Source organism: Mercenaria mercenaria, chromosome 13 (genome assembly GCF_021730395.1).
Source record: "Mercenaria mercenaria strain notata chromosome 13, MADL_Memer_1, whole genome shotgun sequence".
Classification (NCBI taxonomy): domain Eukaryota; kingdom Metazoa; phylum Mollusca; class Bivalvia; order Venerida; family Veneridae; genus Mercenaria; species Mercenaria mercenaria.
The window spans coordinates 29,098,951-29,171,039 of NC_069373.1; the positions used below are offsets into that span (position 1 = coordinate 29,098,951).

Consider the following 72,089-nt stretch of genomic DNA (forward strand, 5'->3'; position numbering starts at 1 on the left):
AAACACGAAAACACGACACATTTTACGCGAAAACTCAACGTTTAGAGGGCGCCGACACGACAAATTTATCTGTCGAGTTTTCATGTTGGCGGGTATAAATATGCCGTGTTGGCGCCCTTTATTTGTCGTGTTTTCGTGTTTTCGCCCCGCCGTCACGAAAACACGACAAATACATTACTTCTCGAATTTTCGTGTTTTCGCCCCGCTGACACGAAAACACGACAAATTAGGTATTTGTCGAGTTTTCGTGTTATTGTGTTTTCGCCCCGCCGACACGACAACACGAAAACACGAAAACATGACAAATTTTTTTCAGACATCTCTTATAAAACGTGGAGTTATTCTAAAACCAGTGGCAAATTGTTTTAGAAGCATTTTTCTTTCTGTTCGAACGGACCGTCAATTCAGAATTTATTTATATTGACTAAAGCTGCATTAGGAGATCTGAGATTATAAAACAATACAATAATATGTCAGATGTCAGTTATCGGTTTAAGAATACAAAGTGTACGTATTCCAGAAATATTTCATTGGGGTGCGGTGAGCGGCAACAGTTAAAGAATAAAGGTGGTATGGGCGATCCGAGTTGGGTTAGGTACGAAAGTGGATAACCTCTCATGTTAGGTAGGTCGGGTTTGAAATATATGAATAAAATGGTGGCTCCTGCTGCATCTTTTGAGTCCAAATTTTGAGGTACGGGGATTAACCCTCTCCTGACAGCGGAATCACAGGGTCTCTCCCTTGTCATTTTTGAAATATAGGTACGAAATGGTGGTCCCTGCTGCATTTTTGTCCTAAATTTGAGGTACGTGAGGGGGTCATGCCCTCCTGTTTAGAGGGTCAGATGGTATTCCCACGGACATTTTTGAAATATAGGAATGCAATGGTGGCCTCTGGTGCATTTCTGAGTCTAAATTATGAGAAAATATTTTTTCGATATTCGACCTTTGTCTTTCGATATCTTTTTATGTAACAAATGGTATTCGGTCGAAACATACATAGAACATAAGTCAACTTTTATTCTTAAACTTATATTCTCTAGCATGCAGTTATGTTGTGTTCAGTTCAGTAATTGTTGTGCGCATGTCTAACGGAAGATGCCAAAGCGAAAACACGAAAACTCGACAAATAAGATATTTGTCGTGTTTTCGAGTTTTCGTGTTTTCATGCCAGCGGGGCGAAAACAGGAAAACTCGACAAATAATGTATTTGTTGTGTTTTTGTGTTGCCGGGGCGAAAACACGACAACACGAACACACGAAAACTCGACAAATACCTAATTCGGCGGGGCGAAAACACAAAAACACGACATCACAACAACAAAAAAGGCGCCAATACGACATATTCAGACCCGCCAACACGAAAACTCGACAAATTATAAGATTCTTTCACTGGTTGTAGGTGCAGATGGGAATTTCCGGTCTCAAGGGTAACTGTTTAGGCGGTTACGAGGCTCCAGCCGAGTTACCGCCTAAACAGTTACCCGAGAGCCGGATATTTCCAGTCTGCACCTATAACCAGTGACAGAATCTTTTTCTTGCATACCGATATAAAAAAATAATAATAAAAATAAAATCAATCGAACGGCTTTCTTTTTAGAACTATTTCTTATTGCAGCGTATTTCAACAAAGCGCGGGGAAGCAACGTCCGTAAACAGGAAAGACGTCATGACGTTTCAAAGACAAATAACACTGTTTAGTTCCAGTTTTGTTTTATCAATTGCAGCGTAACGTTATGAATTTTTGATAAAATAACGTGTTTTGAATCGAGAAATATACTATCAGGAACAAAGAGGAACTGTCAAGGTATTGGATTTTTATTCCGTTTTTTGAAATAAAATATAAATAACTACATAAATCTTTTACATATATGTTGTTCGTGATACGTCATTTAAAGCACGAGAGTCATCTTACACCCCGGGGTGTAAGATGGATTTTTCCAGCACCGGTAAAAATACCGGAAATCTCCGTCTGGTATGCAAGAAAAATATGTCGTGTTTTCGTGTAAAATTTGTCGTGTTTTCGTGTTGTCGTGTTTTCGCCCCGCCAACACGACAACACGAAATGGCAGAAATCAGCCACCATACTATAGTACAAATCGCTTTCATAGCGAGAGGTATTTTCTATACTTGCAGTTTATTTCCATGAATTCCATGATCAATTTATTACTTGATATTTTAGCGTTATAACTATAATTACTATAAACTGTGCCATACTTCCTGAAACTGGAAACCATTACTTTAAGTGCGGGTAATTTCGTAAGTTACATTTATTGAACTTATTATACTACTTCTTTTCAGACATATAATCGTAGCATTGTAATTGCAAGCTTGTTTGAAATTTCGTGACTAATCGAGATTCAGACTCCTGAAGCAGTTTATGCCTAAAATGTACATTGTATATGCTCTTCGTGGTTCGCTCACTTATAGTACAGTAATAAATTGTATTAATTCTGCCTTTCAAAAGTAATTTTATGCTGTATTGATACATCATCCTGTGATAAATATGATATTTGGTTAGCCTTTTTTTATCGCGTGTTTCATCCACGTGAGTTTCGTTGTTTAACAAGTATAGTCTCGTAAGACGTGAAGACTGCAACGTCGACAGATATTGAGAACAATAAGTTTTTCTGTGCATGTGTAAAATGAGCTCCGTAAGTTACAATTTTCCGTTACAGGTTTCGATTATTAAAATTTATATTCAAGTCTACATCTATACTGGAAAAAACAGCTATCCCGCCTTTAGTTCTTTTGTCAGTAATTTAAAAATTACGGAATGTACAATTTTGAAATTTAGTCTACGCTTAGAACAATAATTGAGCCGTGCCATGACAAAACCAACATAGTGGGTATGCGACCAGCATGGATCCAGACCAGCCTGCGCATCCGCGCAGTCTGGTCAGGCTCCATGCTGTTCGCTTTTAAAGCCTATTGGAATTGGAGAAACTATTAGCGAACAGCATGGATCCTGACCAGACTGCGCGGATGCGCAGGCTGGTCTGGATCCATGCTGGTCGCATACCCACTATGTTGGTTTTCCCATGGCACGGCTCATATGTTGTTGATAAGTTTTCACAATGTCAACAAAATCAAGACTTTAGTTATGCTATCATATAAATTCACTCATTTTACGACTTCAGCCCATTTTGAAAGTCACAAAAGTACACTAAACATCTAGAATTTAGAAACTATAAGGGAAGAAGTGACAAGAAAAACAGAATAATGGCGTTGTGATGCCCTAACCTAAAAGAGAATTTAAAATATGTATGTGAAATTTAAACTTTTCTTGTTCTTATTTCTATAAATTGTATATATTAGTTTTCTAAAAATGCGTCTTTCAGGTGTATTTTTTTGTGTTATTTTAAAAACGGGCTTTGGTATTAAAATGAATAAAATTACATTTTTGCGTAATTTGATACTTTTGAAATTTTAATTTTGATATCAACAGATCGACCTAATTGCCCCCTTAATATGAGAAATATACTTTCAGTAATTTTTAAGCTATTTAAAAATAGCTCTTTGGTTCAGTTCACATCGATACGGAACTGTCAATGACTGACCATTACGTTTGGCGCGAACGTGGCTTAAATGTGAAAAGGAAATATAGAAGATTGATATATATAATACTGATTGGCTTGACTACTTTTCGTCCCTCGGGCTAGACAAATCCGGCTACCGTGACGGTCCCCGAGAATTCACCCAACTGACAAAGATCTTTCCGTCTTAGGAACCTGTACTCGCAGTCAAAGTCTTCCTCATTAGAAGGTCATGGTTGACAGCCCCTGCCCGAAGGATATATCAGATCAGGGGCCTTAGCAATGGCTGCTGGTAAGCAGTTCCAAACTCTGATGGTGTGTAGAAAAAAGTTATACCTGAAGATGTCTGTAAGGTTTATTGTGATTCCCCCTGGTTTGCACCAGTGAAGGTGTAGGATACGTACTGGCCCTGGATGTCGACATAGTCATTTTGTATTTCTTTTCAGATATTTATCACGGACGAACATGAGGACAGAATAGAAAAGCTGGAAATTGCTATGGAGGCGGCCGATGAAATACTGGTAGAGAAGTTAAATGAATTTGAGAGTAGAATTTCGGATTTGGAGAATAAACACGACACTGATATGAAACAGTTAAAGAATGAATTTGCGGAACTTTGCACAGGTGACGTTAGTCGAGATGCAGAATTTCGAAAACAAATGGAAGAGATGTCCTGTTCTTTGAAGAGCTTCCAGTCAGAGAGATTCACAGCAAGTCCTCTCCACACTAGTATCCCGATTGGTGGATATGGAGGAGCAAGATTTCGCCTGAATCATGTGACCGCATTGAGGGAGTACCGAAATCATTATTCTCACGTCCATTTACCATGTCACATATACTAGGTGACGTAGAGCCGGAATTAAGAGAAACGATAAGGCCACATGTACCTTCACGCACAGACGTAAAAGAGAAATTATCAGCAGTACAGCTTGGATTCTGCAGTTCATCACCCTGAAACTGCCAGAAAAAGTACGGCGGTAGCTCTGAGAGAAGCTGGCATAAATGCAAAGATCTGGGCTCAAAGTCGTTAACCAGAAATAGTTAGTGATTTCGAAATATACTTAATTGATAAGATTAAGCAATATTTAAAGAAGCAGAATAAATAAAAATCTTTGCGACTTGGTCTGAAGAAAAAAGGTTGATGATGCCTAAGTTCTTGTTTAGTCCAGTATATGACATGCTACTTTAAGTTTGATAGTAAGGAATTCTATGCTTTCTGACTGTTCATTTTAGTATCCTTATTTATAGATTAATCTTATAGACACAGACAGTGTATGCTGTTATTTGTTTCATATTATTGAAGAAATGACAGTTATACGATAACACATTAAGGTATAGTGTGTTCTATGGATATTTTTTAATAGATTATACCCATGAAGTTTGAAAAGAAAAGTAGATGACGCCTTATATTTTTGCATGGAAAGTTCCGGAGTTATATGACATGATGTTTCCAACTATATAACATTGAAGAAGTGGCATATTAAGTTAAACTAATCTAACAGAGACAGAAGTCTATGTTTTTATTTGTTTCATATTATTAAAAAAAAGGAGACTTTTATAGGATAACACATGAAAATATAGCGTGTTATATGGATATTTTGGTATGCTTATTTTGTAATTATTGAAATAGAAACTGACAGTTTATTTCCGTAATTTTGTGTTTCATAAGAGTGAAGAAATAATAGCTATATGTGAACATAATGTCCATGTTCTGTCCCTGTCTCTTCGCAGGCCCCAATCTGCCCCCGTGCAAATGCTAGTGTATCCCTGTTCCGTGTCTTTCCCTTTCCTGTACCGCCTTCGTGGTCGAGTGGTAAGAGTCGCTGACTTGAAATCACTGTAAACTCTCATTGATTGAGGGCCATGGGTTCGAGCCCCGCTTCCGACCATGTCTGTTAATGTGAGAAAGTTGGCAGTTTCTTACCGAGGATGGGAGTCTAGTACTGGTTCTTTACAGGTTCGATGGTTAGGTAAACTGCCAGCTTGTACAACACCTTGTACAGCATGATCAGCTGCTGATTTGTTCTCCGGGACTCGGGTGTCTCCAACCCGAGCTGGACAATCATGTCAGTGACACTGCTAGTGTTCCTGTAGCTACTGGTAGCATACCTGGCTGCACGACGCTGTACCATCTGAAACTGAAACTGAATCTGATTAATTTGATTAAACGCCTATTTCTATACAATGACATATTTAATGGCGTTGTACATAATAATAATAATAATAATAATAATAATAATAATAATAATAATTAATAATAATAATAATGATAATACCTTATTAAAACAAACAGTCATGACCGCATCATTCCCCCCTGGGGCCATTTTACCCCTATTGCCGAATACCAGCGCCTCAAGCCTTACATGGTACGACCTGCATATAGAGGTTCAAACCCCCTGGTTAATGGTGCCATCACTTATAATTAAAAACAAATACTACACACTACCCTACCCATAGAGCCTGTACCAGCAAGTACATTTAATTTAACAAACCTTGAAAATATAAGACTTACAAAAATTAAAAAACCATCACCTGCTGTTATCGTATATAAAAGATAAAAGGTAAGGGTAGATTTCCCGGAAGCAAAAAGCACCCCAAACACAGCCAGAGCCATGCATCGCAAAGTAGGCCTACAACAAAAAGAAGCTGTAACGGAAAAGTGTTGTAGACGGGTTGCTTCAAACATCCAACAGCAAGTACATTATAAATATATGCAAAGTACAGAAACATTGGAGTAGGTGGTAAGGGGTAGATAAAAGGATCAGTTGGGGGAAGGTTGAGCAAGGATGAACAATTATCAATTTTTTTTAAAAACAATGCCATGAAGTCTCTGAAATACAATGTCTTAAGATTTTTTTTAATGTATCAAGTGATTTACTTTTGCGTTGTTCTAACGGCAGTTCATTCCATAGTTTTGGACCAATAGTACAGAAACTTCTATCATTAAATGTTTTGCACTTGCCATATGGAACAACATAACGACATTCAGAATTTTCTGACGTCCACAAACCTTGTCTACTAGGAACATACTCTAAGCAATTCTGGTAAATACATAGGTCATTAGGTGCTCTGCCAATGTGACAGCTATACATGAAAGAAAGTATTTTAAACTCAATCCTTGCTTTCACCGGCAACTAATGTAAGTCATACAATGCTTGTTTGGAACTGTTAAATTTCCTCCTGTTAAGGACAAGTTTTGCGCACATGTTTTGAATACGTTGCATCTTATGCACCTCACCGTTAGCTACACCATACAGTTTGACATTGCAGTAATCCATATGTGAAATAACTAGAGACAAAACTAAAATTTCAGTGGCTGCTTTTGTTAAATATTTCCGGATGTTCTTAATTCATAGGTATTTCAACATGGATGTACGACATCTGCGATTTACATGGCATTTAAAGTTCAAGGTTTCGTCAAGAAATACACCAAGATACCCAATTGTACGTCTACGTTTGATATCATCACCAGCAATGTTAATCGAATTTGTAAAATATTTGTTCAACTAAGGTCTGCTACCAAACATAATAAATACAGTTTTTGAAGTGTTCATTTTCAGTTTGTTTCTATTCATCCAGTCATTGATTATAACTGCGCACCGTTCGAGGGCTCCGATCGCTTGTGATTCTTCGGAAACAGATGTGGACGAAAGCTTTTATTTGCTAAATGATCATCAGCAAAACCATAGACTGGTATGGATTTGGAAATGGCATCAAAAAGAATTCCAGCATAGGTAAGCACTTTAGTCAAATGCAATAAGGGCCGTGACTTCCTGTTTCTATTTACCACTAAGAAGATCATTAACCAACCGAAGCAGCGCAGGTTCACAGGAATGATATAACCTATATGCAGACTGGTTCTTATGCAAAAGACTGTTTTGATTTACATGTTTGTTTAATCTGTAAAGAACAGCTTTCTCAATAAGTTTTGACAGAAATGATAAATTACTCACAGGACGATAGTTGGAAAGATCTAGTTCAAGACCTGAATTATTAGACTCTCCTTGAGGCAGTGGGTTTTCAGATTTGGTACCAGCTAGTTCAGATACTAAATATCCATCTCTACCTTCTTGATGAAGTAAGTCCACAGTTGTGTCGTGGAGTAAGTATTAAGTATGTCCACAGTTGAGTCATGGTGTAAGTATGAAGTACGTCTACATTTGTGTCGTGGAGTATGAAGTACATTCACAGTTGAATCTTGGAGTAAGTAAACAGTTCTTCCACAGTTGTATTGTTGTGCAAGTATGAAAAGTATGTCTAAAGTTATATTGTTCTGTGGAATAAGTATGAAGTATGTAACTATACAATTGTATTGTGGAGTAAGTATGAAATTTGTTTACAAGTTGTATCGTGGAATTTTTCATACTCGCAGAAATTTGCAAGTGCAAAAACATTTAAATTCTAACCCTGACATGCACATAATATATAGTAAGCTGCGGCGGTATTACTGTATTTAGATTTTTGGTGGCATTCGTTTCGTGTTGAAATTCGTCAAAGAGGAACAGTTTTGCAGATGACCACATCATGGACATAATTCATTATTCATCAATGCCATGATTGAACAGCGCTTCTAGTTACCATTACTCAGTATACAGAAATCTGATCAAGAAACTCCTAAGTCTGAAAAATTTCAGTTGAAAAATCTATATAAGAAAAGTCAACTTTGATCTTCTAATTTTAAGATAGTGAAGTATTTTGTGATGTTGATTGTTCTGTTCTAGATAAATTAATTTTCAACATTTAGAAAATAATTTTTGTTTCTGACATAGTGTTATGTGTTTAACCTCTTCAAATATTATATATAAAGCCTCTTATAATTATAATTTTTTGGAATCATTGTTTAAGAGATTTAAGACACATTGTTTATAGTGTTTGTTTTAATATATTTTCTTGGCAGGATACAACAATATGATGATATCTACAGTGTCTGATGTATTACAACTGTAAAAGCACATATTTTCATTGTGTCAGAATTTAGCAAAATTGAAACATTGAGTAGGTTTGCGAGGTTTTGTATTCGCGAGATTGTAAAAATATTTAACAAGATTTAGCTTACCAAAAGGTTCCTTCTAGCGCATATAAAATATTCTTTTTAAGGGATATTGTTTTAGCATAATGTTACAAATGTTTAATAATGCAATGAGAAAAATATGTGCTGTCATTTTTGGTGCAAACGTATTTAAGAACTAATCTAAGTATTAACAGTTTCATCATAACCCAAAATTGTTTTTTTAATATAAGCAAGTGCAGTACATATTCTGCTATTTGGAAGCATTTGTCTTGCAGTCTGTGTTTCACTTTCGGATATTTCCATCACGCGACTACACCAGCGAGTACCTGCACACTTAACACAAAGAAATTTAATACATGCATTTACGATTCGAAAAACAAACCAGGAAGAGTAAAAAAAAGTACGCAAAAGAAAGCACTTGCAAATCTGAAACGGAAGCTAAAATAAATCACGTGGCCAGGGACAATTTCATTACGTAAATTGTTTTTAGATGATGCATATTCATTTCATTAATCTCGATTCTTTACTATAATTTATTCAATTGAGGAGTTACATTATTTAAACTTTATTATTGTGTCTCGTTGTTCTGTTGTTTTAGTAGTTGTATTGCACTATAAAGACTGAAAGAAAGACTGATTATGCGTAAACACATATTGGACTAGAGGCTATTTGTAATGAATATGCAGGAGTCCAAGATGGCGGCGCCCTACGGGAAATCGGATTCCTTTGATGATACCCTTGTATCCATTACATGCTCAGTCAAGTGTGACATGTTCACCATAAATGTTCCTTCCCTTGAGAAGGAACAATAAGACGTTGTCCGTAAAACTTACACATCGTAAAGCGTTACCTTATCATAGACATGTAATGATATGAGTACCAATCGGTTGCTTTTAATTGTATGGATAGTTTTAACACCTCTAATTATCTTTACGGGTAAAACACAATATAGGGAACAGTAGTGTTGCACTTGGAGGTGAAAAAATAAGTTCTTAATTTTGGCAAAAAATAAGTATTTTTCTACATAGTAGAGTGCTTGAAGTATAAGCAACTTAAGTGGTTTGCTGGTACTTGCATCGGAAATGTAATTTTTAAAGGCTGATAAAATGCATGATTTTGCCGGTTACGGACACTACAAGTGGTATATTTTGTAAAATAAAGCTTCAAATTTATGATAAACTTGAACTGTCATTTTTCACGTCTTAACTGGTTACCAGTTTCAAGTAGAGTTAATCAAATAACTCTCTGTCATGTTTATAAAATCAATTCTAATTTTGCTCCTTCATATTTAAGAGAACACTTTACCCCTATCAATACTGTTCATGATTATCCCACAAGATTCAGAGCAAAGGCAAATGTCTCCCTTGATGGTACAGGTTTTTCAATGTCAGATAGTAAGAGATATGCTCTCCCAGTGGTCAAAGGTTTTGGTAAAAACATTTGCTTATAATGGTTGTTGTTTATGGAACTGTCTGCCACAAAATGTTAGGGATGCCACCACCATGTATTCATTTAAATGTAAGGTTAAGGAACATTTCTTAAGCTTAATATGACTTTTAGTTAGATTGCATTATAGATAGATTTTTGCATTGTGTTTTTTACTAGTCAATCATTTTTTATACTAATCAATCACTTTTAAGCATAGGATTTTTATACAAACTTATCTTAAGGCATTTGCTGTGATTACTTTTTTTACTGTGTTAAATTATTCTTCCTATGTCATACAATACTATATCTTAAGGACCACAATGGAAATAAGAGTTTATTTTAACTCTTTTTTGTGTTATCCTTAACATATAATGTTGATTGACATGGCTATATTAATTCATACATGTTTGTTTATTGTTTGATTGTATGTTTTAATTATAAGTCGCCATGTAAATTGTACATTTTATGTTGAAATAAATCTATCTGATCTATCTATCTAAATCTAACTATTTTTACTATTTTGTAGGACAAACACATGGAAATACATAATGCAAGGCAAAAATAGGACTGGGAAAGGTATAGATACTGAAAAAAGAAACATATTGTTGGATATTTCTTTGTTGCTAAAAAACATGTATATTTCAAATCATCTGACATCTTCAATTTCAGTGTTAATGATGAAAACTTAATGAAAAATCAACACAAATTCTGTCTTTGTTGAAACAAAATGACTTAGATAAAAGGGAAAGTGATTAATTTTCAAAAAAATCCTAACTATTGATAGATACCAGTAATTGGTTACGGACACTACAAAAAAGCCTCAAGAATGGTTTTGCATTAGATTATGTTAAAAACATTAAACTCACTCATGAATTATTTGGTATAATGTTAAAATGATATCTGAATGGAAAGTGTATTTAAATTTGATATTCTTCAAACAAAAATATACAACTTGCCAAATTAAAACCTATGAAAAAGAAAACAGAACAACAAAATCTGAAAACTTCCTGTTTTCATGAAATCTTGTAACTTAATAAGCAATATTAAGTTCTCTAAGTGATACATTATTATCAATACTTTGTATTCATATCACACAACTAACACTTACACTTTTTTACTCAAGAATGTCACTAACCAGAAAAAAGAAATTAAGTTCATGGTTATGGACACTACACTATGAATTATCTAACGAAAGTACACATATCTATAATCTTTTGTAACTTTTTTTTTCAAATTTTCAGATGTATTGGTGTTGAAAATGTAGCCCTATTATCAGTCATAGCAGTTTCATCTACAAATGCAACAACATTGTCTCTTATCTCCTATGACAGATCCTGTTTGTGCAGACACATAAATTTCTTTCCACTTTTTTTCCTTCATCATGTGATTTTGATATTAGTTCTGCTTTCTTAACTAATCTAGTTTTGAGTTACTCTTCTCTACTTCTTGTCGCTGTCTCATTCTACAATCCTTCTTTCTTTCTCTCTCATTTTTCTTTTAATTTTCACATTGGCCTGGATTGAGCTTCTGCCTTTCTTGCCATTTAATCTCTTTTAACCTATTCAGCATTTTTGTGCCTTTTAAGTTTCAGCACTGCAGCTGCCTCATCAGATCAAAACTCTATATCTGAATCAAAGATGCACAATTAAATTGCAGTATAAAACTAGATATTATAACCATACGACACAGATGCGCACACATATTGTGCCATTCTCTATAAAGCAAAAATGATCATAACTGCCGTCAGTAAAAATATACTCAGAGAAGATTCCTTCCCCTATGGTCATCTGCACATAAAGCTTGTTCATCTGTTAAAGTTTGGAGCAAATCAGGCCAAACATTTGGGAATCGTTGGACACACAGGATTTTCCCCTATCATACTATATTACATGTAGCAAAATTATCAAAGGGCCATAACTAAAGTAAAAACAGTCACAGAAAAAAATTCTCCCTTTACGGTCATCTGCACATCAAGCTTGTTCATCTGTGAAAGTCTGAAACAAATCAGGCTACTAGTGTTGGAGGCGTTGGACACATAAAAATGTTTCTCTATGTTCCTTATGATTAAAACAGAAATTATCAAAGGGTCATAACTGTAGTAAAATAGTCACAGAAAAAAATCCTTGCTTTATTGTAATATACACATCTTGAGTTTGTTTATCTGTGAAAAGTTTGAATCAAATCAGGCTAATAGTGTGGGAGGAGTCGGACACACACGATTTTTCTAGATATATTCTATATTTCTATATAAAAATATCATAGTATCATAACTGTGGTTAAAATAGTCACTGAGAAATTCCTTCTTTTATGGTTATCTGCACATCAAGGTTGTTCATCTATGAAAGTATGAAGCAGAGCAATCTAATGGTGGGAGGAATTGGACACACAAGATTTTGAACGAACTGACGGACGTACATACATAGAGCAGCAACACTATATGCCCATCACATAAATATAAAATCTCATCTAAATGAATATACATGTACCTGTCATCACATGGCTTGTACTTTGTACTTCTTGAAAAGATTTTTCTTTCATTTTGCAAGTTTTTAGACATTACTTTTAATCATTAATACTTGTAAAGATTTATTCACTTAAACTGTAATATGTATAATAATTTAAACAGAAAATTCAGTAATACTGGTTGTTTTTTTTACATTGTTTTAATTTCTGTAGTGTCCGTAACCAGACAACACCGCCCCTCTGAAACATTTTGGAAAGAAACATTATTGTAAGCTACATGAATTTGAATTATCCTAACAATGATGCTCCTGAAGAAATTTGTCTTAGTGAATAACTGTTAATTATCATTATCACATCTTTACATTTTTAATATAGCAATTTAGATGATAAACATGATTTTTAGCACTTTTGAACTGTATCTATATTTTTATATCTGAAAATATTTGTCAACAAATACATATATTTGTTTTTTCTCAATAATAAACTTTGAAATGATAATTTTTCATTTTTCTGTAAAAAAATGCAAGTTTTAATTTTTTCAGCTCTGGTTACGGACACTACAGTTTCAAGTAGCATTATTAAATAGACAAAATTTACCTTTTGTAGTGAAATTATTAATAGACTTTGTTAAATTTGTCATCAGTGAACCTTCCATATTGAAAATAGTGATTTGTTATATCTCGTCGCTTCCATGTTTGCTATGACATCTTTCAATTTCATGCTGCAGCAACAGAAAATGATGCTGTATATTAAGATGCCGCAATAAGGGTTTTCCAATGCGGTTGCAACATCAAGAAGTAGATGAAAAATAAAGTTGATTAATTAACTTGTGAAATCAGTTATTACTTTCATAAGAATAACTATAAATAAATTTTTAAAAATGTTTATTTACACCATTGAAAGACAGGTTACGGACACTACAGGGTTTTGTAATGTCCGTAACCATATTAGTGGTGCTACAGCAAAAATGTAGTTAACGATAAAGGAAATAGCATAAAAATTTAATGTCAACAGTTAAATTTGATAAGAAAAATCAATAAAGACTCTCATAATATCTTACAAATCTACAAAATACAATTGGTTACGGACTCTACATCTTTTCATAAAAACCTGATTTTCAATTTTAAAAATTCATACAATTAAATTTCGGAAATACATGATTTTGATTTTTTTTCTTTAAGTACTATAACAACAGAGAAATGATTCTGGACACAAATATTAAAGAAAAAATAATGTTAACATTGCAATTATTCATTATAACAAAAGGAAGGAATTTCAGTGAAAAACTGCATAACATCTTACCCTTTTCACATTTTTCTCGACAGCTTCAACAATTTTCATCCGATCATGACAAATCAAACACCAAAATAATCCTTAAAAAATTGTCTTTATGCTGATAACACACATTTACTTGGAAATATATAATACCATACCATAATTTTATTTGAAAAATATGGAAAATTCTAAGTGCAACAACATAACACTTCAAAAATGACTTTTTCTAGATGCGTTTTTGCCACTGCTTGAAAACTATTTGAGCTACATCAATAAAATTTGGCACAGAACTTCTTCATATTAAGTGTTATGAAGTGTAAATGTTAAATTGCAATAAAAGGTTAGGAAATTTATGAAAACCATTTATAACAATGTGATATTCTAAATACTCCCTATCTTGTGTTTCACCCGTTAAACCTCGATGGGAAGATTATCGAATCAATTTTGAGGGAGTGGAGTGCGCCCATTCATCAAACAGACTCAAAGCAATGCCCAGAGAGGTTTCACTAGTGGATCTTCACCTGCGAATGCGGCTTTCATTATTGAAGAATTATACAGGGAGAGCAAGGATATCAAATCTTACCTGAACTTGATATTCCTGGATGCACGTTCTGCGTTCGATGTGGTTGATCATGAGCACCTAATGAGAGGTTTGTATCAGATTGGCGTTGTCGACCGTCATTGATCACTGATTCACAGTTTCCACAAAGAGTCTATAAGTTCCTTCAAGTGACAAGGTAACATTTCCAATCCATTTCATGTAGACCAAGGAGTGCGCCAGAGCGGTGTATTGAGTAGCGATTCGTACAAGTGTTACGTTAATCCTCTTTTGGACAAGATACAGGAGTCCAACATCGGTTCTTCTACTGGCGAAATCAGATGTGCGGCCAGTGCATGTGCAGATGATATTTGTTTGAGTGCAACTTCATCCACAGAAGCTCAAACCCTTTTTGAACATATCTTCAGAATTTGCAAACATCGAGAGGAACCTAGTGCAACCAAAAGAATCAGTCCGTATTAAAGTAAGTCATAAGAGATCAAAACCAACACAAGACATCTTTGTAATGAACGACAGTGAAGTTCCTACTGTGTCAAGAGAAACACATCTGGGTATAATTAGGACTGAATCACTTTCTGGTAACCAAAATGAGAATGTAGATTAAACTTGAAAAAGGCTAGGAGAGCTGCATATAGTCTGTTCGGTAGTGGTTATCGCGGACATAACGGATTGAATAGTTCTACTGTGGTTCATTTGTACTCTACATATGTCTCTGCAATCTTGTTTTATGGACTTGAACTGTTGCTACCAACAGAATCTCTTGTGAATAAACTGAAAATATTTCAAAGAACATTTGTAATAGAAATTCTACAGCTGCCAGATAATACGGCAAACCCAGCAATTTACCTTACAACAGGACTATTGCCTATACAAGCTCAAATTCATCTTCGCGCATTATCCTTTCTTCATAACATTTGTACTCAGTGTGAAGATAGTATTGAAAAGCAAATTCTTGAAAGACAAATGCAGGTAAAACTATAGACAGCAGTAGCTGGGTTACGGAGATACGTAATATTCTGTGGAAGTACGAGCTGGGATCACTTGAAGAAACCGTCATCAGTGTCCCATCTAAGTACGCGTGGAAAGCTAAGGTGTATGCAGCAGTCAATAAGTACCGGTCAGAACGAATTGATGGTTCCTTGAAGTTATACTCAACTCTGAAATTCCTGAACCAGGATGAATACAAGCAAGGAAAAGTGTTACCTATAATATCCCTGAATTTACATCCAGAGAATCCGATCGTATAACAGTGAAATTGCCTTTATTGACGGGTACATATCTTCTACAATCAACACGTAAAAACTTTAACAGACATTGATCCAACTTGTCAATTATGTAAACAAGAACAAGAATCATTCGTTCACTTTGTACTTGAATGCTCTTCGCTTTATGGTGTTAGAAGAACTGTGTTACCGGATGTTGAACATCAGTGATGTTGTATTACAAACAGTGATTTAAATTTGTTAAATCAAGAAGATAAACTTCAAGTAATCATATACTGTTGGCCTTTTCTTAAAGGCATACTTAAAACTCCTACGCATCCAGAACTTTATGCTTTTGAGAAGCACTGCAGTCGCCTTTTATTCAGTCTATATTGTTCTAGACGTGTGTCACTGGCCGCGTTGGCATGACAGTTACCCTCCTGTACCAAAAGACCCACTTTCATATCTAAGTCAGTTGATTTCTTTTTGTGTAACTGTGATGAGTTCATTCACTGTGGATCGGATTTATATATCATTCTTGTAGTGGATTTTTGACTACGTGCATCCACACGGTTCTCCTACGAAGGAAGGAAAATTAAGAATAGTACAGAACAGAACAGATGGTTCTGTACCTGTCACAAATATCTTTGTACAATCACAGCTTTACGTAAATTGTACAATCACAGCTTTACGTAAATGTAATAGACAACATGTGGCATAAATTTCATTGTTTGTTCAAAATACGACAAACACAGAAGTTATTATATGGATTCTCAATTAAACATTTATGTGGCTTGTTCTATTGGTCATAAATCAGTAGTTGTGGAACAATGGAACATTTCCGATTTTTAGCTCACCTGGGCCAAAGGCTCAGGGTGAGCTATTGTGATCGCTCACCGTCCGGCGTCTGTCCAGCGTCCGTCCGTCCACAATTTCCTTTAAACGACATCTCCTACGCCACCGGGCCAATTTTGATGAAACTTCACAGGGATTTCCTTGGATGGTCTTCTTTAAAAATTGTTCAAAGAATTTAATTCCATACAGAACTCTGGTTGCCATAGCAACCGAAAGAAAAATTTAAAAAATCTTTTTGTCCAAAACCACATGGCCACATATGAAATTGATATGATTATCATATTATTCTCATATGAGACCTTTCATATGCTAATCATAAAAAGAGCCGGACATGATAAGCACATGACAGCAATTTATGCTTTTCATACGAGTCCTGGAAAAAATCACCTTTAAAAAATGTAATGCATATGTAAATCTTCTGCCTGAATTAATATTTGTGCAATATCAGTATAACCTGTGTAAACAACAACTCTAATGAACACCTCTCTATAAACGTGCATGTGTTCCTTCTTAAAAGCATGCCTCCAGAGCAACAACTTCTCTTCAAAAAATTAGACTTTCAATTTTATTGGTGTATACAGTAGAGAGTTTGAACTGAATTTTCTATAGTAAAACAGTTAATACCTTTCAGATGGTCAGTGTGTCCTCAGAAAATGACTATTGACCTTCATCAAAAAAACTATTGACCTGGGTTCTGGGTCAATGATCATTTTTCTTGGCTGAAAAGTTAACCAATGACCACTTGAAATGTAAATGTTTGTGTATTTTTTACTTCTTTTGTGTTTGTGTGTTTGTGTGTGTGTGCGTGCGTGTGTGTGTGTGTGTGCGTGCTTTCGTTGTAAAAGTTTGTTACTGAATGTAATTTATATACCAAAATGTAATTCTTCTGTAAAGAAAAAAAAAATAAAGATGGATCTATCAATACTCGTTTGTTTTTTGTTTTTTTAAAGGTGATTTTTTCCAGGACTCGTATGAAAAGCATAAATTGCTGTCATGTGCTTATCATATCCGGCTCTTTTTATGATTAGCATATGAAAGGTCTCATATGAGAATAATATGATAATCATATCAATTTCATATGTGGCCACATTGCCTGTGTATAATTAATCGGAAAATATCTTTAATAAGTTAACGAACTTTGAAATAAAAGGTACATATTTGTCTCATACGAATTACAGATAATAAATACATACGAAGAGAATGAATCGTGCTACAATTTTCTTGGAAATATTGGATTCGTCAACCAAAAAAAAAAAAAAAAAAAAAAATACTGACATGTAAAAAAAAAATCACGAATAATCAAAGTATATCTTTAATATCTTTATAAAGGGAGACTGTATAGCTACTAAAGAAAGCCTCTCCCGCATGTTCGGAACAATTGGTACACACATTTTGAAGAGCAATAGTCAAACAGGTATAGCATTCCTAAATGATTTTTTTAAAAGGTAACCAAACACATGACATGTACCAATGCTGTGCGATACAAAGTTGTACCGGACACTAAATCAGGGAAATACGGAGTTGAGTTAGGTGGTTTTCTCGTAATACGTATGCATTTGACACATGTGCATACACAACTGTGTTCTTTAAACAAATCAGCAAATAAAGAAATCAGCAGAAAACTTATTGCTTATTCGGGGCGCACACATCAATTTCGTAATTGACTTTTGACAGATGGTGTTCTAGTGGACTGTCTGGTGATTAAAGTGATGAACAACAGCACCACGGCACTCCAGACCTGTTTAACAAGGGCACTTGAAATCGTGCGTGGCCATATCTGAAAATTATAACATTGGTCAGTCGTAAATTGAGAACAAAAGTATCTATGCTGTATCACAGTCATCTAATTATGTCTCCCTTTTGTTGAAATTAGCGTCACGCCGACATTATTATAGGCTAAAACATGTCTTATGTGTATAGGAACTAAATATTACCGGCTTGCCGAAATCTCTTTAAATATGTTAATAAGGCAGCGTTATCTTGTAGCATAGGTTTCTATCAATAGCAGCTGACAACATGGTGGCGTTAAGAGTGAGGTTGGGTGCGCACCATAAACCGGTTTAAGCTCCCAGTGGTGTTTTTGCCACTGACCGTTCCAAGGCGGTGACCCGCTGTGTTCCTTTATTTGTTCGTTTTGTCCTCGTGTTTTTGCTTTGTATGAAAGTGTGTGTGTGTTGGTAGTGTGCACATCTGTAAGTTTCGTTTTGGGGAGGCTGCGTTTTTGGAACGTGACATTCCCTGTTTGATATTTATTCTTGTTTTTTTTTTACATTCAAGATGCACTCTTGTCCATAGCAACCACACATGTGAATTAGTTTGACTACGTGATGTAGGTTGTTTACAGCACAACTCTTAAGGATGGTCAACTCACAAATAGCTTTAGCTGCTAATGTACAGGTCATGAAGCGAAACCCGAATAGACAGGCCATCCTTCATTGTTTATTTTGATTTGCATGCATGTTTAAAAGGACCGACTCTATTAAATATCTCTACCATCATTATTTAAAACAATTGATTGTTAGAGGTTCACCTGTCGGGGATTCTTTTATTTACACTGTCCCGTGACTTTGGAACATGGTGGCGTTAAGAGTGAGGCTGAGTGCGCACCATAAACCGGTTTAAGCTCCCCAGTGGTGTATTTGCCAGTGCTCGTTCCAAGGCGGTGCCCAACTGTGTTCCTTTATTTGTTCGTTTTGTCCTTTATGCGGGTGTGTTAGAAGTGTGCACATCTGTAAGTTTCGTTTTGGAGAGGCTGCGTTTTTGGAACGTGGCATTCCCTGTTTGATATTTATTCTTGTTTTTATTTTACATTCAAGAGGCTAATCCCCTTCATTAAATCAACGCAACCATAGACGTGACTACGTGACGTAGGCTGTTTACAACTCTTAAGGATGGTCAACTCACAAATAGCTTTAGCTGCTAATGTAAATACATAACTATGTTCAGGTCATTAAGTGAAACCCTTAAAGACGGACCATCCTTCATTTTTTATTTCGATTTGCATACATGTTTAAGAAGGCCGATCCTATAAAAATGCTAGTTGTATGTAGAAGACGGGGATTAAATCTGGGGATTAAACATGTTTCTGTATTTTATGATTTGATTACGAGTACTTTCTAAATAGTGCCCCCATCCCTCAGTGATGTACAGTTGTCACATTCGGAAATACGAAATGAACGTTTACAAGTTTCGAATCTTCGTGTCAAAACTTAATGATACCAAATAGTACAATAAGAAAATGTGGTAATAAATGATTTATATTGTGGAAATGGTTGCAGTTACTAAAGCTGATTCAAGGGAAATGGCCTTGTTTCATTTATACATTATAACTAAACTTCATTATCTAAGCGATTAGTGCAATAAAACAAAGATACCTGTGCAACAAAAAAGCCATTTTCCAAGAACCCTTCCTCCACAAACCACTACCCACAACTTTGTATGTATTGTTGTATACATGATTAACATATACGCAAAATTATATATAACAATGTAAAACATATAGTCGAATAAATAAAAGAACAGTAGGGCATTACTTGGAACGGACTGTGGCAAAAACACCGCCTAGATTTAATCCGGTTACGGTGCGCACCTCACGTCACTTGTTTCAAAGTCACATGGCAGTGTCGATAATTGTTGTTCGTCAGGATAATCTTTATCACACGAAATGGTAACAGAATACATGGTGAATAAAATGTAAATTTACAGTGAAACACCGCTCGCTCGAGCATCGATGACTCGAGCACCCGGGCTCACTCGAGCAATTCATGTGGTCCCGGCCGATTTCCTTCTATTTTCTATGTGAAATTACCATGGCTGGGTCGAGCGTCGGTAACTCAATCGCTCGAGCATGACACCTGGTCCCTGTGTATTAATTTACTCTTTGTTGGTTATGGCAAACTCGAGCAGAGGTGTCAAAATTTTCACACCTTCGGCGGTCAGAATGTATCGGTTAATTTAAAATTTTCGCACGCCGTTAGAATTGCATGGTCTATTCCCCCACTGTCTTAAATGTTTGTTTGTCGGTATATTTTATCTGATAACGAGATTAATTATTGATGAAGGTGGAAGAAAAATTTTATTGATCAAAATTGTTATTAATTATTACTTTTGTCTGCGGGATCGAGAAGATAATTATGAGATCTTAATATTTTAATCAACAGTTGTTTGCATGCAAATAAAGCCTTTTCATAAAATTGAGACGATAATTATGAGATCTTAATTTGGAGAAGAAAATTTCGAATTCGATTACAGTATTTCAAGTAAAAAAAAATGTCTTAGCTGTTTCTTCACATGTGCAATTTACGATCTATCATAAATAACGTTTGTAATATGTTTTTTTAAAATGTCACGAGTGTGTTATTATTACGAATCACCGTTTCCTCTGCAAATGGTCTCGATGACAATTGGTAAACCAAACTTCAATTTTCTTCGTATGTTGGTCAATGTTTGGGTCGCTCGAAACCATGGATAACTCGAGCATTTTGCTCATCCCCTTGCGACCTCGAGCGAGCGGTGTTTCACTGTACATAAATAAGCGAGCCTTAAAAGAACCATAAACACATATATGCCGTTGCAGAAGATAAAGCATCAAGAGAAACACCATTAGGATTATGTAGAGTTAGAACTTAATTGTTTTAAGATAAAAAGAACTTAAATGAAGTTTTGAAATTGATTTCCAAGTCCTTTAAATAACCAAAAATGATTTTACAAATGTGATATTTATGAAAGTTTTGTTTATATCAATAAATGAAGTTAAGACGGTGACCACAAAGAATGACAACTCTTGCTTTAAGCAAGTATTTACAAGCAGCGATATCTTGTAATACCTGACAGGTAGGATTAGTAAAGGTGCAATTATATTGATCTGTAATTTCTATGCCTACATCAAGGGCCCGGTGAAACAGGCTTGAAGACAAATATCAACAGGTTTGAGGAACGGCTCTAACTGTCCCGTCGATCAAAGAGGGGAGCTTTAAAAGGTTGATGGTTAAATTCTTTTATCTTTCCTCTACAAAAAGTTTTACACATTTTCATTTTCCCTTTGATAATACACATGACAACGAAACCTGGTCAATTTAACAGTATATCGCTGAATATTAACAGACAACATAAATGTATTTAAGTCTGAGAATCAAAATACAACTGTTTGTACCCCAAACACGTTTCGCTTATTACGTAGTGTCATACTATGTTATAACTTTCTCATAACACAAGTTAATGTAAAATATTTACGTAACATGCAAAACTAAATAGATTGTACAAAATTCTATACTCGAATGTATTGCAATTTATGTTATCAAAAGCAAAAGGGTTGAACCACAAGTTATTGCAACATATGAGGGTTAGTCCTTCAACATATTCTCCAATTAGTAAGAAACTGAACATTGTGTATGTATTTTCATAATCAACCGGAAATATTAAGATAAAAAAGATTTGTATCAAATGAATTACAGAGGATACATGAATGATGCAGCAGTGTTTTGGAAATAATGGATTAATCAACCAGAAATAACACACAAATGTAAACATGTCACGAACAACCAAAGCATATTTTATAAAGGCACGACTATATAGCCTCTATAAAAACCACTCTCGCTTGTTTGGAACAATTTTGTTTATACATTTTGGACAACAAGTGCCTACTATATATTGAATTCCAAAATAAGAAATCATATTAGGTTAGGGAACAAACACAGTACAGAGTACAGAAGGCTGTACGACACGGAGTTGTACTATATGCGTCAAATCAGGTAAACATGGCAGAAAAATATCTTTGATTAAAATTGACGAGTTGATTGATACTGTACTATTTGATTATGATACGTATTCACTACACTAGACACGTGCATATACAACTGGAAAAAAAAGAAAGAAAGAACTCAGCAGCAAATTTATTGCTAATTGGCTTGCACATATCTATTTTGATACTGGCTTTTGACAGATGGTGTTTTGGTGAACAGTTTGATGATTAAAGTGCTGAACAACAGTACCACGGCACTCCAGACCAGCTTGACATGGGCATTTGAAATCGTTCGTGGCCATATCTGAAAATAATAGCACAGGGCAGTCGTCATTCGGGATCGAAATTACGTGTGCCATATTATAATCATTCAAATTTGTATCTTTTGTGTTGAATTTAAAGTCGACACAATCATATACCAAAGCATGTTTTTGGGCATAGGACAACATGTGTGGCCATATCTGAATTAACGTTCAATACGTAAATATACTGTATGCAGTACCATATCCACTGCTCAAAAATGTTTCCGCGGCATGGGAATCATGTGTGGCTATATCACGTTTTGGTTCTCACTTGGCACACAGGTGGTAGTGCTAACACGTTTGAATGTAGGTTTTAGGATTGTTGACCTTATATTAAACCTCAAGCGACAAAGAGTAACGAAATGGATGTAAACAGCATGGAAAAACAAAAGCCTTCAATGTTATTTCCAATACATAGAACTGAAAATCCATGACATATTACCACAGTAAGCCATTGATATATCAGCGCACGGTTTGTAGTTTTTTCCGTAGTTACTTAAATAACCTGCGACCCATGGGGGACAATTTAATGAAAAACTTTATATGAAAGATGGTTTAATGGTTTAGAAGCGTATTCCGAACTTTTTAAGTAAACACCAAAACCTACCATGTTAGGCAAGAAGATGCTGTTGCCTATGTCACAAATGGATATCATGCCATAGATATCTGTCTAAAATATTTGAAATATACTCTTGCCTAAACATTTCCTACACAATTTGACAAGATCCAAACACTGTAACACATTTAACACGTAAATAAATAACTTTAGTATTAATCGAGCTTTTGTTCTGCAAACATTCGAGCGTATACCATTGGACTGACAAACGGACGTCAAGTACCTAAACAATATTAAAACCACTGCTCACCACACGTTACACACATCATAAACCTACGTGAAACAGTACTCACCTTGGCGATCACAAGTTTCATTGATTTTTCTCTCATTTCTACAGTAGCCGTGTAAATCTCGTTTTCTGGAATCTGGATATCTAACACAGCACATTTCCGCACCACAATCGCCGTCAGATGAACATGCTATACCACTTGGAGTCGGTCGACCATCCAGCAAGTTCTAATAAATGTCTATCTCCGTTAAAGGCGTACGCTAGAATTCCCTGTATATGAGATGGGCGAAATTTTTCCCAATAATTTTGGGGAAAATGACGTTTTCAACGGCATATAACTTTTTTTTCCTTAGATGATTTAATATCCAAAGTTTAAAGAAATTCTATTATTGGGAAAATTTTCGCCCCGAATTCTATCAGACGTCCTTAAGTCTATCTTAATAGTTTAAGAATCTATTAAAGAATCAAACTCTGTTTATCAATCTGCCAAAAACCTGCAGTTCTAATCTTATTATTTTTGTCGTTTTATTCTTTGGGTTATTATCCTCAATAAATCAATGCTTACACATTTCTATAAATACCCGCATAACATTATCATAATGCACTAAGACATTAAAACAGTATTTTTACATTACTTCACGTTATCTGAATGATATTCTAACTATGGATAACCAGTGGTCGAAATTATTCGTCACAGGTAGCTTCAGTTAAATAGAACGAACAAATCAGATACCACTTTTATGGATCTATATATTTTATAACTTCATACAAACAAAAATTTATGATTTTTCATTTGACCAACTTTAGGTCAGGATGTACCCCGTGTAACAATAAATTGGATACGTAATTCTCTTTGATTTGTGGAAGACAATGTCATAATGTTGAAGATATATAATATATGAAAATATATATATCTAATGTACCAATTAATGAACTCTTTCAGCAGGTCTATCGTTATCAACAACTGCAGGAAGATTTTACTAAACGTTTCTATCGTAATTCACCGAGTGTTCAGCGCTTCTGTAGTTTGACGCTAGGCTTTCCTCTTTTAATGTGTCTGATTGAAAAGGTGGAAGGTTACGTGATAGGCAGTACTTAAAACCCACAGGGATTGAGCTGCTATAATATTAGTCCATTGGCCGTCTTCGTCGGGCCCTTAATTGTGTATTTTGTTATCCCCCGCCGATGAAATCGGGAGGGGTGTATTGAAATGGCGTTGTCCGTCCGTGCGTGCGTCCGTCGGTCCGCAGCCATTTCTCAGTAACTAGCAGGTAGAATTTCATAAAACTTGAAATAAACATGTACCAACATACTGCGATGATGCCCGTCAAGTTTTTTGGATTGGTCAATTTCCCTTAGAGTTATTGCCCTTGATTTAATGGAAAATGCACGTCTGCAGCCATTTCTCAGTAACAAGCCGGTATAATTTCATGAAACTTGAAATAAATATGAACCAACAAACTTCGATGATACCCGTCTTTTTTTTTTTAATTGGTCAATTTTCCTTAGAGTTATTGCCCTTTAATTGTTTAAAAGTCAACATATTTATACATAACAAACCAACCAGTTGGTAGAATTTCATTAAACTTCTTTCATTCTTTTCCATGAACATTTATTATAAACATGTGAAGTTGTGTACCCACACCTGGTGACCACCTTGCCTTGGTCACACCCCCCCCCCCCCCCGCTCCAAAAAAAAAATTCTCATTCCTTTTTTTTATTTTTTTTCAAACCTTTCATGAATATTTATCAACATGCAAAGTTGTACCGTTCCCCCGCCAAATCATGCCCACCACCCCGATCATGCCCCCCCCCCCCCATCCCATTGTTCTTCATATTTAATTTTCCATCAATATTTATGATCAACATGTGAAGTTTTGTACCCTCACCCGGTCACCCTCGCCGCACCCCCCCCCCCCCCCCCCCCCCCCCCCCCCCCCCCCAAAAAAAACATTCATTTTCTGTTAAATTGATTTAGACTAATGAAATTATTTGCTCCTTAACTTTTTGCCGGATATATTTTTTGCCATTCCTCACCACAAACCCTTTCGGCGGGTGATACCAATTCATCGAATTTGCTTGTTGCTCGTACTCTGCCTTCTGGAAAGGCACTAAATTAACATGCGTATGTGATTCTTTTCTTAAATATTTTGACGAGCATTTGTGTGTTTTACATGCCGTGCCTTTATTTTACTTACTTGTAACTTTTGAGTATGGCTAGAATTGTGCATAAGGTTTCGATGGAGGCCTTGAGAAACAAAAATCAAACAACACCAAATCATAGAAAGAAAGAGTTGTTTGACATGAAAATTGAACAGCATGTAAAACATGTATATGACTTTACGAAACAAGTGTCAGTATACCGATATAAACATTGAATTCCGAAAAGGGCTGCCTAAAGGGGCTCCACTTCCGGACAGTTAAACGCCTTTAAAAACTCACCATTTTCAAAGAACTGTTACACATGTTTGTTTTGATGCATTTGCAATAGCGTGCGAGTGCTGAAATTTCACGTAACAAGGTGGAACATAGTTTTCAGCAATTGTTTATCATTTTTTCTTTACAAATGGCATTCATTTTCAAAGGGAGACAACTTTTTCTCAAAGATTACTTAAAATAATCGGAAAAAGTTGTTTCCCTTTGAAAATGAATGCCATTTGTACTTAAAATAATCGGGAACAGTTGTCTCCCTTTGAAAATGAATGCCATTTGTAAAGAAATAAAGATAAACAATTGCTGAAAACTGTGTTCCACCTTGTTATGCGAAATTTCACCACTCGCACGCTATTGCAAATGCATCAAAACGAACATGTGTAACTGTTCTTTGAAAATGGTGAGTTTTTACAGGCGTTTAACTGTCCGGAAGTGGAGCCCCTTTAGGCAGCCCTTTTCCGGAATTCAATGTTTATATCAGTATACTGACACTTGTTTCGTAAAGTAATATACATGTTTTACATGCTGTTCAATTTTCATGTCAAACAACTCTTTCTTTCTATGATTTGGTGTTGTTTGATTTTTGTTTCTCAAGGCCTCCATCGAAACCATAACTGAACCCCTAAAACATCACAATGGTGGTATTTTACTCCTTTTATCGTCGTTGCTTTAACAATGTATTAAGTGTGTTTATTACTAGCAGCCAAGTCCGATGGAAGTTAGAGTTTCCTTCATAATACTTGTCCTTGCTTTTTTGTGGCAGCTTCAGACACGTAAACGTTTCTTTCAAGCATTTCGAAGACACTATGAAGTTATTTATTTATTTTGTTGGGTTTAACGTCGCAACGACACAATTATAAGTCATATGGCGACTTTCCAGCTTTGATGGTGGAGGAAGACCCCAGGTGCCCATCCGTGCATTATTTCGTCACGAGCGGGCACCTTGGCAGGACCACCGACATTCCTTAAGCCAGCTGGATGGCTTCCTCACATGAAGAATTTAACGCCCCGAGTAAGGCTCGAACCCACATCGATGATGGGCAAGTGATTTGAAGTCAACGACCTTAACCACTCGGCCACGGAGGCCCCCGACACTATGAAGTATCTATGAAGTTAAACTTAGATATGTATAATATATATATTTAATTATTTATGTTATTTGCTTACTACCTATTCATTAATTGTTTAGTAAAGTCGGTACTTTCATATGAAAAATTAAAAGATTACTTAAATCTGTGATCAATTCATATTTAAACACAATGTTAGAATACATTATGCATGTATTGTCTCGCAAATAAAAAACAAATCTTGGACGAACTTTCTAGAACAGTGTGTCCAAGGTGCTTTTCGTTAGGGCACAACTGAAATATACGAACCGATTCAGGGGACTGACAAGTTGGAAACCGATGAACAATTTGTGATGCTGTTTCATGAACGACCAATCCCCGGCAGTCAAGACCACTCTCACAAGGACAGAAATATTCATATAGTTCGGCGTTTGCGGAATCATGACCTATAAAAAAGGATTATAATATAACGCCATTATGCAGTATGTAAATGTAAAAGAATTATTTAAATTTTTCATTTAATTAACGTGGTATATTTATCATGAGTGTAAAAAAGGTACACAACAATGTTCAGGCGGACTACTTTAAATTCCGCCTTATCTAGTTCAGTAAGTATGTCTAGCATATATAAAATATTGTGCAAAACCCTTTACCGCCGTTGTAAATGTTAACCTTTCTCTGGATCCAAATTTCGTAGAAGCTAAGAAAGAATGGTCCATAATTTATGCAAATTAATCAAACGACAGTTGTTTTTATATTTTGTTATTATAATGAGTATGGCACCAAAAAAAGAGAACATATCTTCTTCAATTTACTACTCTTGTCAGAATTTTCGAAAAAGACATTTCCCTATGTATATTTTCTTTCAATATACCTACAAATCAAATTACTCCATTATGCTATACTGTTTCAAATACATACAACAAAACTAACCCAAAGGCCAACAGCTTTCATTAAACTTTCTTGCTCTTCTACAGAACCCGTAGTCATGGTGAGAATACTGTCCAAACAGAAACCGTTTAATTTTGTCTGGTTTGGTTAAAGGGTTATGCACACAACACATTCTGTCTGGACATTCATCCTGTGTCGAGCATCGCACACCGTCCGGATAGCTTATATTTACAGTATGATATTCCAATATGTATGTCTTGCGTGGTGCAGCACTTGTTACTTCAGGTTTGGACATGCAGTGTGTTGCAGAAACAGACAGACTGACCTGGAAAACGTCAATTCAGATACAGTGTTTGTTATGTTTCCGTTAACGTACTTGGTAATAATTCTATTTTCACTTGAAAACTGCAAAATAACGTATATACACTACACTTTATTGCCATTTATAGTGGGAAGTGACTTTGTCTTAGTATCAATGAGAAATGTTTAATCTAAAAGATTATAATAAAACAAATACACGTACCTTGAAGCATAAAAACATTAAACTGATAGATAACGAAATGATAAACTAATGCTTGTTTTATTTCAAATGCTATCTGATATATTATTGATTTTCAAACTTGAACAGTGAAGTTAACTAATATACAACATACGTACAATCATATAAACATGGACAAAATCCGCCATTGTTATTAATCTTGGATAAAGTTTAAATAAAGCTCTTATCAGTAGTTATAACGGTAGATAAGGACCAATCTGTGACGTCACACTTCCTCTTCTTTCGCGCCGAAATATATCACAATAAGTTGGGTTGTAATCTAACATTGTGAATCTTTCGCAAACCAACCAGTAAGTTGTGCCAAAAGATTAAGTCATGTGACTTGGAATGCATCTTTTAGACGATTTTTCATTGATAATAGAGGTGTGAGGGGCATGAGCGGGCGTTGTACATAATCCCCGTCTTGAACGGACTGAGTCAAACCGAAGCTGTTAGAGCAACTTCGGGATATATTCGACACTTTTAGCATAAAAACGGTGAAGCAATTTTTTATTCAGAATGACCGATATGAATATCATATGGAAACAAAAAAGACCTTTCCTGCGTCCACATTTTAAAATGCTGCCCAGTGATAGCAACTACATCATCAATATGATGGATTTTGTTATGATGATTGTCGTCGTGTAAGTTCGACATCTCTCCGTAAATTCGACACCCTGATGTTGTTTTAAATATAGATATTTAAGATGCATTTACCGCTACTGTTGTCTTTTTTAGCCAGTGCTTTAGCAACAGGCTATAGCTCTAAATCAACTAAGTTTTTACCTCGCGTCGTTTGAGTTTTCTTTCTATTTCTATGTGATCTCATCACACAAATATTCTGGACGTTTGGTATTGTGTGAGTGTGTGGGCAACTGAGGACTTCTGACTTAAACAACAAAAACAAGCAGCAACTGCGGGCTGTCAGTCCTTCCCTTGATTTATTGGTTGCTTTGTTTATCGTCAGAGATTGTATAACTAAATCACAACAATAGACTTTTAAGGCCAAGAAATATCTAGGCTTCTTACTATTCGAAACAACAATAATATTTGATATTTGTCTGTAAATATATTTTATTCTAACTTATTTCTCTTACAACCGTTCGGTACCGCATATCTCCAAATGGTCCAGCAGGAGCTATACAAAACTGGCTTACAAATGAAAATATTCTCACCTTTCGCAGCTGTTCTTTCAAGGATCACCATCTGGCTGTCATTGTATGGCCTGGCCTGTCTTTCTCGATAGAAACTATTAGATGATTTTAGTTCCAATTCATGACATTACGCCAAATGACGGGAAGGGCAATAAACCAATCTGTCACTTGCCCGATATGGTGATGGGAAAAGAGATCCTGGCCGGAGGCCTTTGCTTCTGAGTATGATGATGTTTGATTCTAACAGTGAGAATCTGATCTGCGGGAATATGTTCCTAGTTTTACAAAGTTGTCTCAGACTGATTATGTACAGCACGATGAGCATCATCAATCCTCGCTGATTGTCTTCTTGCAAACTCTCTATAGACGTAAACCGTAATAACATCTTCTATTGTCCGGTCATTCATTCAACTGGGAATAACAATTTTGAAATGATCGGGACTCAGGTACGTTACTTTATTTGCGTTGATTGTAAGAACACAACTCCATTGAAATGAATTCATACAGGGGTGTATTCGGGATGAAATGATTAGGTATACAAGTACATTTACCCAAATTAAAACACATATAGTGAAAACCAAAGGAAAATAGCGGGTAACGTGGCAAACTTGTAAATACATAACTGAAGATAACCTAACGAACCATATACTCACGTACTCAATGACTTTGGAAAAAGAAAGAGCAACAAGATGAATACTTTTCGGACCCAACGACAAGAAGCAAAATAAATAGCAATATCAAAATAGCTGACTTATCGTTGGCCTTAGTGTGTACCTTGCATTCAGTAAACATCTCTGCCGTTGGTCTGCCGTTTGTCATACATTCATTATTTGAAACTCAATGTGTTAATGCTCCTTTATTAAATTAACGCATAGCAGCCACACACGTGAATCACTTTGACTACGCGATGTAGGTTGATCACAGTAAATCCTACTAACTAATAGTTGCTAATGTAAAGGGAAGGATCTTCGATTTTCAAACGTGCGTATATAATATTAAAATGCGAGGTGTATGCAGAATATGAGGATTAGATCTGTATTTTATATCTAGATTACGATTACTTTCTCAATAGTGCCCCCACCCCACCCCCAGTGTCGTACGGTTGTCATAGTCAGAGATAAAAATAAAATTTTGTTTTGACTCATATATCAATTGAGGTAAGAGACACTGTCAATGATGTAAAAAACCACTATGTAATAATTGTATTCAATTGTAAATATACATGATTTGCATTAAAAAAAGAGAAATACAACTTTCTACTTACAATCTGACAGTGGAATATGTCAGTTCAATGTATAAACAATTTATTTAATTAATGTAGCAGTATGCACTTGGCGTATTTAATTAAGTTTATATACAGTATAAGAGACTGACTGGGTAAGTTAGCAGATAAAATTGTGAAAACATTAATTCAGGAAGGGCCTAATCTTGTAGTATATCTAGCTAAGTAAGTAAATTCTTTATTTATAGAGGGTAACTCATTCAGCTGACGCTAATCTTCCATGAGGCCCTCTTATAACACAGATATATACAAATATAGTTCAACAACAACAAATATTACCATAAGTACCACATGAAATAAAAATACAAACAGACATCAAAACATCTGAATTTCGAAATCACTTTAACATTTTTTATGACGTAGTCATTTGCTACACCTTGATTTAAAACACTGTAGTGAGCTAGACGATTTTACATCGATAGGTAAAATATTCCAAACAATTGGACCTGAATAAAGTAAACTATTTTTGAAAAGTTCTGATTGTGTTTTAGGTATATAAAATTTTTTGTTCGTGTTTGACCGTAATGGGCACCTTTTTAAGCTCCCAAGTGGTGGTTTTTCAACTGACCAGTCTAGGGCGATACCCCTATGCGTTCTTTTATTTGTTAATCTTGTTCTCGTTTGTTTGCCTTGTTTTTTTTTTGTTTTGTTTTTTGGCCTTAAGAGTCTGTGCATGTGTTTGTCTGTGGGTTCTGGTCTTGTGCGCGTCCCCATGGTATGGGAAGGATGCGTTTTTGTAACGTGGCTTTACCTGTTGGATATTCATCCTTGTATTTAAATGATTTTACTTCAAGGGGTTGTACGAAATGTTGAAAATACACTTGCATAGAAAGGAGACAAACACATCAGAAGTTGAATGTAATATGATGCTCATACAAATTCATTTCTTTATTTCTATCCAGGGAGTGGTTTCTGGCATATCGTATTTTCATGGACGGTTTGCTGCCCGAAGTGATGGACCACGGCACCACGGCATTCCAGACCAGCCTGGCACTGACACTGGAAATCATGCGTGAGCTCATCTAAAACAAATCATGGAATTTATACTTGTATTAAAAAACTCTTTTTATAGTAAATAAGTACACATATTTATATGCTTTACTTCAAAAGAGCATGGATTATAAGGTAATAACTTCAAAAAATTTCTCATGTTACAAAGGTCATGATTTAAGATATGTGAACACTCGTGAAATCTTCTCGTTCTACACTTCTTCAATTAACTCTCAGGGGTGGTGGGCTTGGAGCAGGTGAGACATATTTCTGTCGCCTTGTCATTTCTTTCGTTCGTCTGTCAGTCCCAACATCTGTGTACGGATAGCTTTTCCTACGTTTTGCATATTACATATTACACCTCACTTTAAAGTCAGCTTGCGCATATTGACAGGACATGAATTATAATACTCGGGTTAATGGTCATGACCTTTTTATAGTATATTGTATATTGCACAATAATAATTTAAGCCTTGTCTTGAAAATTATTCCCGCAGTTTTCAAGGGATCCGATGAAACTTACAGAAGTGCATCATATCAACATACGTACGAGGGTTGATCAATAAATAATGTGAGTCGAGTCATGTTTAACGAAAATAAAACAGCAAAGTAATGTGTTAGTCATTGATTAATGAAAGCCGCAGCGCTACATTGCGAACTCTTACTTGCGAGGATGTCACTAGTTTTTGGCGGTTGGCTGCTAAAATACTTATTTCATACCATTGTTATGATTCGGTATGTTATTTAATGTCCATTGGTGATTGTCTTAGTTTTGGTTTCTTTTTTTTCTTTCTTTTTTTTGAAAAAAAAAAGGAACGTTTTCGCGTTCGGCGAAATGTCGCCAGGGATGAACATGATATATACCCTGGTAATCATACTATTATTAGTGTTCATGTTGAAGTAATTTATACAATAATATAACAAGGATTAAATGTGCGATGGATGCAGTATCATTACTTTTAGATCAACCCTCATATATCGCCAGGACTTGAATGTACAATGTCGCATGTTTTTCGAGTTATGGCCGTTTGAAGTTTCACGGAATGCCGTGCATTGCCAATTTGCCCCGAGATATTCCTTGTTCGAATAACTCCTCTTTCACTTTCCAAAGGTAAGCCCAAAAATTGAAGAGAACTTGTGCATGTTGTCAGGATTTACATTACTATGCCGCACAACTCCTCGTATAGTTTTAAAAGAGGTATGAACCAAACAAAAATGAAATAAAAAAAAATGTGTTCAATTTATCATTAACAAACATATCTTCGATACTGAAATTCAATATAAGAACATATAAAACAGATTCGGCATAATATTATGTCTGAAATGAGTGCTATATGACTATAGTCTAAATAAACAGTTGTTCGCACTTCACATTGATTTTTCCGGCCATAAATGAAGACAGATATTGCCAGCTTTCTTTTGTTTATAAATCGAGAAACTAACCGCCGCTCGAACACCCACATAACTTAGTTTACAGCATGCCAAACTTTAGATGAATGACCAGACCAGTAATGAAACACTATTTACCTGAAAAATGGTCTGTTAACAAAATTTTGATAACTTATATAAAAAAAAGTAAGACAGACTGCTTACCTTGAAGATCACACGTCTCATTTAGTTTTCTCTCATTTCTACAGTATCCATGTTTACTTTGCGTCTGTCGCTTTACTGACCCCGGATAACTCACACAACACATCCCTGTACCACAGTCGTTATCTGATGAACATACAGTACCAGAAGGAGTAGGTCTATTATCCAGAAGATTCTATTGTGTAAAACATTAACCAAGAGTACAGTAAATTGTATTTGCTTGTAAATAGCTTCTCGTTTATGTGTTGAGCTATTTTGCTTTTACTTTTTTGGAATAGTATAAGATTGCAAATTTCCTTTCTACTTTAACATGAAAATTGAAATATTGTTGAATTCACATCGATTTATTTCCAGACAAAAGTTGAAGTTTACGCCGATAAAAACTCCAGATCATTGAATGTAACATTGTAAAGTTTACCGATTCTGGAGACTGACACTTTGGATACCGATGGACAATCTGGTGATTGCTTTCGTGGACAACCAATCCTCGACACTCAAGTCCTGACTCACAGGGACAAAAGAATTCGTAAAGTTCTGGGTTCGAGCCGTCATGACCTGGTGAATATAAGAACAAAGTAGTATTTTTATTCCTTCTCATAATGTGTTCATACAATAATACATAAACGTATTTAATGTAATGATACACAAAAATGCGTATTATATGTCTACCACTGAAGTCATTCAAGTAACAATAGAACATAATTATTAAGCGTTTGATCACGTTTTGTATTATACAAGTTGAATAATCTAAATGCACAATATATTGTCACAAACCGAGAGTATCTTACCTAAAGGCCAACAACTTTCATTGAATCGTCGTGCTCTCCTACAAAAGCCATGATCATGTTGTGTATAAGTTCCAAATATAAATCGTTTCTTTACTTCTGGTTTCGATAATGGGCTGTGTACACAACACATTCCGTCTTGGCATTCATCTTGTTTCGTACAGCGAGTTCCATCTTGGCTACATGCAAATCGAGCTAACGCAAATATAGTCTGAAATAAAACAAAGCTGTAATATGCCATATACGAACTGTCGACTACGCCTCTGCAACATTCTCGAGCGTATTTTTTTTGTGTGTATTTCAACAGCATAGTAATTAACATTAATAATGGTTGAACTCAATAACGTTCAGTGCAATTTTATTCGTTACGCATTTGTGTAAACTGTTTAGCATGTTTTGCAGAAGAGAAACAGCAAATAACATTTACAGCATATCATACAATAAGTGACATTCATGGTCTTGAATATAATGTGATGTGCACCAGATATAGTAATAACGACCAGGGTCAAATCCGAGGCCGGTCAATTTCTTTTCTTTGAGGCAAGTTTTAACACAATGACAACAAACAAAAACAATCCATGAAATCTGCAAGAAGATGCTGCATGGAAGCTTAGAACACAACCAAGCAAGATAATAGTAGCCGACTCGATGTGATAATCTATCCACGAAAGGTAATTCGCTGTGCAACAACGCCCGTGCCCTCTAAGCATAATTCTGTTATACAGAGGATAATTGAATTGAGTCCATATTCCCTAAGGACAATAAACTATCACAACAGCCCATATATGGGAACACCTTTTACAGCCAATAAACACGGCAAACATCATAATTAAGAAAATGTTTGACACCATACCAAAGTATCTAGACGAAAAGCAAAACAATTTGACACTTTTTAACACCATGTTAAAATTTCTTGGTGAAAAGCAAACGAATTAATCAGAGGTTGCTACCATGCTTAAATATTCAGATGAAAGGCATATTGTTTAGTAAAGTTTGGAGCCATGCTAATATTTCCATAAGAAAGGCAAATGGTTATTTTAAGGTGGCAATCACTATGACATACGTGGAGTCTAAATTATTGTTTAGGAACAATGTTAGCAATATCTTTAGAAGCATAGAAGTATCAATATAAAAATTGACGTACCAATGCAAGCAATACAACTTGGCAGTGTTTATATGTCGCCATTTTCATGCCTTTGTTTGTAGGTTATTTCTTATCGCCGGCTTAAATACATGTCATTGTACGCAAACTTAGTTTGACATGTTCACTTCGGGAATTTGACCCTTAACATTGAAGTGCCTTGTCTGTTTTGATAAGTATTGTTTGATAAGGCATATTGTTGTTCAATCATGTTTTCAATGTTCTTTGGTCTATGTTTATGCGCATTTTCTGTTTTTCTCGTGAGTATTTTTCTTTTCTTTTCAAATAATGTGTACATTGTATTTGTTTTGAACTAAATCGGACCAAACCTTAGATCAATAACTTCACAGCTGATGCTATATGACGAAGAGCAAGTATAATAGTTTCAAGGTTTGGCAAACCATCAGTATAGTCTTTTTTCTTTATCTTTAAATTTTCAATATGTCTTGATTCCTAAATTTATCATTTAAACATTGCAATATTGCACGATATGCATTTCTATAGTCATGTTGACATTTAATTCATGGCCTATCAATGTAGCAAAAATGACAACCACAGGAAACTATTTACATAAAAGTTTGATTGACATACTAGTAGTGGGTAAGCGCGTGCGAGCAGAAACGTGAACCTACAGGATAAACGTGTATACAGGAGCAATTATCGTACCATTATCTTGGAAAATTCTTGTTAGCATCTCCGCATTGGTAGTCATATTTTTGCCGATTTACCCTTTTCCGAAAGAATGTTTTGTTTTCTCTATATTTTCAGCAACATTGATTTTGCTTTATGTTCTACAAAAATCATGTATTTATAAAAACATAAATATGCACGATCCATTCCTAAACAAAACATTTGCGAACCGTTGATAGAAACATAAAGTTTGTTACCCGTCGGGATGTAAACATATCTGTAAATTAAAACATGCTTTCGTCATCAATCATTATAGTCATAATTAGTATGTAGATGCAATGTAAAATATGAATATTAAGTGCAAGTGGTTATCAATACTAAAACTGATATATAATTATATTTGCGTTTTTCAATATTACTTTATTTCCTATATTGTGGAACACGAAATTATAACATCTATAAACAGATAAATGCTTAGAAATACTATATCGTTTATATTCTATTCAAGGCATGTTCTAGTAAAAAGGATTCAATATAAGTAGCCTCGTTTCCAGAAACTATTACGTTTTGATTGATGTTCTCGACATTAAAATAGAACAACAACAAATACCACGTTCAATTGTAATTCGCCTTCCGATAAAAATACAGTTCCTGGTTCTTATTTAAAATATTGTTAAATCCCGTGAGACATCATACAGTCATGTCTATTCAGTTTTATCTTTTGGCGTCCAATTTTGAAAGAATTTTTCGAACGACGCCATTTTGTTCATAATTGTTGTGAAAGACAACGGATTACGTGTGCAACAGTCCTTGATATCATTATACCAATGTTGTTTATACAAAACTAAACGTTTTTTTTTCTTTCCATACAAAATATACAGTGAATGTAAATCGTTAATAACAACTACTTGAATGAATTTTATATGACATTCCTTCAGGTATACGGAGGACTCCCACCAGAAGAAGGAGTGTGTAAGTCGGATGCTGATTGTGCCGGGGAGGAATGTTGTGTCGGTCTTGACAGAAGAAGATTCGTTTTTTCGCACCCTACTTCCGGAATATGCCGACCACTGCGTTACCAAGGCTACGCTTGTCATGTTTTTGCCATACGTGATCCGTTCAACCACAATTTGCATGTGAACTACTGTCCCTGTGCGGATGGACTTGAATGCAGAGGAACATCTGTTGACAAGTTTAACGCGTCCCACATCATACATCATGATCCGAAATGCTTGCCAAAATCATTTTGATTCCTGTTATGTTCTCTTTACCGACAAATAATGTGCAGACGATCATTAAAATATTCTTTTGAATGCAGCGTTATCTTTATTATGCTCAAATGAGCACAAAGTGCTCCGCAATCGCTGTTTAATCATTCGCCGACCGTCCGACGTCTGTCCGGTAAAACTTTCGGCAAACGACGTCTCTAATACCACATTACTGCATTATGGGTTGGATGCCTAAACGCTTCCACTCTGTTTCACACAGGAGCCACTCGAGCTGAACAATAGAAAAAAGCTTCAAACGACATCTCCTCCAAAACTGCTGGTCCGATTTTGCAATAATTCAACGGAATTGTTTGTTCGGTGATCCACTACTAATGTTATTCAAATTATTCTAATTTGTTAAAAGATAGTCATTAGGGGCCACAAGACTCCTTAAAGTCCATTTGGTCTGGTCCTTTTGTATACATGTTGCACAGACGTGATTAAATAAAGTTTGATATAAGTGATATGAGCACTACTTTACATGAACAGATGCTCCAGAAAAAGATATGACACGCAATTCGTCCTCAACTATTTCCATAATTTTCTTGAAAAATCCATAGTTGATTCTAAACCGTTCAATTTAGTTTTATTGACAACACCAGTTATTATGTACAAAAAATGCATAACTTACTTATGTAACTGCTGAGAAACCTTCGATGTTAAATATCATTCTAATCCTCGTCTGAAGCTTGAGAAAGTCTGGAAGGAACAGCAGAAATAAGCTGCTGCAAAGCCCCAGTCGCACTGTCAGGTAATAAAGGCTAGGTATTACTACGTTTCCCACCTCTACGGATTGCCAAGTCTGTGCACGGTTTTTTACCTGGGTTTCTAGTAAGTTTCCGTATTGTCCGGTGTGACATGCGACGGGCCAAAGCTGCAAACTGTCACGCTTTCACTACGGATGAAAATGTTGTAGTACGTGTCTGTGACACTTCACTACGTTTTACTACGATTCAGTACGATATTACTACGGATTACTAGGCTGAGTTAAAAAAAAATAGTTAAACATCAATAAGCAGATGACGTCAAGTCACGTGATATTTAATCTACGAAGTGCGAAGCCTGCAGTGAAGTGTGAAGTCTGAAGTTTGAAGTGAGAAGTATGAAATGTGAAGTCTGAAGTTTGAAGTGTGAAGTTTGAAGTGCGAAGTCTGAAGTGTGAAGTGTGAATTATGAAGTGTGAAGTCTGAAGTTTGAGGTGTGAAGTTTGAAGTGTGAAGTATGAAATTTGAAGTGTGAAGTATGAAGTGTGAAGTTTGAAGTGTGAAGTCACCACCGGTCTTTCGTAGAAACTAGTATGATGTCAATTTTCTCTCTTACTTGTGTGGGAATGATGAGACAAATAATTCTAATTCAAAATTAAAACAAATGTTAAAAAGTGCATTCTTTCTAACTGTATATGAATAAAAACGATCTATAATTATAATAATTATAGTTTTCTGCGTGACTAAAGGTTTAAAAAAAAAGAAATAGAAAAGAAAATAAATGCCTAGCTACCTATCGTAATTATTTTGGTTATGTAACATTAAATACGGGTTTTATTATGGCCTAACGCCTGAGTGAAAAAGTGGGCGACATTTTGAATACGGGTTTTATTTCTGGTCTTACCCAACTATTTTGAGACACGCCTCATGTTTGGTGTTCATTCCATTTACAACTGGATGCTACACGCGTCTGAGTGAAAAAGAGGACGACTTTGTGACAGGCGGTTAGCTATTTTGATACTTGTCTACTGACCTATTTCTTTGTGACCTTAATAGTGTTTCTCTACTTTATGCAAATGAACCAAGTAATTTATTAAATAACAGTTTAGCTCTTTTGGCTTTCTTTTATATTTTATACAAATATTTTGTGCTTTACATATTGTACCTCTTGTTACCAAAGTATATAAACAGAAAGACATTCATCTTGTGGTTATTTCCACTTCCCTGTAAGTTTTGAACATGTTTGGAATGAAGAGTAAGGGACTGCGGGCAATAAACCGGTCTAATGTCCCTAGTGTGTCCAATCCAGTGTTGTATATGTTTATATATATATGCCAATCGTATACACAGATATACATGTTACTTGTTTATTACATACTTGTTTCTGTTCCCTGTTAAATAACAATGGAAACGGAAACGTCAATATTTTTTCCATATCCAAATATTCACCATCACAGCCTCACCATCGTAACTTCGCCATCATTGGTTTGGATTTGCGCTTTTTCTGTCCCTTTTTAGATCTAGTGTGAAGCACGAAGTGTGAAGGTAAGAAGGTATGTACTTTTCCCGCTTCCCTTTATATATGCTAAGCACAAAGCGCGAAGTTTTGTCATCGTATTTTCGCACATTAACATCATAGCTTCGCGCTTTGTCATCATATCTTCGCACACTGCGTTTCGCTTTATCTTTGTACGAAAAGGTACGTACATTTGAACTTTACATTTCTCGTGTCGTTTGATAAACTTGAAACATAAAGGTACGTTGACGATGGCAAAGCACGAGTTTTTCACCTTGGATCGCCATAGTAGTTTCGTGCTTCGCGTTTATAAATAGATACGCGAAACATAATGTGCGAGGCTATGATGGCAAAAGTACGACGGTGAAAAATTTCATGCTTCGCAATTGTGGATTTGCGCTTGGCCATATCACACCGCGCTACGAAATATATAGAAAGCGCGCGCCGTTGTACATTCGCGCCTTGCGAATATGAAGGAACACGCGAAGTGCTAACCTACAACGGCTGAGCGCGAAGACCTGTACGATGGCGAAGATACACTTAGTTTTGTAGAAAGCACTTTTGCCTTTATTCCAAAAAGGAGAAGATAATCTTAGATGTGAAGTTGTAAAGTATGAAGTAAGAAATGTAAACTGAGACGTCCACCAGTGTTACGTACAAAAGAGCAAAATTGTCCTATGTGGGAATTTGATATCTGTAAATCGGTTAGAAAATGTATGGTGTTTGTAGGTTTAAATAATAAATGATTAGTTCGTTAATGCTCAAAGTTTCACTCTCATCTTGCTAAGGATCAAACCATGTTACGGCTCGCACTCGTTATCCAATACAATTAATCTTGTTAATAATAGGTTAGTTAAACTAACGTGAAAATACTTAGTAAACAAAAAAACTGTACTGTAGGGATTAGAGTGATTGAAAAGAAAAAATTAAGAATGGCATTTATTTTGGGAAAGCTTGGGCTTTATGCAATGCTTGTCGTTTTCGTGCCATTTGTAAGAGCGGGAAGGCACAAATATTCTCAAGTAGACAATGTTCGGTATTCTGACATTTCTGGACAGCACTTTAACACTTCTAAAATACAGTGTATTGCTTTGTGTGATGATACGGAGGAGTGCACCTCACAGGAAACCTCACAGGATTGATATTCTGCTCGGAAAGTTGTGCACCAAGGATTTCAATTTGGATCCCACACAGTAATACCAAAGTTATGGCCTTGACTTAGTCATAATTATGCATTAAAAGTGCCTAAGTGTATGTATCATAATATGTATCTCAAAAATTATTTGACCCAGTATTACGAAACATTACAAGAATGTCATTGTGTATCTGTTTTCTTAGAGGTACCACTCAGAGCAAAGTTACGACATCATAATATTATTCAGCACGTGAAGTTGTACATCTGGGATTTTGTTCCATATTTCTTCAATCAGAAAACGGTTATGGCCATTGGTTTTCAAAAAGTATGCATAAATGAAATGGCCTCGGTCAATATTTCCATCTTCCGGTGAATATCACATCATATCCAATGGCTCAAGAGCCAATAACTGTTTTATTATACTGGTTCAGGTTTATGAATAAGTAACAAGTATTTGTTGCAACATATTTAATGTTTGAAAGTAACAATAACTGTATGAAAACTTATTAAACATTAATTAGATGAAGACATTTATATTTCCTGGAATCATTCAGTGCGTATACAGTTTCTTAAGTTATCGCTGAAATATATTGTAGTTGATTGTAACCTGAGCATTTTGGCCAGTTATCGTTTTCTAGAGTAACACCTGTAGCTGATTTTCCTACTGATCATATTGTAACTAGAGCTACGTGTCAGTTCAATTTCCATTCTATTTTTAGAAAATAATGTTAAATGGGAAAAACCCAATAACCATTAAACATGAAATATATTTTGAAAGTTGAACAGTTTCGGCCAATGAAATTCAGGTTGTTTTAAAACATACCGGTATAAGGGTTTTTTATATGGCATGTAAAAATATTGTTCTGTTTGGGATACCACTCAGCCAGACTGAAATTATGGTCCTTGACTTAGGTAGCAGTTGGTAGTTTCCAGCCACAGATTCGAATTGGCCAGGGTCAAAATCTGTCATTAGAGATAAAACCTTGAAGTGAAGGCAGTTTTGATGTTTGAAATATTTGTTGATGTGAGTTTGTGATTAACAAGTTTAAGAATGGTATGTTGCAGAAATTCTGGCAGATGCGAATGTAAGCTTGATGGCATCATTTTCATATAACTGCTTGAAATGCATATATGCCACTATCAGCATTGAGCGTCTCGTGAACTGTCAAATGTCATATAGGCCTCACACAGTTGAAAATAGTGAAAAAAGTAATCGGTTGACAGGTATTTTTGTCCAGCTCTGCAAGTAATACTTGAAACTGAGTACAGAATGCAAGTGGCCATTTGTCTCTATCCATTCCCCTAACATTTTAAGGCCAGTTGGAGATATGGCTAATTTGGGCTGAAATGTCATGTATTTTCGCGGGCTGAAATTATCTTTCAGGTGGCTTGTGGATTTAAAAATCTATGCTTTGTATGAAGTTTACTATGTATTTTATTTCTTCTTCAAGTAAGATGTAAACGGGTATCTTTTTATTTTCAGGTCTGCATCTCGTAAGATATCGGAAGCCGTCTGACTTGGCCACATCGCTCGGAAGTCCGAAGTACTAGAAAAAACCGCCATCTGCTACCTTAGCGAAAAATACACAAAGTGCTTAAACGTTTGTGTGGCAAAAATCTTAAAACATATTTCACATAGATCTACGAAACGATGTAGGAATTATCCAGCATGTGAATTCGTGCACCATAGTTGCTTTTTTTATTTCACTTTGCAAGACCAGGGTTATGACCATTGGCTTAGTCTAACAATTAAAGTGTGTGCCCCATGTGTCTCAAACTATACTTAATAGCGTCAATAAACATTAAAGGATTATCTTATAGCATGTGAAGTTGTGCGTCTTGTGTTCTCTTTGGGATTTCACACAGCTAGGCAAAAGTTACGGTCCTTCACTTAGAGAAAAATACACACGAGGTTCTTATATGTTTGTGTAGCAAACATCTTAAAAAATATTTCACCTGGAGTCATGAAACCATGAACAGTGATCAACAGGATTTGGAGGTGGGGCAGTGTCCTACGTACACATTTAGTTGATAGTTTAAATTCTTCTATTCTACCACTCTTTGATTTTAATTTAAGCGTGTTTGAATCTTATAAAAGGCATGCAGCCGGCATTAGGCGTAAATGGATTTGGGCATTTCACGATGTTTGTCTACGGTGGAACAGAGGTGACATTGATATTTTATTCTACCGCGTGCGCATGTATTAGTTATTAGTTAGTACGAGCGCACGTAATAACTGATACGCGCGTAAGCAATAGCATAAAAACATCTATGTCAACTTTGTGTCACAGTAATTTTACCTAAGAACAATTATCATTTAAACAAAAATATCAAAAAGAGAAAGATAGTTTGTTCAGAATAGTTGTACATACGACTTGAATTCGCGTCAGATATGTTTGTCATTTGTCGATGCCTATGTGTAGATAGGTTATCTTTAAGTACGAGTAACAAGCAAATTTTACACCCAGAGTTCTAACGTTAACAGTGTCTGTTACAGTGGTACAAACTAAAATATATCATTTTGGTAAAATTGTTTCTTTTATTGCAAACTTACATACAAAAAAGCGTCAATGAGTCAAATATTTACACTGAAACACTAGTACGTGTCAAATATTTGCCAGACCTCACCATTTGACGTATATGAGGCATAAAATATATCATAACCAGTGCGTATCTCTGTTACTTGCTCCATAAAAACATGATTACTTTTCACGCCACTGTAACAATTTTTCTTACGATAGTAATGTAAGCGGTCATATTTTGTCTTCAGACCGTATCATTCGTGGTGTGGATGCATGGCAGATGTCAACATTTACTCACATTAATGGTCCACTCTCAGCAAGCTACGCCATTGATGGTAACCGCGACAATAATGATCAACCTAATTACCACCTGTACTGTGCCCACACAGTTCTGGGGTATGGAGTTTGAGCATGTGGCAGATGTGTCTTATGTTCTCCTCTTCTTCCGAAATGCTTCATCTATAAGTAAGAAATATATATCTAGAGTAGAATATTTTATAATAATTTCGTTTTCATAATCGATTTCCAGTTTAATTCAAATACGTGTATAACAAAACAATACTATTTACTTTTAGTATAAAATTTACAAATGGACATGTTATAGTTGGCAATAAGTATTACATGTTGGTAATAGCATTTGGCATTCAGCATTTAGCATAAAGTGATTGGCATTCAACATTTGACATTAATTAAGCATTAAGTATTTAGCATTGGTATTAGCATTGGCATTTATCATCAGGTATTTGGCATTTAGCATGACTCGCTGGCTTTTCATACGTCATGATTTTAAAATAGATTCAGTATTGTTTTCTGTTTAGACGAAAGAAACTCGAACTTACGCTTGCTGATATTGTCAACAAGACAGGATTCCGACAACAATGTCGGCACAGATTGTGCAACCTTTGTCGGACCCCCAGCATCGCCTTCTCCGCCGACTAAGGTAACGTGCACGCAACCTGTGACAGGAAAGTTCTTAAAGATTATACATACTTATAACAATTACTTGACCCTTTGTGAAGTAGAGGTTTATTCTGTCTAGAGACAGCAGTTGATCAGCGTTCCTGACCCTTTGTGAAGTAGAAGTTTATTCTGTCTAGAGACATCAGCTGATCGGCATTCCTAACACTTAACGAAGTAAAGGTTTATTCTGTCTAGAGGCATCAGTTGATCAGCGTTCCTGACAACTGTGAAGTAGAAGTTTTAAGTTCTTAAAGAGTATACATACTTATAACGATTACTTGACCCTTTTTGAAGTAGAGGTGTATTCTGTCTACAGACATCAGTTGATCAGCGTTCCTGGTCCTTTGTGAAATAGACGTTTATTCTATCTAGAGACATCAGTTGATCAGCGTTCGTGAACCTTCATGAAGTACAAGTTTATTCTGTCTAGAGACATCAGTTGATCAGCGTTCCTGACTCTTTAAGAAGTAGAAGTTTATTCTGTCTAGAGATATCAGTTGATCAGCGTTCCTGACACTTTGTGAAGTAGAAGTTTATTCTGTCTAGAGACAGCAGTTGATCAGCGTTCCTGACTCTTTGTGAAGTAGAAGCTTATTCTGTCTAGAGACATCAGTTGATCAGCGTTCCTGACTCTTTGTGAAGTAGAAGTTTATTCTGTCTAGAGACATCAGTTGATCAGCGTTCCTGACCCTTTTGTGAAGTAGAAGTTTTTTTCTGTCTAGAGACATCAGTTGATCAGCGTTTCTGACTCTTTGTGAAGTAGAAGTTTATTCTGTCTGGAGACATCAGTTGATCAGCGTTCCTTACCCTTTGTGAAGTACAAGTTTATTCTGTCTAGAGACATCAGTTGATCAGCGTTCCTGACTCTTTGTGAAGTAGAAGTTTATTCTGTCTAGAGACATCAGTTGATCAGCGTTCCTGACCCTTTGTAAAGTAGAAGTTTTTTTTTTCTGTCTATAGACATCAGTTGATCAGCGTTCCTGACTCTTAGTGAAGTAAGTGTTTAATCTGTCTAGAGACATCAAATGATCAGCGTTCTTGACCTGTTATGAAGAAAAGGTTTTTTTCCTCTAGAGACATCGTTTGATCGACGTTCCTCTCCGTTTGTGAAACAGATGTTTATTACGCTGAACCTTTGTGAAGAAGCTGTACATTTTGCTTATCGTTACATCACTACATGATACATTTTTTAAAATGACATTGTATAAAAGCTGCATGCCTCCAGACTTTTTGTAATGAATTTTTATGTATGAATTAGATAGGGTGATATTAGAAATTAATATTCACTATACATGCATATACAAAAACGTCGGTATCGTAATGTGCTGTTTACACCTAAATCAAACAAACACAGCACACATTCTCTCCATAGACATAAATTTGCACCGCTTTTTAGCAAGCTTTATCAAAGTTATGTGACCTACAAATATACCGCAAGTATTTCAATACTTATGCTCGACCAGCAAAAGTTTTAACCAAAAACCATTCAAAACTAAACAATTGAACAAATTTCTTTGCTAAAGCTTCAAAAACAAAAAAAAAACTAGGTAAGTAGGTCATGGTGAAGATTATTCAAGATAACTATTGAAATGTGTTAAAGAATTATACAAGTGGTCCAAATCGCTTTACTGTAGCTTCAGAAACGAGAAAGTAGGTCAGTAGGTCAAGGTTTAGAATATAAAAGCATAGTATCGAAACCTGTATCAAAAGCTATACACGTGATCCAAATTTGTTGTATCTTTAGAAACAAGAGAGTAGGTCAGAAGGTCAAGATTAAGACAATTCAAGATATGTATTGAAATCTGTATCAAACATTATAATTGTGGTCAAAATCTCTTTGCTATAACTTCAAAAGCGAGAAAGTAACCCAGTACGTCAGGGTTAAGCATATTAAATACGAGTATTAAAATCTGTATCAGAAGTTATACATGTCCAAATTTCTATGCTGTACCTCCTAAAATAAGAAAGTAGGTCACAAGGTCATGGTTAAGACTATTCAAGATGAGTATTGAAATCTGTATAAAAATTACATAAGGTTTAAATTTCTATGCTGTAATTTCAAGACCAAAAAAAAAGGTCATAAGGTCACGACTAAGACTACCCAAGATGAATATTGAAACCTGTATCAAACATTATAATTGTGGCCCTTGCTTCAAAAACAATGGACCATCCGGGCGTGGCCTAAACTGACCCCAGGGTCATGATTTGAACAATCTATGTAGAGAACCGTTAGAGCGTGCCACATAACAAACATTTAAGTTCTGGGCCTTATGGTTTTAGAATTTTTAAAGGTGTTTCCCTATATAAGTCAATGTAAAAAAACTGTTAGTCCTGTGGCACAATCATTTTCAATCCAAGGGTCTTGATTTGAACAAACCTGATAGCTCACCACTAGACAATAATAAATACCAAATATCTGACCCTTATGGTTCTGGACTAGAATATTTTTAAAGATTTTTCCTATATAAGTTAATGTAAAACAAGGGACTCCCATGTCATGACATAGATTGACCCCAGGGTCATGATTTGAACAATCCTGATGGAGATCCACTAGATCATGTCACATACTAAACATCTAAGCTATGGGCCTTATAGTTTAAGACAATATTTTTTGTAAAAAGGTACAAGTCTATTTAAACCATGTGCCTTTGGGGCGGGCCAGTTTTAGCCCCAGGGGGTAATTTAAAGGACTACTACAAATATCAAAGCCCTAGCAAAACGACTGACCACAAAATTCACTGTTGACAACTTCGTGCTCAGATGAGGTAATAATTGAGCGACCAATTGACTATACTGCATGTATAACATGCGCCTTTTACTCGCTAAAGCGCGATTAAAACAGAAAAACTGTTTTAACAGAAATATTGCTTTTAAATATCTGGCCTTAAGCTGCTGATATAGGATATATCTAAAAGAAGCTTAACCAAATCAAGTTTATACAAAAGATTGTCTCACTTGGTTTGTTTTGATAACTCATGTATTTTACCTTTTGATCCGCAGTTATTCTTTAAACAAAGTATTTTTTTCTTTGGATCCACACATATTGCTATTTTTGTTACGAAACTAACAGTTATTACAACTTACTGGAGGCTGGGATTTAAACGGTTCATGTAATAAATAAATGTTAACATAGGATAAAACGCATAGTCATCACATTTTCGTGCATATTGTAAAATGAGTATATATTTATTTATTTATTGCTGCTAACCCGTTGCTTAACTGTTCCTGCTTAGTTTTTACTTAAATAAACCTGCAATCTAACAGCAAACGGACTTGTTTATTTCTGTAGTTGTGTCCGATCTAAGTAACTTCATACTGACCAATATCAGTAAAGATGTATATTCAAAGTCTACCTAGCAATAACAATATTAAGTGCAGTATAAATAAAGGATATTACATGGGTGTTTTTTTTTCATATAAAATTTATTAAACGAGATTATTATTATTCCCTGAAGAAGGCATGTAGCCGAAACGTTGGAATATAAGTAAATTGTAAATTGACTGAGTGTTTGGTTTTTTATCCACTACATTATTAAACGAGTTTAATAAAATGAGAAATACGAGGCTCTGTCGAGCATTTTATCTTTTTTTTCAACGAGTTTAATAATTTCAATGTGGAAAGACACAAATGTATTATTCTTTTTATCATATGTAAGCTTTTCTTCTTGAAACATCAAAACTTCTTTCTTAACCTATTACAGACCAAGTGAATTGGGTCAACGCTCCTATAATTAAAGCGACATTCAACGTCATAGCTTTATTTAAATAGTGTACTATCAAATTTATGTTATCGCGTTATTTCACTCCCATGACATCAAACATGTGTTAAAAGCATAATGATAATTCATCTTCGAAAATAATACAACTCTTTGCTACGCTTTTGATGTTTACTTTGACTTTATCTAGCATATTTCCACTAGGAATGATTACGCTGTTTTTACTACGATATATTATTAAAACCTTGGCTTGTAAACTCCGTGCATTTGGTATTAAGTAATCGTAATCGTGCTCCTTCATTTACAAAATAGTTGCATGTTTATACATGGAATACTTTGAACTCACAAGTGTAGAACTAAATAAGAAAAATCTGAATACTTGTTCTTCGTATCAAAGCCGAGGTTATGCATGCTACCATATATCACATAACTTCTGTTTTCAGCAATAAGAAAATCTGAAATTAACCACATTTCTGTAGCAGCAATATAACAACATATCAACATTTAAATCTATACATGTCTTACTTTTCATGTTGTTGACATGCTTGTTTACGTTTTCATTAATGGAACGATCTTTCCCTACACCTTTTAGTCTACACTATTTGAGTGACTTGCAAAACTATTTTATCTCGGTCCTTATGCAAGCCATTCAATAAGTTTATACAGAATTATATCTGTGTATCGCCGCCACCAGCAACCCATATGGTCAACTTCTCCCAAAAACTGGTAGTTAATTCAGTTGGGGTAGTTTAAGATACAGAAGTCACTCCAATTCCAATTTCTCCCAGGTTCTTTAATGTGCTAGGGGTAAAATCATCATATATGTACCCAATTATATGCAAAGGATGTTCCGGTGGTTAGGATCGGTCCGTGTCACTTTCTATGAAGTATACGATCTTCGGATAGCAAAAGACATTACTATAGGTTGATGTTTAATATCTCTATTTGACTCAAACAATTACAATAGTGATAAGTTTGAAGAGCGAACACTTATGAGTCTAGGACTACCCATGAGCTATACAATGTACCTGCCCTTGACCAGGACAATAATCCTGCGCAAACAGTAATACTTGATAAGTCTAAATGTTTCAAAGTATTTAGATAACTCGAAATTCCGAGTGATAAGTCAAAATTTCAAGTTAAAAATCTCAGAATTCCAAGTTTTTATCTCAAACGTTCGAATTTATAAATATTTATGCCCTGTCATAGTACCCCTCTTACATTGGAGGACTGAGATGTGTACATTAATTCATAAATTATAGAAATATAGGCCTTACTAAAATAAGAAAAATAAAGCGTACATTTACCTTCGTTTTAGTCTTAATTTAGTCACTAAAATGCATGCTAGCTATAACTAGAAACAAACGTTATAAAGTATGCGTGTGATTTTCTGAACTAACAGAATTTATTTCATTACCTTTTCTAGTTAGAAGCTTCGTTAAAAAGGCCTATGATGACATTGTTCATCATACCGCTGCAAATTTTATTTGTTATGAATATGTCAGTTTCTTGCTAAATCGTACTATACATAATTGTTTTTTTTTTTCTTATATTTGTCGAATGTTTGGATATTGATTAAACCATTAACAGTAAAGGTTTTTCATTATGTTTTATTAATTAGCTGATACTCCACTTTGAAATAAAACGATAACTTTATCTATGCATTCATCTGTCACCAATTTGCAGTTTAAACACATATCAAAGGCTCCTAAATAAGAAACCTGTCTATCTAGAAGTCTCTAACATATGGAAGGGCATTTAAGTAAAAAATACATTCATGTAAATGACTTATTCTTGCATGTAAATAACATTACAGTCATTAGTTATTCTATGTCCCAATTTCTTAACTATATGCCCCCTTTTGTAAATTGTTCTTATAAAAAACACTCTTGTTGTGTAAATTATAACAATTGGACATTAAAATTCTTACTTGTAAAGTGCATTTTACTTATTTTGAAATAACTCGTAAATGTGATTGTTTAACTTCCAATATTCCGTGTACACTTTCTTATTCCTTTTTTATAGAAAACGTATACAGGACTTTGTAATATAAGTTAATTAAGAAAAAATGCCTTCCATAAGTTGTCCAGGGGGTCTTTTGAGACGACTTGTCCAGGGTATTTTCCAGAAAAAAGCTTTCCCAGGGTATTTTCCAGAAAAAAAGCTTTCCATAGGTCTGTCCAAGGACGTGGGATCTCTGGAGACAGCTTGTACAAAGCGTTGGGGGGGGGGGGGGGGGGGGGGGGGGTTGTGAGGAAAAATGCCTTCCATGGGTTGTCCAAGGGGTGTCTGTCCGGGGGAGGGGGTCTTTTGAGACGGCTTGTGGTGGGGGGGGGGTGTCTTTCACGATAGCTTGTCTATGGAGGCGGGGGATATTTTTTCTGTAAAATGCCTTCCATAGGTTGTCCAGGGGGTACACTGTGTCAAATCACTTTGTCAAGGGGGTGTTTCCCCCACTTATGCTTATTCAAGGGGGCACTTTAAGGGTGTGTCCAAGGGGGTATTTGGGGGTTGAAATGCCTTCCATAGGGGTGCGGATATTTTCTGGAATAGACCATTGAAGCGCCCTCTGTCTCAAAAGGGAACCAGTATTTCTGCTTCCTTCTTTGTTAAAATTTCTATGTAGCTGGATACTAATATCACTGTTACCCTTCTAAATTTTATTTTTCAGACAATAACTTTTCAATGCGCACGAGACAAGGTTCCTAATATAACTTCTAAATGATGTTATACATGTTTGAAAGTACGAAAATACTTTCTGAATGAATAAATAAATGCGAATAATGAGAGTTGATGAAACACTTGTAAAGTGTATTATGAAATTTACTGTTTCTGCAAATTAGGACCTAGAGAAAGAAATACGGCGTAGAAAAATAAAACTGCAGCATTAACAAAATATATAAAATCCATTGTGCATGCCGGAATTTTTGTGACAAAATGTTATGTTTTACATTATTGATCATCTTTTCCATACAAACAAATTAGAAAATGGGACACAGAAATGAAAAATTGGGACAAAGAATATTAGAATATTAATTTACCATTGTATCAATGTAATTTACATGCAAGAATTAGTCATTTACTTGAATGCATTTTTTACTTAAATGATTATAATAACAATGAATGTAAGGAATAGAAAAGTAACCAAGTAAAGCATAAACATGGACAAGTCTATTTTCTGTCTAGCTATATGCTGATATGATGACTTTTGAAATTGTACGGCGGTTCATCTTTTATGGTTTTCAGTATTTTATGTATTATTTATAAAATACAATATCAACAACTGTATTGTTGTAAAAAAAAAAAAAAAAAAAATACAAAAAAAACAAAACAACAACTGCTAGATGTTGCAACATATGTGTTTTGTTAACTCTCGTAACAAGTGTTCCCACTATGAAACTTAAAACATTTCTTGATTTTTTTACATTTTCCCATAAACTTAAAAAACTTCTTCGACATCTAGATGATACAAATGTTTGCTTGATGTAATGACCATTAAATACCCGGTACATGTTTCTTTTTATTGTTAAACTATTTTTCTATGTCATCATAAGATTGAAAAATTGATTGTGAAAGAACTCTACGAGTGTACCTACTATGAAACAGAGTGAAAAAAGCTTCGACTTACAGCCTCGTTTACATCAAATCCATCCTAATGAAATAGTATTTTGATACACTGATAAAAACGAACTTTAAAAACTGTGGAACACAACATATGATAGGATGTATTCTACAAATATGTATGTGTATATGTAAAGACGTGTATTTTGTTTTAATACTTAAAACTGTTGTTTTATTATTCAATTTTAAATAATTTCCATTTGAGGCAAGCGTTGTCCCATAATAATAAAGCCACATAGAAGTCTAAACCGTTACATATTTATGGAAATAGCTATAGGACCTTCCTTATACATATAACCAGTTAAGTAATAATAAAATATAACAGAAACTACAAACAAATTTACTAGCCGTTTTATTTAGTTATGAAAAGTTCTTACGTGTTATTTAAACGAACCATTGATAGATCTGTCAGAATAATTTGTATTTGATGTATTGATAACGTAGTGGATAATAAAAACAAAGAATTTGCAATTTACTTATGTATTGATAACGTAGTGGATAAAAAACCAAACAATTTGCAATTTACTTTTATTCCAACATTTCGGCTACATGCCTTTCTCAGGGAATAATAATAATAAACAACGGATATAACGTCATAGTACGTTACGTGAAAATTGCGAGAAACAGCTAGACAGCAGTATAATAGACGTAACGTTAAAGCTGATATATACATTTAGTACATTTGAATAAGAAAGAATTTAAATATCAAAACATAAATCAGCAATAACTTGACATATAATGTAATGATGCATCGGATCAAAATGATACAAACTTTCCTATGAAAATTAAGAAAAAGACGAAAAGGATGAAACGATACTAATAAAATGAATGATTTGAGAACTACATGTCATATAATAATTTGCATTGAGTCCCTTTGGATACATGGTTTTTAATTTATGTATCCAAAAAGTTTCTTTACACAAACGACCAAATTCGTCATTAACAATGTCAAATGGTACAAACGAAAAATCGCCAATTGAATGTGATGGGCCATTGAAATGCGCTGCAACGTAGTAACTTGAATCTGAGAAATTTCTAATATCAAAGCGATGGCTATTCATACGTTTCGATAACGTAATACATAAGCAGATAGTGCTCGACTCCCTTCCCACACTTATTATAGTTGCATTGCTATTAATAATACGGTTTAGATTTAGGTTAGTTACTGCCGAAGATGGAATCTAGGTTCACGTATTATATTATATACAATAGTTAAAGGGAAGCAACCATTTGTTAGAGGAAGTGCTCGGTCGTAAAACTATATACAAATTTAGACCAATCAGAAATAACTTCTAGCACCAATCAAAGTACACTTCTGTTAGGGTGTCAGCATGCGAACGGACGAAAATGAAATAATTCTGTATCCAGCAATTGACTAAGACACACTGAGGATTCAATGGATATTATATCCCTTTACCTTGATAAGTTACACTGTCAAGATGGAAAATTATCTAAAGAAAACGTTTGACTTTTATAGACTAAAGAAGAGACTAGGTTTTGAGATTAAGGGCTAGTACATAGAAGTTATACTTTTATGGTGGGAAAATTAATGCTATATAAGCTGAGCATCGGAAATCTGAGACAAAGACGCATAGTTTGGTTATCTACTGAGACTGTAGAAGTTTTCCAGCTTACATGTGAGGTTCAGTGTTATTGGCAAAGTACAACCAAGGCATCGTGGCTATACCTATATATAAAGCATACAGGCGCTTAGCATCAAGGAGTTGAGTTGCAGCTTCAGTTAAGAAGGCATAGGCTGAAAATCTCGTATGTTGTAGATCAAAGACATCGTTTGACGGTAATTTCAACAGCAAGAAAAAAAAACCTCCAGCCTATAGGAGTTTGAGCTGTATATCATTAGTTACATGTTGTTTGTTTAAAACATTAAGTGATTTGCCTGATCCCTGAAATTATTGAGATCACAATTTAAATCATATACGAATCATTGATACACGAGTCATTTAAGGGAAGCAGCCGGAGGAAATATTTATATTTAAGATAAAGGTCTCACCAGCTTAACGATTTAACAAAGGACATCCAACATAGCTTGTCAGGCTGTCTAAGACATAGTTACCTTAGCGATCGGACCTATTATATTGCTCAACATATTAAAGGCGTTGGCACTTCCCTGTGTCATATTATACGTATTTTGACAAGATTACGCAATTACGTGATCCTTAATTATAAACAGTATTTGGGGCCACGAAGCAGAGTAGGTAACCGAGTAATTTGAAAACATACACAGTGTTTACAGAATGACATGAAACATTCAAGAGTGTCTTACAATTATTGATGACGAGACACAGAAACACAGATTTACATGGAGTACAATGAGGTGAGTAAACATCGAAGCTCTAGGGTAGAATAGAGACCGACTCTATAATCGATACCCTACTTGAACATTATAAGTAAGTACACCAATCATACCTTCCCTTCCCTGCTGAAGAACTGAGATCTGCAAACTCCACGACGAGGTAGGGTTTAATGGTTCCTTGCTTTTCATCACAGCGCTCAATGTTTTACATATTTCCAAGGACCAATTTTTGATTGATCGGTTACTTTACTGGTGGGAGTAAGTATCATTTACACAACAACCTACCCTTCCTTAGAGCTTTCATGTGAACTAACGCAAGGAGTCGACTGGCGTTGTATGGAAGAAATATCAAAAGATAAAATGCGAAATGGTTTCAAATATATTAAAGTGGCAAAAAGTCAATCAATACCTTTAAATGAATACCTGTACATCGCTTTGGTGTTTAAGAATTAACATGTTGTATATTCGATATCGTTTGCTTCTCACAATTAAATGTCGCGTGTGTTTTCAAATGTCGCGTGTGATTTCAGAGTTGACGTGTACGCAGCCTCATTTTGCAACTGGCTTGGTGGCCGCGACCCTTACGACTTCAGCTTCTTCGATCGCCACTTTGACCTACAGGCCTTACCTTTTTGAAGTCTAAACCCCAGCCTTGTATTGATATTAATACTGTTAAGGACACCAATTCTGATTCTATCATGGCAATTTATGAGCCATTTATATGGAATGGTTCTATATCACTTATCAGTGATTCTACCCAGTCTACTTCTATTAAATCCTAAGGGATACTGTAGCTTCTCAGTCTCTTATTCGTGCAGATGTCCTGCCTTTTTCTGAGAAGACTTCTTCTAGTACTAATGAACTTATTAAAGGGGAGGAGTGTGGTTTTGTTTCTGTACCACTCCATAATGTTTATTTACCCTCAGACTTGGTTACCTGTCCTGTGACTGTGGGTATTATTTAACAAAAAGCTTGTGAATTGGCACGTTAAAATTTGCAATCAGCTCAAAATAAAATGAAACCAAGATATGATCATTGTGCCGAAGGAAGAACTTTTAAACAAAGTGATAGAGTTTTGGCACCTTTACCTATCCCTGGTAAACCAATACAAGCTAGATAGTATGGTCCTTATACTGTTGACAAGAAGACAAGTGATCTGAATTACATGATAAACACTACTGGGAGGCGCAAGCAAAAGCAGCTGTCTATAAATACATGTATGTTAAAACAATACATTGATAGAAATACCTCCGTCCCACATGTGGCAGCTTTTCCTTAAAACTTTTCATTTTTGCCACATCGGAATCGAAGGAAAATAAACACAACTTTAAATTCCAACACTTTTAATTTTCACTATTTTTAATCCAATATTTTATAACTTTTTCTGATACTTTTACATCCAAAATAAAACAACTACTTTTTAACTGACCAAAAGCATGTTACACAAAACATTTTTATACTGTAATTTCCCGCCAAAAACATAAAAAGCATGAAAAGTAAATATCACGAAATTTGGAGTAATACTAAAAAACAAATTTTCATGCCAAGTGTATAAATTCCCACCAAAAGACAAAACAGAGCAAGTCACAGTAAACAACTTACATAACAATTATTTGGAGCAATACATAGAATAAACACAAAAGGAGAAAAGCAAAGAATCATAAATTTCACTAATCGTGATATTCACGACACTCCGGCCGACAACTGTAATACCTCATACAGCGTGATACAAACAAGCTGAAATTGTTTTACACATGAGACAATCACATTACTATACGTCTGTAGCATAATACTGTCTGTATTAACATTTACATAACAAAAACTATAATTGAAGAATCTGAACTCTTTCAAATATCAACATTTGGTCTTACACAAGTTTTATACAAATCATTAAAAGCTTTCTTATACAAGACAAAATATTAACGATTTATTTCAACTGAAATAACTCTTAAGACATGATTGTTTATATAAACACAAACTTTACGTTACCATTACCCAAATGATATTTTCAAAACATAATATACATTGCATTTTTGAGAAAGTTTGTATTTTTTTATCAGTTTTTCATTGTATATTTGTGATATTCATCCTCATAGGTAACAGTACTGAAGACAGGCTCTCCGTCACGATAGGTGGTATATTTGTACCCTGTTCTCGTCCGCACTTCTACTTCATCTATTTTTCCATTGTACACATTGTTTTCAACAAAATCACCAAACTCACTTTCAACACAGTGTAGATCATTTTCCTTTTCACTTTCTAACTATGCAATTTCACTACATTCTAAAACTTGTTCACTATTCTTCCCATATTCATCTTTTTCAATCTGAACGTTTTCCATTTCATCTTTTACATCCTCGTCATCTTTAGCACTCAACATAATAATCATTTTTATCAGCTCCTTCATTCAAAGGTAGATCAAAATTGTCCATATCTTCGTGGTTATCTATGATGTCTTGGTACTGCGTGTTAAAATCTATTATAAATCTACTGTCACGTTTGCTTTCATTCGCACTAACTTGTAATTCATCAATTGATATTTCCTCTAAAGGCTCCAAATTAGTGTCACTAATATCCTCTAAATCATTATAGATTGTCCCTTTTTTCCACTGTATTGTCTCTTCGTTACTGCTTATATCTTCGTACATGTTAAGAGCAACTGCAGGCTATTGAATTTCAATGTTTGTACTTGATGTCATTTCTCTTGCATTACTACTGCACGCTGTAGCTCCACATTTTGGCGTATGTTTTTGATATGACCGACGAGTATCATACGATGTTTGCCTCGCTAAGTCTGATTCATATTCATTCACTTTCATGAGATGTAGTCTTAAATAGTTCCGCCTGATACACTGTGAATGACATGTTTTTATTGGACATTGAAAACACCCCAAAGTGTCACTATGTTTCTCCATAATATGCCGTGTTAAGTTTCTCTTAAGTGTAAAAGATCTGTTGCATGTATCACAAACAAACATTTTGCTGCGCGTATAAAGAAGAGATCCGTTTTATTTAAAATATTCAATTTCAAAGAATGCTTATTTGTCACTAAAAGTAATGCTGTAATATACGTCTATCTGTTTCAATAAACTGCTAGAAAATAAGCGGATTAACAAAAGTGGACTATTTCACACTTTGCACGTGCTTTTCTTGGAATTGATTCCGTTCTTTTTCTATGCTCCAACTTTTGATTGCTTCATTGCCTTTGCTCCGATTTTCGCGCATTTTAATCACGTGCTTTTCCGCTTAATATCTTTGCTCCAAATTTCGCGCTTTCTTGTCGTATTGTCTTTCAGTTAGATTACCACACAAGTTAGCTGTTTTATGATTAAAAAATGTTTAAACATTTGAATATAATGTACTTTCTAACCAGTGAATATCTGCTAAAGCGCGACACTCCCCACAGAACGTAAAAGTTAATCCTTTATTTGATAAAGAACTACATCTCATTCGAACAACGTTTAATACGCTCCCTTGCTGCTGTCGCTGCTTGTCTGGACAGTTTTGCGCCATCTTTTAATTCATAATCTATAGACTTTGTATTTTCAGGAAGTGGTGAGTTTCTTATTTCTAACGGATATAACAAACACAACGGGCTTTTTAACTCTCTTCCAGATGCGGTTTGAACTTTTGCAGATAGAACACAACCGTCTGCACTTTTGATGAAATCAGTAATTTTTCCAAGCCTTCAACTACCGCGTGGACATTATCTTTAATAGACACTACATCTCCAATATTAGGTTCAAACTTTGTTTGATTCTTTCCTTGTTTCAATAGAGTCTGCGTTCTTTCACGAAGACTGGATAAGTATTCATCACGCCATATCCTTCGGAAGGAATTTAGTAATTTCTGTCCCTTTTTCCAAATTTGTAATGATCTATCAGCGGAGCTTTCACTAATCTAAAACCTGGGTCATCTTCAGACATAACAGATTCCGGAATGCCTGTTTTCTGGTTAAGACAGTTAAAATGAGCTGCCGTCAATGTTATGGTAGATATTATATCATCCCAAACATATACTTGAGGTCGACAATTCACAACCGCTTCAGCCTCTTTTAAGACAGTGTATAGTTGATCTCTGCTCAGCATCTTTATCCCAATTGATTTCCGTAAGGATCTCTTTATCAAACCAACCAACCGTTCGTAAAATCCGCCCATCCAAGGAGCAATTTCAATGATGAATCTCCATTTTATCCCAACACTTGAACAATAATTCTGAACATCTTCACTTTTAATTGCACTCCTCCATACCAAATCTGTCGTCTGGCATGCTGATTTAAAATGCATAGCATTGTCACAAACTATTTGACTTGATGTTCCTCTAGAAGCAATGAATCGCCTTAAACAATTCAAGAACGCCACCGCTGACATATTTTGGACCATTTTCAAGTGCACAGCCCGGGTCACCATGCATGTAAACAAACACACCCATATTTTCTCAGTTTCCTGTTCCTTAATGAAAAGTGGTCCTAAGTAATCTAGGCCTATTTAGGTAAATGGTGTACTCTCCGATACCCTTGCTTGTGGTAGCGCCGCCATTGGAGGCATTTTTTATGATCCACCTTCTATATTACGACATACTAGGCACATTTTTAACACTTTTCGAACTGTAGCTCTTCCATGAAGAATCCAGTATTTTTGCCTGACCTTGCTTAACGTTTGTGAAACACCTGTGTGAAGCATTTGTTTGTCCTTTTCTATGACCATCTCCGTAAATCTGTCATTACGTGGAAGGAGCAACGGAAATATCGCAGATTCCGTTAAACCAGCGTTTTCTAGACGACTTTTGCCCCGTAGTAATCCATCATCGTCTTTGTATATTCCGAGTTGAACCTTTAAGTTGTTTCTCTTATTTTCTCTAATGGATTCCAACACATCGCTGAAATGTTTATGTTGAACGTGCGACAACCACAACTTTTCAGCTTCTTCCAACTCTTCTGATGGCAAATATGACTCATTGACCCTCTCTTTCTTTTTTCAGCTTTTTCACGAAACGTGTCACTAGGGCAGTTACTCTCAGAAGTTTCATCAAAGATGAATAACGCATGCAATCAATTGCAAACGGTGCAACTTTTGGGAAAATGTCACAATTGACATTACTGGCTTCTGTCGATACACTGGCTTCTTCAACATTTATCTTTGGCTTAATTTCACTCTCAATTTGCTGTGTAACATTTTCATCTTCTGTTTCATCTTCAGTGTTAACCGGCCATTCTGACATATCCCAGGATAACCATGGTGGTCCATGCCACCAAAGTTCGCTTTGTAGTAACTTTTCCAACGTGCAGCTACGACTTGCTAGATCAGCCAGATTTTCTTTGGATTGAATATAATGAAACGTATGTCCGCATGAGTTCTAATTTCGCGCACTCTGTTGTTGACAAACACTGACAACGATCTTGTTGACAATATCCATTTCAAGGTACATTGTGAGTCCGTAAACAAATACACAGCGTGTATTGGTAATCTTAATTGTTAAAATTAAATCCGACACATCGTACTCCAATCAACACTGCCATTAGTTCTAACCGAGGAATACTGATGCCAGTTACAGGAGCAAGATGCGACTTTGCAAATATTAACTCAGGTGTTTGCTCCGTTTCTCCAATTTGCATTAAGTAGATCACTGTAGCATAAGCTTTGCCGGAGGCGTCACAAAAGCAGATGATCACATTTTTACATTTATTCCCTTTTCCTTACACCATACATCTTGGCATTTCATGACAAGGTATTGCGGTTGCATCTTCTTGAATCGACACCCATGTCCTTTGATCTTCAGGATCTAAGGTTTGATCCCACTCAACGTGTTTTTTCCAGAAGATTTGAAATAGTAATTTTCCTTTCAACAACACGGGCGAATACAATCCTAGTGGGTCAAAAAACACTTGAGATTTGTTTAACAATGCGTTTAGTTACACTTTGGACACACGATGGTTTTACTTGTTGAACGAGAATTGTATCCTTCTCTTTATTCCATATGAGTCCTAATACTTTTATCTTTTTTCCTTTTGTTTTTGTCTTCAAGTGGTATACTCTCACTCATCTGTTTGCTATTTGAATCCCATTCTCGTAAGTTCATGTTTGCCTCATTAAACATTTGTTTGGATGTCTCGTATAGTTTTCTGCCTTCTTCAATATAATCGATCCCAGTAACAACATTGTCCATGTAGATATCTTGTTTTAGTTGTGTTGCCAATTTGCTTTCATAACAATCTTGATGACATTCAATTGTCGCACTTAGAAGGAAGGGGCTGGAAATTATGCCAAAGGGAACTCTGCAGAAGCGATATTCTTGTATCTGATTCTGTGTTACTGACTGCTGGATTATCTATATCCTTCACCCACAAGAAGCGTGTTACATCTCTTTGACTTTCTTGTAAGCCTATCTGGAGAAAGGCCTTTTCGATGTCAGACACTATAGCTACTTGATGAATCCTGAATCGCAGTAGAATTCCACATTAATCATTTAGGAATACAGGTCCTCTATACAAACATCCGTTAAGACTGTTGTTCTCACAGTTTGTCTTTGCTGATGCGTCACAGACTATCCTCAACTTGTGGTCGATTTGTCTACCTTGTTCACAGCATGATGGGGCAAATAGTGAAGTATACCATCCTGCTGAAACGTTTCAACTTTTTCTATGATTCCTTTCTCAAGCTGCTCCCTAATAACAGTGTCATACTTCTTCAATACGTCCGGTTTACTTTCGAGTCTAGAAACCAGTGATTTCAGGCGTCCCAATGCAAGTTGGCGATTGTTTGGAATATTTGGATCTCCGTCTCTCCATGGTCATGTAACAAAATATCTTTTGTCTCTAAATATCAACGTGTCTCTGAAGTTTTGCATTGCTTGTTCGTTTTCTGAACTTGATACATCTTTCTTTATACCAATGGATTCGATATTCCAAAAGTCCTCAAGATTTGGTTTAGTAAGAACCAATTCATCTACATTTGAAAATACCTCTGTTTTGTTGATGTTGTTGCCATAAGTCAGTTTAAGCATGCTAGCATCGTGCATATCTTTGTCGAAATCGCCTGTTCTTCCTGTCAGTATCCAACCAAGTTTGGAAGAAAGAAGATATAAACCTTCTTGTACATCTATCTTATGTCCGAGTATTAGGTCCAGATAGTAATCATTTCCAATAAGGAGCTCCACAGTACCAGTTTGAATATCTTTTGGCATTGTATCAGCCAACTCGAGGTTTTTAACTAAGGAATCAAAACCTTTCCTGTCTGAAATCTTCACTGGTTTTCTTTGAATGCTTATATTGGGCAGAATGTTTGCAGTGATTATCATTTCCTGTCCATCTTTAAGTCGGACATTCAATTTTGTTGACATGGTTTTAATTATTTTCGGCTTATCACTACCAAATGTCGAATTTATTGTTCATTTTCTTTTCAGAGCTTTAATGATTCAGCCAAGCTCTGTGTTATATAAGTCCTCTGTGAGTCCAGTAGAATCCTTACTTCCTCTTTCCTTTGATCAGAGGTGGATCTGACTTGTGTGCGTGCTGTTTGCATTAACACTATCTCATTTGATGATAGAACAGCATTTTCGTCTGATGCGGAGACAGGTGAGAGGTTTCTTGTGTTCTTCAGACACATTTACGCTTTCATTGATTGCCGACTTTTGGAACTTTTTCGGGCACAAACTTCTATGGAGGACATTAACTTGTTTGCAATAAACACAAGTCCTTCTACTTTTACAATCATTGGAATAATGTCCTTCTTTTAAGCATTTAAAGCAACTTCCTTTAAGTCTGCCAATTCTTTCATTCATGGTTATATATCTTCGACATTCTTCAGTCCAATGATCTCTTTCACAAAATCTACACTTTTTACTATTTTGTGAGTTTGCTCCTTTTATTTCACTTGTTATCAAAGCTCCAGTGGTTTGATTTGATGCTGCAGTACCTTTGTAACTATTGACGTTGTTTCGTGTTCTTTGAACTTGGAATCTATATGCGTCCCCACTTCCAGATGGGTTAATCACTTTATTCTTTTCAGATTTCTCTCTTGACACTAGGTACTGTCGCAACAGATCACGCAAATTGATAATTGTCCAAGCCTTATCAGTACCTTTCAACATTTCAAGCTGAAGGAGAACATCATTTAGAAGTTTACTCCGAATCATTGAAATAAACACGTGTTGATCCAGATTTTTATGAAGTACTTCTAGGCTTCTTAGATGACGTTCAACTTTGTCCACGAAAAGGCTTAGACTTTCTGTAGTGCCTGTAGGTGAGGTAAGGTTTAAAAGCCCTTTGTAATGAAGGTCGATGATTTCTTGTTTGTCACCGAATCTGTCTTGTAAGATTTTGATTGCAACTTGATAATTTTTTATTTGAAAGAGTTAGACCTGCTATTGCGGCTCTTGCTTCACCAGTAAGTTTCCCCTTAAGTAATTGAATTTATCAACTGGAGATAATTTGTCGTTCTTGTTCACTGAACTATCGAATGAATCCCAAAATTCTATCAACTATATCCGGTTTCCACTGAATGAAATCATATTCAGTTTTGGTAACTTCACAGTATCCACACTTTTTCTCGTTTGTTGTTTTTCGAAAAACTCTTGTTGCATTCTCATTTGCATTTCACTTCTCTGCTGCTGCTTCTCGAAAAACTCTTGTTGCATTTTCATTTGCATTTCACACAACTTTTGAACAGCTGTTTCCTCCGGGACATGAAGCGGCTGCGAAACATCCTGTGCCATTTCTTTTATGCTTTCACTCAATTCATTCTCCAAAACCTGAAGCTTATGAAGCACTGACCACGCTTCCTCACACAATGAAGTATCATCGTTGGCGATAGCCTGAGCAAATTCATCGTCAGATTGATCTAGTTTTTCTGCTAGTTTCTCAGACTGCAAGCTAAGTTTCTCAATGTAAGTACTTTTTTAAGTTTGCACTCTGCTATAGATTTCCTTACAGCCTTGTGCTCCGACAACATTTCGTATTCATATTCAGTTTCAAATAACTTCCGACAGTTTTCAATCTCCTTTTCTAATGTATGAAAATACCTCTTTCGTACTGCCTTAAGATATTGCAAATTACTTTCACCCATTTTGACACATAAATTTTAAACAATTCACAAATAAACTTACTTTTGCTGAATTTCACGTTTTCTCCAACACCTTAACTTTATTTCTAACCACCGACTGATTCACTTTGAACAGTAACAGATTTGTAACCACAGAACACTCAATACATAGAATAAACACAAAAGGAGAAAAGCAAGGAATCATAAATTTCACTAATCGTGATATTCACGACACTACATCCTGTTCGTGTTAGTTTACCTGCTAGTGAGGAAATTGAAAATTCAACTGAATGTGATTTTGAACAAAATAACAGCACTGTCCATGGTCAAATAAAACTTCTGAATTCAGACATTCTTCAACACCTGGATGAAAAACTTTCACATTTAGACCCTTAACAAAGAGAACAGCTGAAACAAGTTATCCATGAATATGAACATTTTTTTCCAGATATACTTTCTAGAACTGACAAAATTCAACATTGAATTTAAAGATTCTACGCCAATCAAACAGCATCCATACAGAATGAATTCTACAAAACAGAAACATTTACAAGAAGAAATCAAATATTTGTTTGACAATGATTTCATAGAACCAAATAACAGTGACTGGAGTTCTCTATGTACTCTTGTTCCAAAATCTGACAAATCTTATCGCTTGTGTACAGATTACAGAAAAGTTAACAGCGTCACAAAAGCTGATTCATTTCCAATACAGAGAGTTGATGATTGTATTGATATAATTGGACATGCAAAATTTGTAACGAAATTTGATTTGTTAAAAGGATTTTGGCAAGTTCCTCTCACAGAAAAAGCTAAGTTTCAGTCATGGTTAAACCGTTTGGATTATTTCATAACAAAGTTATGCCATTCAGTATAAAAAAAAACTCGCCTGCAACATTTCAACGACTTGTAAATTCCATTACTTCTGGACTTAAAGGATGGGATAGATACATTGATGATGTCATCATAGACCATGACACTTGGCAAAAGCATCTACAGACCAACAGGGATTTCTTCAGGAGAGTCAGTGAAGCAAAGTTGACAATTAATCTATCAAAAAGTGAATTTTGTAAAGCTTGTGTTACTTTTCGGGCAATGTTGTGGGACAGTTTCAAGTAAAACCCATTGATGCTAAGGTTGAATCAATCTCTGATTTTCCAGTTCAACAAAAGACAACTTATGCGTTTTCTCGGTAGGGCTGGATATTACGGAAATTTTGTCCGAATTTTTTTTTTTTTAACTAATTTTCCTTTCTAAAAAGTCAAAATTTATCTGGAATGATAAATGTCAAAAATCATTTGAATATTTGAAGGCCATACTCAAAGATGAACCAATTTTTTTGGCATGGAATTTTGAAAAATACCTTTCATGTTTCCAGTAGATGCTAGTGATATTGGTGATGGAGGGGTATTGCTACAAGAAGACAACTCTGGAATTAATCATCCTGTCTGCCATTTCTCAAAAAAGTTTAATAAAGAGAAATTACTCTACTATTGAAAAAAGTGTGTCTAGCTCTTATTTTGGCTATTCAACACTTTGAAGTGTATTTAAGTGCGTCCATCTACCATATTGTTGTCTTCAGTGACCATAATCCTCTCACTGTCATTGACAAAATAAAAAACAAAAATCAGAGATGATTGAGATGTAGTCTTTTACTCCAAGAGTATAACCTGGATATTCAGCATATCAAGGGCAAAGACAACATTATAGACATTTACAGATGCCCTATCACGGATTTGAGCTGAGGATTCTATATCTTATAAATATTGTCATTTAGTATATGGTTATAATTGTAAAAATGATATATTTCTTTTTCATGCAGTACGTATATTTTATTCGTATTATGTTGTAAAATTAAAAGAAAGTTTTATCAAACTTTCTTTTTCTTTATGTGGGGTGGTGTTATGTATATGAGATTCCTCCTTGAAAATTTATTGATTAGTCAATATCTACTGACCTAGTTTTTCAGACATCATGTAAATAAGTTCTTTTAATTTCTACTGTGTTCCAGAATATCCTACTTTAATACTGAAAACCATTGTATAACAATTATTTTTAGAAAAGAATATCCTTGATTTTTCCAGAATGTTCTTTTTATTCTTAGTGTTACATGAAAATTCTGGAACCTTCCATAATACATTAAATAATGTAATATCTGACAACATTCCAGATTTTAGATTAGAACTTATATGAAAACTTTCCTGTCTTTCCTAATAACAAAATATTGCCCTTTTGGATATTTGATATTTCGAAGGATTATTTGAAGGATTTACTAAAATTTTGTGGATTTAAAGTTATCTTTGAAGAGAGGAATTATAATTTTTAGATATACTAAAGTTACTTTTGAACGGTTGTGAAATATATTGGAATTTATTCTGATTGGATTTAAATTTGATCTGGACAGGATTTGGACTAATTTTACATATAAGATTGGATTTTACGACGCTTTGACATTTTGCCTCGCATATACAATTTTAGTCACCTATATGCTACCCAGGAACTGTACCTTAAAAGGTCGTATAAACCCCAGCGCTGTTATAGGACTTGGAAGCATGCAAGTACATGATTTTTTTTTAAGTATCAGTTTTAATACGTAAGAGTTATTTCTCTTGTTCCTCTAAGACGTAAAGACAAGGTACACTTTGCTTTACTATTACATTAACTAGCATGCTAAAAAAAAACTATCGATCTATACATTGAATTGAAGAAATTTTCTTATAATATAGTTTCGTCTTTTTCTAAGAACAGGAATTCACAATTTTATAAAGAGTTTGAACTGATTCAATTCCTTTTATTACAAAGGAAATTGCACAAAAGTATCAAAGTAGTACCATTGCATAAGTTAATCTTTCTCCTTTATTTTGGAATCCTAAAATAACATGCTTTTTCTTTAGAAATGTGGAAGAAAATCATGTTAAAGCAAGCCACCCCCTCACTAGCCGTAACAATTCAAAGAGCATAGCACTTTACAACGAATAATCCCAACAGCCTGTGACGGGATTCGAACCCAGGTCGCTGTGTTACTGAGACGAAGAGTCAACTCCCTTACCTTACGCAATTGTCAGATATTGGCAATAAACTTACAGGTTATGCGTAAACGACCGTAACACTTCCCCTCTACAAAAAAGTCATCATTTATGCTAACGTATAAACCATTTTTGGCAAAGAAAATGCCATTTTCGGCACGAGATAAAGTCCGTATCCCCGGACGAGTTACGACTTTAAGCTGTAATAGAAATCAAAGAGCAAAGCATTTTATGACGCAAATCCCAACTACACGTAGAGAATATTAGAATTCTGGTCACTCGGTGGCTAGTCCAATGCTCTAACCACTGAATCAAGGAGTCGACTCCCTGACGCTGTTGTCACAGACTGGCTTTAAACTTACCGGCTTTGCCTAAGCGACCGTAACACTGTCTCTCTTCAAAAAAGTCATCATTTATGATGATGTGTAAACCATTTTCACATAGAAAGTGCCATTTTTGGCCCAAGATAAAGTCCACATCCCGGACGAACCCCGATCTTACAAGTTTTAGGGCGTAACAGAAATGGAAGATAATGGTATTTTATGACGAAAAATCCCAACTGCCTGTGGCGGGATTCAGATCCGGGTGCTAGTCCAATGCTTTACATTAAGCCAAAGAGTCGGAAGACTCCCTGACGCAGTAATGAGTAGGCTATTCGTAAGCGTCCGTAGCAGTGTCCTTTACATATTTTAATGCGTGGACTTCACTCCATGACGCAGTGCAGAATTTAAGTTCAGGCATTGGAAGAGTTGTTTGAAACAATTTCTGTCGACAATATATTATCCTTTTAAAAACAGACAGGCAGATGAACATCAATTATAATTTTTACTTTAACTGCAATATTGATTTATTCACAACTAATATTTTAACACAACATGTATTTTTACATAATCTATTCATTTCAGTTTACGTTTCCTACTCAATTTCTCCCCGTCGATATATGACCTTTTGTGTCGATTCGCCATAAAATACAACTCACTTACTCGATCAGTTTAAAATGTTTGCAAGAATTTCGCGCGTACTTTCAACAATGTCAATGCTGATTTTTGAGACATGAAAAACAGAGATTTGTGTAGATATGCAAATGTTGAACTTGAACAGACAAACCCGTATTAATTAGTCAGCCACAGGGGTGGTACACTCTGGCTGCTTAAGACAGATGGCTGCATAAGACAAGTTAAAATTGCATCAAGAACGTATATTTTGTATTTAGCTTACTTGCTGCTTAGACAAGTGGCTGTTTAATACTGGTAGCCTTTAAGACAGACTTCCTTTTTGAGGAAGGTATTCATTGATATCTCATATCGATTTAACCTGTAACAACCCAGCCCAATACATCACATATCAGGTTAATTTCGCAACGATCCCCATCCCCCACCCCCTAAAACGCAGGCTTCATTATCCGTTTTACCCTATGATGGCACTCTGACATCCCATATCGGTTTAACCCCGAGACGATCCGGCACGACACCCCATGTCGGATTTATCCAACATATGACAACATCCCGCCCCGACATCCCATATCTGTTTTACCCTGTTACGATCGACCGACATCCCATATCGGTTTTACTCAGTGACGACCAAAGCCCCGAGATCCCATACCGACTTAGCCCTATGACGACCCCTCAACATCCCATATCACTTTTACTCTATGACGACACTCCTACCTCGATATTCCATTTTGGATTTGCCCTGTGAAGAGCTCCTCCCCCTATATCCCATATCGGTTTTACCATGTTACGACCCAAGGACATCTCATATCGATTTACCAGAGACGATCCCCCCTACTACGACATTCAATACCAGTTTTGTCCTTGGAACACCCCTCCCCCTCCCCAACCCCTCCCCCGCAAACTTCAACTCCTCTTCTCAGATCCCCTCCCTTCTCACTCTCACTCTCTTTCTAGTGCGTACACCTTGTTGACAAGTCACAAGGCAGTGTCTGAAGTAGGTTAGCAAAGCATTGAACGTCAGTCACCGGGGTCTGACAGAAGCCACGGTTTAGACTCTAAAAGACGGCAGCCTTGGTATTGCCGCAAAATGGAAGAATAACGTAACACAATATTGTCCATGATATTTCGACAACACACTACAACAAGAAATTTAATGGCGAATCCCTATCAGCAAGTTTATTATACAGTAGTTCATACCATGTTGGCATGTACAGCCGTTTTAGGTAAGATAAATTTAATCTTTTGTCGACCAGACCACTCCGAGCAACATAAGCTCTCACAAGCTTTGGATCGATAAATCCAACAATTTTAACCAGAGAATAAAACGCAAAATGTATTACCGGTATCATAGCTAAATCAATTATTAAATTATTCAATACCACGCGCGAAACCGTTCCATTGAAATAACAAAATCAATTAAAGCGATTTGTTCATCTTTCATTAGATCCTTTAAAACCATATAATGAAACGAAGCCTAGTGAAAATAAGAAAACCCGAGGTTGAAACATATATTTTGACATATATTTAGAAAGCTTAATTACCGAACAAGTTTGTCTTATTTTGTTTAACATGTACGCCAACAACGAGATCTTATTAGGCCAGAAATAAATACCTGTGTTTACGGTTGCCCGATATACCCTAAAAGTTTTGCTTCTATCGTTGTTTCAATTAACTAACCGATTCCCACTACTCATAAATGCCGCAAAGGATATGCCCCGCTTAAAATCTTGTTTTGCTTTGCCGTGCTAAGGTGCGTAGCCAAAGCTGATTCTACAGTTACCATAAAAAACTGTCAGTTAGTCTTCCCCAAACCGCGCATGCCATAATTGTCATGACGTTTCAGTTTTCCGTAAAAACTCGCTAAAAATAAATTGCTTCAAATGTACATATATACATACCATACTTGCAAATCTTTTTTATTTTGATTCTCGGGTCATTTTCATTTTGTCTAGACTGACTGTCAGATGATTTTAATGTTTAGTTTCATTTTCCTGCAAAGAAACCACAGATGTAATATCAAAAGCAACATAACAGTAAAAAAGTAAATTGATAGACTAAAACAGATAACTAAAAACAAAACTTTATCTAACCAAGCTCTAATGTTATAACCATGTATATACAGATATACAGGTTTATTGCATACTCGTCCCTATTCCCCGTTAAATAACAATGGTTCCGGAAACGTCAATATTGTTTTCCATATACTAATATTTACCATCGCAGCCTCGCTATAATAGCTTCTGGATTTGCGCTTTGTCAGTTCCTTTTTAGTGTTAAACACGAAGTGTGAATTTAAAAAGTTATGTACTTTTGCACTTTCCACTACCATCTATATACGCGAAGCACAAAGCGCGAAGTTTTACAATCGTATTTTCGCGCATAAACATCATAGCATCGCGCTGTGTTATCATATCTGCGCACATTGCGTTTCGTTTTATCTTTGTACGAAAAGGTACGTTCATTCGAACTTCACACTTCGCGTGTCCTCGATAAACTTGAAACATAAAGGTACGTTGACGAAGCGCGAAGCGAAAATGGCAAAGCACGAGTGTTTCACCATGGTAACTTCGCCATAGTAGCTTCCTGCTTCGCGTTTATAATGAGATACGCGAAACATTATGAGCGAGGCTGTGATGGCGAAGGTACGATGGTAAAATTTCATGTGTCGCAATTGTGGATTTGCGCTTTGCCATATACCTCCGCCATACCAAATATATAGAAAGCACGCGTCGTTGTACCTTCGCGTCTCACGAATATAAAGGACCAAGCGAAGTGCGAACCTACAACGGCTGAGCGCGAAGACCTGTACGATGGCGAAGATACGATGATAAAACTTAATGCTTCGTGCACTTAGTTTTGTAGGAAGCACTTTGCCTTTTTAAAAAAATGGAGAAAATAAACGCCTCACAAAATAAATGACTTTGATATTAAGTGTAAAATAAGTATGTGAAATGTGAAGCTACGAAGCTGTAAAATATGATAATTGAGCCGCGCCATGAGAAAATCAACATAGTGGATTTGCGACCAGCATGGATCCAGACCAGCCTGCGCATCCGCGCAGTCTGGTCAGGATCCATGCTGTTCGCTAACAGTTTATCCAATTCCAATAGGCTTTAAAAGCGAACAGCATGGAGCCTGACCAGACTGCGCGGATGCGCAGGCTGGTCTGGATCCATGCTGGTCGCAAACCCACTATGTTGGTTTTCCCATGGTACGGCTCATATATAAATTGTGAAATGTGAAGTTAGAAATGTGAAATTTGAAGTGTGAAGTTTTTAAATATGAAATGTGACATTAATCTTAGATGTGAAATTGTAAAGTATGAAGTAAGAAATGTGAACTGAGACGTCCCCATCAGTCAATCATACAAAAGAACAAATTGTCCCTTGTGGGAATTCGATATCTGTAAATCAATCAGAAAAGGTACGGTGTTTGTAGTTTAAATAATAAATGATTAATTCGCTCTAAGCTTTCACTCTCACGTTGCCAAGGATAAAACCATGTTGCGGCTGGCACTCGTTATCCAAAACAATTAATCTTGTTACTAATAAGTGTGTTAAACAAAGAAATAGAAAGAATATAAACAAAGAAAATAAAAGAAAACTGTAAGGATTAGTGTGACTGAAAGGAAAAACTCAAGAATGGCATTTATTTTGGGAAAGCTTGGGCTTTATGCAATGCTTGTCGTTTTTGTGCCATTTGTAAGTCCGGGAAGGCACAAATATTCTCTGTTAGACAATGTTCGGTATTCTGACATTTTTGGGCAGCACTTAAACACTTCTAAAATACAGTGTATTGCTTTGTGTGATGATACGAAGGAGTGCACATCTGTCAACCATAAAATGGATACGGGCAAATGCGAGCTTTCACCCAACGTTCCAAGGGTCTTGACTCCGGCAGAAGCAACTGAGCCCAGCTGGCGGGTTTACTACAACGGTCTGTATATTTTCCATGTAAATATCTTCTTAGATTTAGAGCAAAGTTATATCATATATGATTTTCTTTTTATGTTTACATAAATTAAGGGTGGATGGGGCGGTGAGGGTTATTCCTAAAGGTAATTAAAGGACATGTTTGTTCCTTTGCCTGTCTAATGTATACTTTTTAATAGAACAAAAATGAAGAAAGAATTATAGAAAGTGATATAATCTATTTTGCCTATTTTTTGCCTACATTCTGATACACATTCAACATCTTGTTAAACTTTCATAAATTGTAACAAAAAGGCAGTTTGATTTTAGACCAACACCTAACCCCAACCGCTCTCTGAACGAAACAAGTCTCGTTCATATCTAAAAACTGTTTGACCAAGACTAACGGAACCTAACAGGATTGTTATTTAGCTCGGATAGTTATGCACCAGAGGTTTTAGTTTGGATCTCAAGCAGCAATACTAGAGTCATGGCCCTTGACTTAGTCATATTTATGCATAATAAGAGCCGAAGTTTATGTCGCATGTATCTTAAAAATTATTTGTCCCAGTGTTATGAAACATTACAGGAACATTATTCAGCATGTGGACTTGTGTACCTGGGGTTTTGTTAGAGGTATCACTCAGTAAGAGCAAAGGCATGGCCCTTGAACTAGTCAAAAATATGCATAAAATTGCATAAATTTTGTGTCGCACATAATTATCCGTAAAAGAATTTCACCAAGGGTCATGAAACATAGGAATATTATTCAGTGCTTGAAGTTGTACATCTGGGATTTCTTCACTCAGAACACAGTTATGGCCCTTGATTGTCAAAAATATGCATAAATAGGATACAAGTTTTTGTCGCATGTATCTCAGAAAGTATTTGACTTAGAGTCAGTAAACATTAAGAGATTGTTACATAGCATGTGAAGTTTTTGTCCATAGTGTTCTGTTTGGGATTTCACTTAGCCAGACTGAAGTTATGGTTTTTGACATAGCGAAAAATACACAAGTACTTAAAAGTTTATACATACATTACGCTTCTACCAGTCTTACGGGACATCATTACGCCACCCTGAGCTTTAAATGTTATCTAACTAATGTGTAATACCGTAAATATAAAGTAATATTTGTCCTAGATATATGAAAGATAATGATTTATATTCCATAAAAGATGTCATTGTGTAAATATTTTATCACTGGTATAAAGTGTGTACATACATTAAGTTTCTATCAGTCTTACGGGGCATATCATTACGCCGACCTGAGCTTTGAATGCTATCTAGATAATGTGTTTTACCATTTATACAAAACAATCTTCTCAATTTATGATATAAAATGTTTCATGTGCAATAAAACATGTCGCTCTTCAAGTATTTTAGTTCTGGTATTAAATTTATATTTACATTACGCCCCATTTTGTGCCATTACGTTACATTACTGTACATTACTGTATTAAGGCAGACCCTACACGAAACATTTGTCGTTTGTTCGTGTCGGCAGGACGAAGTAACGAAAGGTCGAAAACAGTTCAATTGTCATGTGCTCGAGTTTCGCCTTTCGAGACGAATACACAAAGACACGACAAAAGAAGGGCAACAACACGAAGTTTTAATACCCGCCGACACGAAAAGTGATTAATAAAAAGTTTGTGTGTTCGCCTCTGAAATTTCGTTATTTCGCC

At 35.5% G+C, this 72,089-nt stretch overlaps 4 protein-coding genes across 4 annotated transcripts in view; 1 reads left to right on the forward strand and 3 right to left on the reverse strand.

The window, feature by feature from the left end:
* Nucleotides 1-22,207: 22,207 nt before the first annotated feature.
* On the reverse strand, nt 22,208-28,397 carry LOC123529724 (uncharacterized). The gene is made up of 5 exons (XM_045310226.1): nt 28,264-28,397; nt 27,649-27,931; nt 27,025-27,161; nt 23,280-23,442; nt 22,208-22,372 (listed from the first exon to the last, which is right to left on the reverse strand). The coding sequence occupies exons 1-5, from the start codon at nt 28,291-28,293 to the stop codon at nt 22,245-22,247; spliced, it is 741 nt and encodes a 246-aa protein (XP_045166161.1). The 5' UTR covers nt 28,294-28,397; the 3' UTR covers nt 22,208-22,244.
* Nucleotides 28,398-31,425: 3,028 nt separating this feature from the next.
* On the reverse strand, nt 31,426-35,239 carry LOC123529421 (uncharacterized). Its single transcript, XM_045309745.2, has 5 exons — nt 35,090-35,239; nt 33,949-34,156; nt 33,579-33,715; nt 33,164-33,335; nt 31,426-31,602 (listed from the first exon to the last, which is right to left on the reverse strand). Exons 1-5 carry the CDS (start codon nt 35,135-35,137, stop codon nt 31,475-31,477), a joined length of 693 nt encoding a protein of 230 aa, XP_045165680.1. The 5' UTR covers nt 35,138-35,239; the 3' UTR covers nt 31,426-31,474.
* Nucleotides 35,240-61,002: 25,763 nt separating this feature from the next.
* LOC123530459 (uncharacterized) lies at nt 61,003-61,605 on the reverse strand. The gene has a single exon (XM_045311235.2). The coding sequence runs from the start codon at nt 61,603-61,605 to the stop codon at nt 61,003-61,005; it is 603 nt and encodes a 200-aa protein (XP_045167170.2).
* Nucleotides 61,606-69,987: 8,382 nt separating this feature from the next.
* Nucleotides 69,988-72,089, forward strand: part of LOC123529178 (uncharacterized) — a 6,317-nt gene continuing 4,215 nt past the window's right edge. The window contains exon 1 of the mRNA XM_045309401.2: nt 69,988-70,425. Coding sequence (XP_045165336.2) covers nt 70,131-70,425 — 295 coding nt within the window. The 5' untranslated portion in view covers nt 69,988-70,130. The remainder of the gene's footprint in view (nt 70,426-72,089) is intronic.

Excerpts from the sequence above, each read along its gene's own strand:
- LOC123529421 (XM_045309745.2), bottom strand. The coding sequence starts at position 35,137 with ATGAAAATGGCGACATATAAACACTGCCAAGTTGTATTGCTTGCATTG. Across the intron at positions 33,716-33,948 it reads TGAAAGTTGTTGGCCTTTAG|GTCATGACGGCTCGAACCCA; the intron begins GTAAGATACTCT and ends TATATTCACCAG. Across the intron at positions 31,603-33,163 it reads TGAGACGTGTGATCTTCAAG|ATGAGCTCACGCATGATTTC; the intron begins GTAAGCAGTCTG and ends GATTTGTTTTAG.
- LOC123530459 (XM_045311235.2), bottom strand. The coding sequence starts at position 61,605 with ATGATTCGGAGTAAACTTCTAAATGATGTTCTCCTTCAGCTTGAAATG.
- LOC123529724 (XM_045310226.1), bottom strand. The coding sequence starts at position 28,293 with ATGGCGGATTTTGTCCATGTTTATATGATT. Across the intron at positions 27,932-28,263 it reads TTGTCCATGTTTATATGATT|GTCAGTCTGTCTGTTTCTGC; the intron begins GTACGTATGTTG and ends GACGTTTTCCAG. Across the intron at positions 22,373-23,279 it reads TGAAACTTGTGATCGCCAAG|ATATGGCCACGAACGATTTC; the intron begins GTGAGTACTGTT and ends TATTATTTTCAG.